General features: G+C 44.7%; 2 protein-coding genes and 1 pseudogene across 3 annotated transcripts in view; all 3 read right to left on the bottom strand.

Moving 5' to 3' along the window:
* The window catches only part of OSTC (oligosaccharyltransferase complex non-catalytic subunit), a 9,170-nt gene extending 2,047 nt beyond the window's left edge, over positions 1-7,123 (bottom strand). The window contains exons 1-4 of one of the 2 annotated variants that reach the window (XM_077476699.1): positions 6,968-7,123; positions 6,725-6,873; positions 3,323-3,416; positions 9-206 (exon numbers count right to left, since the gene is read on the bottom strand). In XM_077476699.1, coding sequence (XP_077332825.1) covers positions 9-206; positions 3,323-3,416; positions 6,725-6,863 — 431 coding nt within the window. In that variant the 5' untranslated portion in view covers positions 6,864-6,873; positions 6,968-7,123. Of the gene's footprint in view, positions 1-8; positions 207-3,322; positions 3,417-6,724; positions 6,874-6,960 lie in introns of both variants that reach the window. The other variant, XM_077476700.1, reaches the window with a different exon arrangement.
* Positions 7,124-22,459: 15,336 nt separating this feature from the next.
* Positions 22,460-22,762, bottom strand: LOC143976102 (small ribosomal subunit protein eS26 pseudogene; annotated as a pseudogene).
* Positions 22,763-32,868: 10,106 nt separating this feature from the next.
* Positions 32,869-51,324, bottom strand: RPL34 (ribosomal protein L34). Its single transcript, XM_077476698.1, has 5 exons — positions 51,237-51,324; positions 46,738-46,811; positions 46,554-46,653; positions 41,166-41,269; positions 32,869-32,998 (listed from the first exon to the last, which is right to left on the bottom strand). The coding sequence occupies exons 2-5, from the start codon at positions 46,800-46,802 to the stop codon at positions 32,914-32,916; spliced, it is 354 nt and encodes a 117-aa protein (XP_077332824.1). The 5' UTR covers positions 46,803-46,811; positions 51,237-51,324; the 3' UTR covers positions 32,869-32,913.
* Positions 51,325-72,089: the final 20,765 nt, after the last annotated feature.

Genomic DNA, 72,089 nt, shown 5'->3' with positions numbered 1-72,089 from the left:
AAACTTACGGCAACTTCATCCTCATGAAGACTCTCGCCATGAAAAAGCTGAGCAGAACACAAACAAATCCAATAAAAAGCAGCAAAAATCTGTTCAGCTTTGGAATATTTGGTGCATTGGATCGATCCAAGATAATGAATCCTAAACCTCCCATGGTAAAAAGGAAGCTTGATGCCAGTCCTTCCATGATATACTGACCGTTCACTCTGTGGAGACATTACAACTATAAAATGTATACACAATTTTCCTAAAGCAATAAAGTGCAATATATTCTACCACTTATACCCAAACATACATTACAGGAATTACTTGAAAAACCTCTACATTAAATGATTGTGATGAAAAATTATAAAAACATGAGGCATCTCAACAAGCGATAACACTTTTAATCTTATAAAGTACAAAAAAAGCTAGAGGCTGGCAAGCAATCGGGGGGCCAGTACATTTGTAACACGTTACACCCTAAATATGGGTGTAACATGTTACAAAAGATGAACTTATCCTTAAAAACAAAGAAAAAAATAAATACACAGTGGGGGGGTGGAGTGAACCTGTCACATTGGCCATGTACTAAGAACAGGTTAATTTAAGGTGTTGCAGTAGTTAGGCAGAGTATGTCATTTTTGATCAATGTGCCAAGCATCTGGATTCTGTGATGGACAGTAAAATGTGTTGCAATTGGCATCATACCTTTATATTTAGACCTCTGTAAACTATCCCTGATGTTCAAAATTAAAATATAAAATATTGGTCGCTGAGGTAATTCAGACAAATTAGAATTGGCCACTGTGGCAGATGGTCAGATTGTAATATCTACACCAAATTTAGGTTGGGGACCCATATTAGCACAGCAAGCACCTACCATGAGTGGATGGAGACAATATTTACTTAGTGTTGACAGGATTGTCTATGAAAGTTACCAGTGGAAATTTCATGAATGATGGCTACGATATTCCTTCCACTCTGTGTAGATGGAAGTACAAAGACATCCTGGAAACTACCATCTTGTATAGTTTGCATTATTCTCCATATTTTATAATAAAGCACACAATAATTTGTTTCATTATACATAGTACAACATGTGCAGTAATAACTGCACATTATGTAGGTGGCCTTGCTTGGGAAGCCTTGGAGGAAAAAAATAAATAAAAGATTGGCAATAGAAGCTGTAGCATCTCAGACATGATTTTCCCCTGTAATGCGAAGGATTCACTTTTAGCCTCTCAGAAGTCAGCTGCTCATTTATTCCAGTCCCTATACCATCTTCAAATGTGCCTTCTAGTGGAGGCCAGTAAGAGTTTCCTCTGAAGTAAAGAAGGCTGCAGGCCACAGGGTGTCTAATGTTCTATACATTTTTTTATCCCCCAGCTGCAGTGACACGGCCACTTAGGATGTGTACTGTAAATGAAATAAATTTGGCCTTGCTTTACGTTTGTTTTCAGAATATCAATTTACTAAATAAATCTAAAATTTTATTGAGAAACTAACAAGCATGGTTTCCTGGAACAGAGTTTGGAAAGTATAGATTAAAAATGTTTTTTAACTCTATGTAGACTGACTCCAAGACAAATCTTGTGATACTCATCGGCTTTATCCACTGCGGGACAGAAAAACCAACGTCAATAAAGACTTAGGGGGCAGGAAAAAAACTTGAGATTGGGGGGCATGAAGAGTAATGCAGTGGTAACAATAACTGAGCGCAAGGTACAGTGTAATATATAACAGAATGGTAATAATAAAAAAAAAAAAATCACTATTATTGAGTCTATTAAAAAGGAGGTCATTAGTCCATAAGCACAACAATAGTAGTCCAAGAATATAGATAATGATGGGATAAGGGCGGCTGCTGTCCTCAGAGAGCTGGCTCTGTACACAGAAATAGAAGGAAATACTGGCAATCTCTTTTCCTTTCCTGTGACAAGCTCCTCCGCATGTGATCCTGTGACCCGTGATGTGCTTTCCACGCTGGTTCTGGCTCCTCTCCTGTGGCCACAAGGACATGCCGTGGACCTGCCATTGACACACCAGGAACCCTTTCCGGACTCGAGGAGCCTGTATCTTCCTTACTTCTTGTGAGTGTTTATGTATACCTTGCCATTAAAAATCAGCTTCTAATATTGCACTGAGGTGGCGCTTCCTTTGTTCTCCCCTACTATATAAGAGTAATGCAGTACCCACTCTCCTCTTATTCCACGCATTCCCAACTGCTGACATAGGGCCAGTTCACGCCACATGCAGTCCACTGCATTTTTTTTCTGCATCAAAAATGCATAGAATGTAGATTATATGGTTTTCAATGTCATAGTTTACACCAGTGCTTGCAGTTCCAGAAAAAATATATATATATTTATTAGAACAAGCTGCATTTTTCCTGCACTGGAACACTGTAAAAAGAATCAAAAAAACTCACGGGACTACACCTGAATGCACTGGAACACCCATGTTCTTATTTAAGGTTAAGGGGGGAAAAAAAATAAAAATAAAAAAGGGGGGTTGCACTGGACTGCATCAAAAACGTGCATGCAAAAAAGCATCTGGAGCGCATCCAGACTGCGTTTCTATGGTGTGAACCAGCCCTTAAAGGTTCACCTTTTAAAAAGAATTATAAATGCACAGCTGCTTGTGGGGGGCTGGTGGATTGGTAACGTGTTACACCCATATTCAGGGTGTAATATTTTACAAAAGGTGAACTTATCCTTTAACCAGTTGCTTACTGGATACTTTCACCCCCTTCCTGTCCAGGCCAATTTTTTGTGCCGTCACATTCTGAATGACAATTGCGCAGACATGCAACACTGTATCCATCTGAAATCTTTATCTTTTTTTAAGACAGAGATTATATATATATATATATATATATATATATATTATATTATATTATATATATATATATATATATATATATATATATATATATATATATATATATATATATCTCTATCTATCTATCTATCTATATCTATATATCTATCTATCTTTTGGTGGTATTTAATTAAAATAAAAAAACAACTTTCTTGGTTTCAGTTATAAAATTTTGCAAATAAGTAATTTTTCTTCTTCATTGATGTGTGCTGATGAGGCTGCGCTGATCAGACAGCACAGATGGGCACTGTTGATCAGGGCACTGTAAATTTCCCCTGTCACAGGATCACTGGTCATAGGCTTTTCTTAGACAGTGACAGTGCTGAGGAAAGGAAATGCCGATAACCGGCAAACTCGGCCATCGCGCTGTAGCTGTCATTCAGCTATAGCGCAGGTGGCAAGTGGTTAAAAAGATAACCATAAGCAAAGGTAAAACAGTTTACACATCTTGTGCTCTCACCTGTAGGCCAGGAAAGCTACCGGTCTTTGGTGTCCATGTTCATCTGTCATGGATCCGACACTAGGTGGCTCCACAATGACATCATAAATGATCCCTATAGGTGCACAGACACATAGGCAAGGAAGAAAAACAATGTAAAAAAACAAACAAAAAAAACACAAAATGTTCCTAACTGAATAGAGAGAACAACAACTTACACAATCAAAATGAAAGAAAAATAAATAAAAACCACCATAAATAAATAAAAACAATCTTGAATCCTCTGAACCTTTAACCTGTAGTTGATCCAAGCAAAAAAGCCTTATAAAGTTTGGTCCCATCTGCTCTTGTAATGAAGAAAGCTCCTGACCTCAAAGACAATGGGATAAACTCCCTGGATCAACATCCCTCAATGTTTTTTTTTTTTTTTATATTAAAATTAAAAGTTTATAGTTTTTACTTTTACATATGTAGTTGTATACTTTTTCAAACTACCGGTTATTTTAATACCAATTTATTTGAAAAAACTCCACGTTTTTACAACTCTTACTATAAAAAACACTTCACGTATCCAAACGTTAAAGCTGAACTCTAGTCACACAAACACTGACAGCGCTGCGTGCTATCAGTACAGTGAAGACTAAACAGTAAACACTTTAAACTTACTCTAAGGTATAACTAAAGGCAAAACTTTGGGGTTTTGGATAGAGCAGAGAAGAATTAGAACACCAGTCAGGTTTTTATTTCTGTCTGTGTCCCCTCTTTATTAATGTGAAAGAAATCCCAAATTTAGGGTTGTTACCAGAACACGAACCTTCTAATGGGGATGCCGATTTTGGTGACAACCAGGCAGTCTCTCACACGTTGGGGGGGGGGGGGGGGGGGGGGTTGCTCTCACTTCCTGTTTTTACTAGGGAACAGAAGGTGAAGGGAAATCTCCACAATGAGACAGATGGCAAAAAACTGAGTGGGGGGGTTATAACCCTCTTTTACTCTATCCATAATGAAAAAGTTTTGACTTTAGTTCTATTTTAAACACTTTACTGTCTGCTTCAAAATAGAAGTCAAGTGATCTGATCAGACTGCTTTTCTTGTACTCCACTTCAGGGCTGCATTCCATTTAAGCAACTCATTCACTCCTTGATTATTTCCTGCCTTGAATAGTGGAACTCTCTCCTAATGGCCTACCCTTCAGTCTATCATGAATTCTGCTGCTAGACTAATAAACCTCACTAATCAATCTGTGACTGTTGCTCCTCTCTGTCAATCCCTTCACTGGCTTCCAAAATGCTAACCCTAACATACAACAGGGCTCGACAAACCCCGGGCGCCAGGTCGCATTTGCGACAAGAATTTGCGTCCTGGCGCAACACAGCTGGGGTATCCTGTCTCCGTGTGGACCCAGAACTCCGCCGTGCGATTGCTTTGGGCCACGCCGGCCAGTAATTGAGGCCGCGGCCTTCTAAAGTCTTTCCGTAGTCTGGCGCCATCTTGTGGTGGATGTTGAAATTACAACCCATCCAATAATGCTAATCCTAATGGAGCTTCAAAGCCCTGCCTGTTTTTCACTGCCTGCCCATTTCCTTCCCAACGTGAAGAGAAGGAAGTGATTGCGGGCGTCATCTGGCGCCTTTTGCCCAACGATGAGTGTGGTGGCTGGTAAATAGCTTCATACATACACACACACACACTTTTTTTTTCATAATAGCTTTTATTTATTTTTTAAAAGTAAAACAAATTAAATTTTAAGGAAACAAAATTATTATTTGTAATCCTACCTGCTTGGCCCCTTTCACAAGGGCTGTCTGATCAGGTTCACCTGTCAGTTTTTCAGGCGGACCTGATCGAACCCTTAGCGGGGATATGGCAGAAATAAAATAAGTCATTCTTTTGTTAACCACTTCGTGCCCGCGCTATAGATGAAAGATGTCTACAGCGCGGACACCAATTGCCGGGAGGGCGTCCCTAGACATCCTCCTGTTTACTTCCCCTCTGCACGCCACCATGGGTGCACATCAGGGAAGTTCTGTGTTGGCCGTGTCCCTTGGATACAGCCAATCACAGATCATGCTAAATGGCCAATCACAGCAGCCATTTAGCACTCGAGCGGAGTGTCCAATGAGAGGTGATCTCATATGTGGGGGGCTGGGGGCTATCTTCCCCTCACTCGTCTCCATGTCAGGCCAGGGACAGGTCCAGATCACCGCCACGACCTGGCTCCTAACTTTTTTACCCTGTCCACCTTTAGGAGATCCCTTAAAACTCATTTATTAAGGGAAGCCTATCCCACACCCACCCCCATCAAATCATTCTCTGCAGCCATTACCTTTTGTATCACCACCCCCTCCCTTTAGAATGTAAGCTCTACGAGCAGGGCCCCCCTGTACCTTTTGTATTGTACTGTAATTGTGTTGTCCCCCCCCCATACATTGTAAAGTGCTGTGTAAACTGTTGACGCTATATAAATTGCGAATAATAATAATAATAATAATAATAATAATAATAATAATAATAATTTACCACCACAAATACATGTCTCTGCGTCCCACCCCATCCATCAATAGGGAAAGAAGTGGCAAGCTAAGGTCAATGTCATTCACAACTTTACACAGACATATTAAGCTTGTAATGACATCATCATGGTCCCAGAGTCATCACCAGCTGCATTTTGTAAATGTGTAAGCATACATTAAGCTTGAAACATTGGTATTAGCAAGGACTGCAAGTAACGCTGCAAAAAAACACCTAACTGCTCTGAATGAAAGGCTCTCATTTTGGATTTTCCTAAGTCCCCTTTCACACTAATATGCTTTTCCTTGCAAGAAGAACGTTTCCCTTTAAATCCTATGGTACTTAAAACACCACTGCGCTGTGGGTGCGGTGCGTTTTCAAAAGCCCTGCATGTTGCATCTTTGGTGCCAGTTTTAAAACCGCACCAAAAATGCAGCCTCCCCCCCAAAATGAATAGAAAAAGTAGCATGCACACAGGAGGTGACTCATGCTGGCACCCAACAGATGCTGCAGCTGTCCGCTGAGCTGTGCGTCCGCAGCTCAGTGTATAAATCGCCAAAAGAGATTGCAAACAGAATGGGAAGAATACTAAAATAAAAAGCCTACAACATTGCACATTCTACATTTATAGGCAACGTTCCAGCTTATAGAAAGAGCTGCGATCAGAGTACATATTACTGTGGTTATGGAATCTGTCATTGTCACCTCCTATCAGTGCTTTGCAGCATCCGAAGAGCAGGAGATATATGATATATGCAGTATTTTATATAAGTGCCTGTAATAAATACAATATATATCAATCAATCAGGGCTTGTCAGTGGCAGCATGTGTTGTACTGAGCCCTGTAGAATGCCCAGGTACATGGTATGATGACTGGTACCAGATATGAGTGTGGCAGTGAATGACACTCACCTCCAGTGATGAGGAAGTAGGAGACCACCACCGCGGCGTACACCGTCATAGCGGAGGGCATATGGAGCCAGGACGGCTTCTTCAGCTTCAGGTTTGGACATTCCAGCACTGTGTACGGGATTCGGAAGAGAGTCTCCATCCTTCAGCCCCTGCACACAACACAGACACGTCATTCACTGAGCGCACACACAGCGACCACCCCCCACCATTCCCCGCACCGCTCACACACCACTCACCACCTACCTCTGTGTACCGGGAAGGGGAGGACAGCGCTGGACTGACGTGGCGAAGAAGTCAGAGAAGGGCGGAACACACACCGGAAACGGTCAGAGGAGGTAGAGAGGGCGGAAGTCGTCATAGAAGACGGTGTAGTGTCACAGTTTGCTGCCTATCACAGGATGGTGCGGAAGTGACGTTGTTGCGTACTGCGCATGCGCGATGCGTTCCAAACGCTCGCGCCGTGCGTTCCAACATAGTTTCGGCAATACAGTTCAGCGAAACCATCACATAATGTTACGGAAGTGATGTTACACACAACACAAACACGGGCCACGTTGTTGCGTACTGCGCATGCGCGATGCGTTCCAAACACTTGCGCCGTGCGTTCCAACATAGTTTCGGCAATACAGTTCAGCGAAACCATCACATAATGTTACGGAAGTGAAGTTACACACAACACAAACACTGGGCCGTTCGTTACAACACTAATACTTCCCTTGTTACCTAGTAGGTTTTGCATTGCTGGGACTTGTAGTGCCTATCCTGAGCTACATGCTTCAATGTTCAGTGTCCTCATCCCTATCCCCATGCTTCAATGTTCAGTGTCCTCATCCCTATCCCCGAGCTTCAATGTTCAGTGTCCTCATCCCTATCCCCGAGCTTCAATGTTCAGTGTCCTCATCCTTATCCCCGAGCTTCAATGTTCAGTGTCCTCATCCCTATCCCCCTGCTTCAATGTTCAGTGTCCTCATCCTTATCCCCGAGCTTCAATGTTCAGTGTCCTCATCCCTATCCCCCTGCTTCAATGTTCAGTGTCCTCATCCCTATCCCCGAGCTTCAATGTTCAGTGTCCATCCTTATCCCTGTGCTTCAATGTTCAGTGTCCTCATCCCTATCCCCATGCTTCAATGTTCAGTGTCCTCATCCCTATCCGCAAGCTTCAATGTTCAGTGTCCTCATCCTTATCCCTGTGCTTCAATGTTCAGTGTCCTCATCCCTATCCGCAAGCTTTAAATGTTCAGTGTCCTCATCCTTATCCCTGTGCTTCAATGTTCAGTGTCCTCATCCTTATCCCTGAGCTTCAATGTTCAGTGTCCTCATCCCTATCCCCCTGCTTCAATGTTCAGTGTCCTCATCCCTATCCGCGAGCTTCAATGTTCAGTGTCCTCATCCTTATCCCCCTGCTTCAATGTTCAGGGTCCTCATCCTTATCCCCGAGCTTCAATGTTCAGTGTCCTCATCCCTATCCCCCTGCTTCAATGTTCAGTGTCCTCATCCCTATCCGCGAGCTTCAATGTTCAGTGTCCTCATCCTTATCCCCCTGCTTCGATGAGGACACTGAACATCGAAGCATGGGGATAAGGATGAGGACACTGAACATTGAAGCTTGCGGATAGGGATGAGGACACTGAACATTGAAGCACAGGGATAAGGATGGACACTGAACATTGAAGCTCGGGGATAGGGATGAGGACACTGAACATTGAAGCAGGGGGATAGGGATGAGGACACTGAACATTGAAGCTCGGGGATAAGGATGAGGACACTGAACATTGAAGCAGGGGGATAGGGATGAGGACACTGAACATTGAAGCTCGGGGATAAGGATGAGGACACTGAACATTGAAGCTCGGGGATAGGGATGAGGACACTGAACATTGAAGCTCGGGGATAGGGATGAGGACACTGAACATTGAAGCATGGGGATAGGGATGAGGACACTGAACATTGAAGCATGTAGCTCAGGATAGGCACTACAAGTCCCAGCAATGCAAAACCTACTAGGTAACAAGGGAAGTATTAGTGTTGTAACGAACGGCTCAGTGTTTGTGTTGTGTGTAACTTCACTTCCGTAACATTATGTGATGGTTTCGCTGAACTGTATTGCCGAAACTATGTTGGAACGCACGGCGCAAGTGTTTGGAACGCATCGCGCATGCGCAGTACGCAACAACGTGGCCCGTGTTTGTGTTGTGTGTAACATCACTTCCGTAACATTATGTGATGGTTTCGCTGAACTGTATTGCCGAAACTATGTTGGAACGCACGGCGCAAGTGTTTGGAACGCATCGCGCATGCGCAGTACGCAACAACGTGGCCCGTGTTTGTGTTGTGTGTAACATCACTTCCGTAACATTATGTGATGGTTTCGCTGAACTGTATTGCCGAAACTATGTTGGAACGCACGGCGCGAGCGTTTGGAACGCATCGCGCATGCGCAGTACGCAACAACGTCACTTCCGCACCATCCTGTGATAGGCAGCAAACTGTGACACTACAACGGACAAGACAGAGCTGAGTGTAAATAAATGACGAGAATGGTGTCTCTAAATTCAGATGTCCTGTCAGAATACCGCTGTTCCGTTGTTTCATCAGTTTTGGCGACCCGTCAGAATATCTAACGGAAGTGACGTCCCATCGCCGCTATATTGCTACACCCCGCACTCTTCCACAGTAAGGATATACTGAGAAGGGAAAAGCGGACATCTTGTTACACCCAACGATGTTTTGCACGTTACACTTATTTTAACAGTAAAGTGAGTTTAACCCTTTCATGACTAAGCCCATTTCTGAAATTTGGTGTTTACAAGTTAAAATCCGTATTTTTTTTTGCTAGGAAATTACTTAGAACCCCCAAACATTTTATATATATATATATATATATATATATATATATATATATATATATATATTTCTTTTTATCATAGACTCTAGAAAATAAAATGGCGATTGTTGCAATATTTTATGTCACACAATATTTGTGCAGCGGTGTTTTAAACGCAACTTTTTTTGAGAAAAGGGACACTTTCATGAATTAAAAAAAAAACAGTAAAGTTAGCCCAATTTTTTGTATAATGTGAAAGATGATGTTACGCTGAGTAAATAGATAATTAACATGTCACACTTTATAATTGCACACACTCGCAGAATGGTGACAAATTACGGTACCTAAAAAATCTCTATAGGCGGCACCTTAAAAATTTTTTTTACGGTTATCAGGTTAGAGATACAGAGGAGATCTAGTGCTAGAATTATTTCTCTCGCTCTGATGATCGCAGCGATACCTCACGTGTGATTTGAACACCGTTTACATATGCAGGCGCGATTTCCATATGCGTTTCTTTGCTGCGCGAGCTTGCGGGGACGGGGGGGCGCTTTAAAAAAAAAATTCTTATTTATTTTAATATTAATAAATTGTGTTTAAAAAATAAAATAAAAATTATCACTTTTATTGCTGTCACAAGGAATGTAAACATCTCTTGTGACAGTAATAGGTGATGACAGGTACTCTTGCGTATGGTCTAAAAGACCCCAAATCCCTCCTTTGCACTCCAAAGTATTCAGATCGCCGTTTTCAGCGATTCTGAATACATAGTTGCCAACATTGTAAAAAAAAAAATTCGGGACACTTTTTTGGCAGTAGGCGGAGTTGTTATAATTAGGGGACGGGCATCCGGTTATAGGTGTGGCATAGGAAAAGGCGAAAATGCGGCACGCGCAGCAAAATATGGGCGGGGTTTACATAAAATAGTGGGCGTGGCTTACATGGGGCATGGCTCAAAGGGGTGTGGTTAGTGTCTGAGATGAATGCGGGACGGAGAGGGAGAGAGAAAGGGAAAGGGGGGGGGGTTGGATGGATGGTGTCCCCATCAGTCCTCCTAACATCTGGTGCCCCTCTGACATCCAGACTCTGACTGCGCCCTCTGACATCCAGACTCTGACTGCGCTCTCTGACATCCAGACTCTCTGGCGCCCCCAACATCCCATCGTTGCCGCGTGGTGACTTTATACTGCTGCGCCGCCCACTACACTTCACACACACACACACTCACACACACACACACACACACACACACACACACACACACACACACACACACACTGGCAGCGGGGGTGGGCGGCGCCACAGCATCTCTATTGAAGACCAGCTTCTGGTCTTCTTTAAAATGGCGGCCGGCGGAGACATTGTCTCCGCCGGCCGCGGACCTCTAGCGGCCGGTGGCGAAAAATGGGAAATTTGAATTTCCCCGGGACAAACCAAATTTCCCGGGACAAAATTAATTCGGGACAAATGTCCTAATCCCGGGAATGTCCCAGGAAATTCGGGACCATTGGCAACTATGTGAATACTGTATATATTTTTTTAAACCGGCGCCATTGGCAGCTGAGTAAACAGGAAGTGACGCCGTGTTTACAATCAGGAGACTGGAACAAAGCTGTTTCCGGCTACATTCCAGTCTGTGGCTAGCCTCTGGAAGTGGCAGTTCGTGAATTGGGTCTCCCGGTGGGACGGGAGGCCCATTCAGAGTGGTGGTGGTGGGGGGGTGTCCCCTCCTGCTCCCCCAGGATAACAGATGAGCGGCTTTTAGCCTCATCGGTTTTTATCCCTGGAAAGCCGATCGGCGGCTCTAAAAAAACAGTACCGGTATAACCCCCGAAAGCCAAGTACGCACATCTGCATACGCTCAGCAGGAAGGGGTTATATAGCATACCTCCCAACCTTTTGAGATGGGAATGAGGGACACCTATCAGCAAAAGTTTGCAGGCATAGGACACACCCCTTGCCACGCCCCTGGAGAATTGTACAAAAAAAAACAAGATTAAACCCACAAGTGCTTTTTTTTACCACGACTATTTCTTTATATTGGCTTTTGAAATTTACAAATGCAGCAATTAAGAAATCTGATGAAAGGTTTAGCACTGGGAAACACTTTTTGATAGATAAAAAGTACATTTTATATACATCTATATCATAGTTGCCAACATTGTAAAAAAAAGATCTAGGGATACTTTTTTGGCTCTAGGCGGAGTTTTATTATAATTCGAGGGCGGGGCATGCATTTGTGACATAGCAAAATTAAAATGCGGCGCGTGCAGCGCGTCGTGCTGAAACATGGGCGTGGCTTACTTGAAACAGTGGGCACGGCTTATATGGGCGTGGTTCGAGTCTGAGATGAATGAGAGATGGAGAAAGAAAGGGGAAAAGAGGGAGGGAGAGAGAAAGGAGGAGGGGAGGAGAGAGAAGGAAGGAAAGAGGGATGGAGGGACAGCAGGCCCAGATCCTACACCACAATAGAAATGTGTATTTCAGAGTTTAACAAATCAGCAGATAAAGATACCCCAGACACCTGATGTTAGTGCTTCAATCATCCCAGCACCATGGTTGTTGTGTCAGGATGATTGAAGCGCATTATTGCTATTATTACATTGTAATATAGAATGAAATCATTCAACTAACCATAATCCAGAATCAGTGGGACCCCTGAGCGTGTCACCTGCCACTAGATGCCCCCGGAAGAGTCTGTCCTTCCATCAGGTGTCCCCAGCAGAGTGCCTCCTTCCATCAGGCATTCCCAGCAGGAGTGCCTCCTTACATCAGGTGTCCCCAGTACAGTACCTCTTACATCAGTGTGTCCCCAGCAGAGTGCCTCTTACATCAGGTGTCCCTAGTACAGTGCCCCTTACATCAGGTGTCCCCTGCAGAGTGCCTCTTACATCAGGTGTCCCTAGCAGAGTGCTTCTTAAATCAATGCCCCCAGCGGAGCGTTGGCTGCAGTCTAGCTACATCCCTAGAATGGTCACAAGGGGGGAGAGGTGTGTGGGTGGAGGCATGGGGACCTGGGGTGTTACAGGCTGACTTGGGGAAGGGTGGAGGCATGGTGGTGATTAGGCAGGAGGGGGTGCAGGCATGGTGGTGACTTGGGGGAGGTGGTGCAGGCATGGTGGTGACTTGGGGGAGGGGGTGCAGGCATGGTGTTGACATGGGGTGAGGCGTGTGCAGGCATGGTGTTGACATGGGAGGAGACGGGTGCAGGCATGGTGTTGACATGGGAGGAGACGGGTGCAGGCATGGTGTTGACATGGGAGGAGACGGGTGCAGGCATGGTGTTGACATGGGAGGAGACGGGTGCAGGCATGGTGTTGACATGGGAGGAGATGGGTGCAGGCATGGTGTTGACATGGGGGGAGGCGGGTGCAGGCATGGTGTTGACATGGGGGGAGGCGGGTGCAGGCATGGTGTTGACATAGGGGGAGGGGATGCGGGCATTGTGGTGACATGGGGGAGGTGGGTGCAGATATAGTGGTGATGTGGGGGGGGGGGACAGGTATGATGGTGACATGGGGGGAGGGGGGAACAGGTATGGTGGTGACACGGGGGGAGGTGGGGGGAACAGGTATAGTGGTGACATGAGGGGAGGAGGTTGCAGGTATAGTGGTGACATCCCTAGAATGGTCACAAGGGGGGAGAGGTGTGTGGGTGGAGGCATGGGGACCTGGGGTGTTACAGGCTGACTTGGGGAAGGGTGGAGGCATGGTGGTGATTTGGGGGGTGCAGGCATGGTGGTGATTAGGCAGGAGGGGGTGCAGGCATGGTGGTGACTTGGGGGAGGGGGTGCAGGCATGGTGTTGACATGGGGTGAGGCGGTGCAGGCATGGTGTTGACATGGGGTGAGGCGTGTGCAGGCATGGTGTTGACATGGGAGGAGACGGGTGCAGGCATGGTGTTGACATGGGAGGAGACGGGTGCAGGCATGGTGTTGACATGGGAGGAGACGGGTGCAGGCATGGTGTTGACATGGGAGGAGACGGGTGCAGGCATGGTGTTGACATGGGAGGAGACGGGTGCAGGCATGGGAGGAGATGGGTGCAGGCATGGTGTTGACATGGGGGGAGGCGGGTGCAGGCATGGTGTTGACATGGGGGGAGGCGGGTGCAGGCATGGTGTTGACATAGGGGGAGGGGATGCGGGCATTGTGGTGACATGGGGGAGGTGGGTGCAGATATAGTGGTGATGTGGGGGGGGGGGGACAGGTATGATGGTGACATGGGGGGAGGGGGGAACAGGTATGGTGGTGACACGGGGGGAGGTGGGGGGAACAGGTATAGTGGTGACATGAGGGGAGGAGGTTGCAGGTATAGTGGTGACATGGGGGAAGGGGGGTTGCAGGTATGGTGGTGACATGGGGTGCCAGGACTATCAGTGTCCCCAGCCAGCGGAGCAAGAGTATTGCAGGGATAGCTCCAAGCTTCCCATGTAAGGAGAACAATATCAGTGCCCCCGCCCATACACTGTGTACACCCCCTCCCCCTATTACTCCTCTCCCCATTACACTGACAGGCCACAACTATGTCACGTGTCAGTCAGAGAACTCCTGAACAGCCAGGTGAAGCCTCCCTTCTTCCCTCCCATCACTCCCACCATTCCCCAAGCCCCGCCGCTCTCAGTGTCCCTTGGTCGGACACACGGGGTGGATTGGATTGGCGGCGGCTGATCACTTTTTCCTTGTGTTCAGTGGAGAGCAGGGAGGGGTCGCCAATCCCTGCATCCAATAGGCTTCAGTGTACAATATAATTTTCTATTTGTACACTGAAGAGAGAAGCCGATTGGCTGCCCATCTCCTCTGCACTGAGCACAAGGGGAAACAACACTGGTGGCGGCGGCCATTTTTGTGTAGCCGTTGCTGTTTTTAGCCAAAAACATTCCCAATTATCCTGGGACAAAAGCAAAATCCCGGGAAAACAATCGGGGCGAGCTTAAATAGAGATGAGGGTCCCAAAATTGGGATTGTTCCCTGGGAAAATCGGGACTGTTGGCAACTATGCCATATAGATCAGACCAAAATGAGGGACAAATGAGTAGGAAAGAGGGACAGAGGGTCATTGCTGCAAATCAGGAACAGTCCCTCAAAATCAGGGATAGCTGGGAGGTATGATATAGTGAAATACAGTACTTAGAACTCAGTATGACTGGTTAGATGTTGAATTTTAAAAGCACAAAATTCTGTCAGATTAGCAAACCTATGAGATCAGCAGGCTTGCCGCTGCTTTTAAAATTCAACATCTAACCAGTCATACTGAGTTCTAAGGACTGTATTTCACAAAATAAACTCACTTTAAGTGTAAAATGCAAAACTCCGGTTGGTGTAACAAGATGTCCACTTGTCCCCTTCCCCATGTATCGTTACTGTGGAGGAGTGCGGGGTATAGCAATATGGCGCCGATTAATCATCACAAATTCTGAAGGGTCACCTAATCTGACGGAACACCGCTACCAATCAGAAAATGTAATGGAAGTGTCGTTCTGAGCAAAAAATGCTTACTGCGCATGCACCATGAGTTCCAACAAGGCCACTTAACCACTTAAGGACCGCCGCAAGGCAATGTACGTTGGTGCAATGACACCGACAGGCACAAGCACGTACATGTACGTGCTCGCCTTCCAGCGAATGGGCTTAACATGCCCCTCAGCAATTTCCTTGGGGTGTCTACTTTCCAAAATGGGGTCATTTGGGGGGGGGGTTTGTACTGCCCTGCCATTTTAGCACCTCAAGAAATGAGATAGGCAGTCATAAATTAAAAGCTATGTAAATTCCAGAAAATTTACTTTAGTTTGTAGATGCTATAACTTTTGCGCAAACCAATAAATATACGCTTGACATTTTTTTTTACTAAAGACATGTGGCTGAATAAATTTTGCCCTAAATGTATGACTAAAATTGAGTTTATTCGATTTTTCGGTCTTTTTCCATTTATATCGCAAAAAATAAAAATCGCAGAGGCAATCAAATACCATCAAAAGAAAGCTCTATTTGTGGGAAGAAAAGGACACAAATTTTGTTTGGGTACAACATTGCATGACCGCGCAAATACCAGTTAAAGCAGTGCAGTGCGAAATTGTAAAAAGACCTCTGGTCCTTAGGCTGACAACCCTGTCACAACCCTGTTTTGATGTTGCATTTGAAAATCAGCGACAAAAGCCTGCAGTCAGAAGGTGGCAACGGCCATCTTGGTACACCCCACACTGCTCAGTGCCAAACTGATAGTCATTTGGCGCAGAGGGATATTTTTCGACAGTCACTCGGTCGGGGTGAAATAGTTCAATATTTCAGTATATAAGATGAGTTAAAGGGATTGTAAAGTGAATAATAAAAAAAAATAACAAACATGTTATACTTACCTCCACTGTGCAGCTCGTTTTGCAGTGGCCCCGAACCTGCTCTTCTGGGGCCCCTCGGCGGCTGTCTCTGCTTCTTCCTGCAGGTGCTTCTCACGTTCATGCAAGCTCCCTCAGATGGTGAGAAGCATCTGCGGGCATGCTCCAGTGATACAGCCGCTCTCTGTATCACACGGCCCTGCCCCCCGCCGCTCCGCATCAGTGGATGTGATTGACAGCAGCGCGAGCCAATGGCTGCGCTGCTTTCCATCCAGCCAATCAGCGGCCAGGCTGAACGATGGAAAGGACATCGGGGGACGAGCGCGGGACTTTCGAGGGGTGAGGTAAGTAAAACGGGGGGGCTAGGGGTGCAGGCACTGTCAGATGTTTTTTCACCTTAATGCATAGAATGCACTAAGGTGAAAAAACATTTACCTTTACTTCTTTTTTTTTTTTTTGCCATACGTTCGACTCGAACATCGGCTGTTCGCCCATTCGGCGAATTCCGAACGTTATGGGCCGTTCGCGCCAAATTCGTGTGGCGCTCATGGCGTGTGGCGCGATGGCGCAGTGCATTGCTGGCTCATGATTGGCTGTGATTGGCCAAGCATGCGGGGTCACAGTGCATGCTTGGCCAATCACAGCGCCGGCAGCGAGGAGAGCCATGATTGGCCACAGGCAGGATGCCTGTGGCCAATCATAGCTCAGGCTGTGTAGTACACGCCCCACACTATATAAGGCCGCCAGCGCGGCGGCCTTGTGTAGTGTGTTGGCATCTGTAGCAGTTAGTGGGTGTTCTGTGTACCTTCAACACAGTATACACCGATCGTTATCTGACGATTTTTCGTTCTTGCTCTTCTGTAGTGGTTGTTGTCTGCGTGCCCTGACCGCAGTATACACCGCTATATTCACCTATATAGCTAGCGATATATCTATTTTTTATAATAGAGCTTGCAGTCAGTGTTAGGAGATTGTGCGTGCTGTCTGCGTGCTCTGAACGCAGTATACACCGCTATATCCACCTATATAGCTAACTATCTTGCTCGTTTTATAAATAGAGCTTGCAGTCAGTTGTAGGAGATTGAGCTACACTTTAAAAATGTACCAGTTGAAAATTACAAACAGATTCAACTTAACACAACAAATCTACACAGTCCCTGTCTTGTTTGCACCGCCTGTATACTGCTGTTCTGAGTATATAGGGCCTGGGGGCCACGCGTATTTCCTTTTTTTAATATGGGTACGGGGTTCCCCTTAATATGCGTACAAGACCCAAAGGGGCTGGTAATGGGCAGGGAGGGCTACCCATGCCATTTTTCTCAATGATTTTCAACCATATTGCAGGAACCAGATATAACATTAAAACCGCAAGCAGTTTTAAATGACGTTATTTCCATTAAATGTCATTTTGTGCAGGGACTGTTCTAAACACGGGAAACACGTGGCACTTCACAGGCATACTACAGACACCCCCCAGGCAGGATATTTAAAGGAATATTTCACTTTTTTTTTCACTTTAATCGTCATTAAAATCAGTGCTCCCGCCAAAACGGCCGTTTTTAAAACTTTTTTTTGCATTGACCCATGTCCCCTGGGGCAGGAGCCAGGTCCCCAAACCCTTTTTAGGACAGTATCTTGCATATTAGCCGTTCAAATTAGCACTTTTAATTTAATTAATAGACTTCAATGGGGTTCTAACGTTCGTACGAATTTGGGGTCCGTTTCGAAAGTTCTGGTGCGAACCGAACCGGGGGGTGTTCGGCTCATCCCTAGTCAGCAGATTGCCTTCTACAAATTCGGCAGTGGCTAAAAATAGAGAGCAACTGAGCATTTGCAGAGCAGGGTGAGACAGGGTATTACTGGATTTTAAACAGTATAGGCCAGTGATGGCGAACCTTGGCACCCCAGATGTTTTGGAACTACATTTCCCATGATGCTCCACTACACTGCAGAGTGCATGAGTATCATGGGAAATGTAGTTCCAAAACATCTGGGGTGCCAAGGTTCGCCATCACTGGTATAGGCAATTATTTTCTTTTCCCCTAACCAAGATGGCGGACATGTGACACAGCTGCGCACTCCATTATAGGTGTGTCTTACGCTCGTATTGGATGGTTTCTAGTTGTTTTTGTCCCATATAAGTCAGGTAGTTACGTCAATTCCGGATCCGCTGATGAAGTCCCGCCTACAGGGATGTAATGTATATGGAGGTGACGTTACCCGCAGCCATCGCTGTCTCGTTTAAATGCTGACATACTGGGCACTCGGTTATTAGTGCCACACTTGTGAGTTTTTAACTTTATATTATTTTAATAAATGTTATGTACATACAGGGAGCACTATGTGTTGCTTTTTAATTTCATGACACGTGTGACATTGGAGTGGAGCTCGCAGGCTTATTCTACCCACTTATAAGGAGGCCCCTAGGATATCATTGTGGAAGACTTTCTGATATACATAAAAAGGGGGGAAGGTGTTTTAGACCCTCTGTAAGTAAAGGGTTTATTCAGCGAGGTGAGCAGCCATCTATACCAGTGGTGGAGGTGCGATTATCCCACTAAGTCCCCTGCATGCAATTATTTTGCCCAACACTGCAGACACTTTGGATTGTTTCTTTGGATTTTATTTATGGACTATTTATGTTTTACGTTATTTTATTAGTGTCATTTTAGCTCTGCATCTTCTTTTTATATGTTTTCTGCTCAGGGATTTGAATTTTGACCCTTGGTGTTCAGCTGCTATATCTTTCGTTAGAGGTTTATAGTATTGCGCTGATTTGTTTTCTATATATTATAAAGATGGCAGACAGGCCTTCCACTGGCCATCGGGCATGTGTGGGCTGGCGTGGCTGCATCCATCAGTAATAAAAATAAAAAATAAAAAAAAGGATGGGGCAACCGTGTTCACCCTATAGGGCAGCCAGGGCCACCCCAATTAGCACAACCTGCAATGGCACAGGCTAGAGAGGAAAAGGAGAGAATAAAAAAAAAAGAAAAAAAAAAAGAGCTGCAGCAAGAGAGAAAGCAGGAAAAAAACACAAGGTAAAGACAGCAGCTTAAAGGGACAGCATACTCTAAATGGCCCAAGTAGCCAAACAAGGAGAAGGTTAGAGTGATAGCTGGACGCCCCCACACCTCTGCCCTGAAGTCACTATAAATCATGGCAGATCTCATTCATAGTGAGGAAACACTGCAGGGCCCCATCAAGACCCACAGAAGGGGCTCCCAGGCTATTGGGCACATTTAGAGGCCCAAGCCTGGAACTGCGTACTGGGAGAGGCTGAACCTAGCCAAATGCTGCACTGAGGCAGAGGTGGGGACATAATACTGCTTACTTCATCACTGGTGCATTGAGGTATGAGGGGGCTTTATTTATGCTATTCACTGGTCCTGAGGGAGTGAAGAAGAGGTGGAGCTCTATCACTAGTATGCTGCCATGTTGGCATCAGAAAACATTAGTTCTTGCCAGTAGCAGAGGTGGAGTCCTGGCAGAGGGCCGTTACTTCCCTGGGACAATTAACCACTTCAATACAGGGCACTTTCGCCCCCTTCCTTCCCAGCCCAATTTTCAGCTTTCATCGCTCTAGCGCTTTCAGTGACAATTGCGCGGTCATGCTACACTGTACCCAAATGAAATTTTTATCATTTTGTTCGCACAAATAGAGCTTTATTTTGGTGGTATTTATTCACGACTCCATTTTTTATTTTTTGCGATATAAGCGCAAAAAAAGCGGAAATTTGGAAAAAAAAACAATATTTTCTTTTTTCTATTTTAAAAGAAATCCAATAAAATCAAATTTTGTCATAAATTTAAGCCAAAATGTATTCTGCTACATGTTTTTGGTAAAAAAAATTCCATTAAGTGTATAATAATTGGTTTGTGTGATCACGGACATATGTACGCAAATGATCATGTACATATGTGTGCAGGTGATCACGTACATATGTGTGCAGATAATCATTGGGACATGTGATTTTAGTGGGACATATGTGGGGGACATGTTTTTTATTATTAGGGACATGTGTATTTATTATTTGGGGACATGTATGTTTTGGGGACATGTGTGGGGACATTGTGTTTATACTGTGTGGTGATTTGTGTTTACACTAGACTGATGATCAGTGAGTAAAAAGCTGTAAAAAAACAGTTCATACTCACTGATCATCAGCCGGCTGCAGCGATCTGCTCTCCTCTCCTCAGCGATGACTTCTGTGTGAGTTGAGGAGGAGCCGATTGCCTAGCAACCGGCTGTTTGTTTACATCACATGACGGCCATGATTGGACACGGCCGTCATGTGATCAGGAGGGCCAATCACAGAGCCCTCCTGCCGATCTGAGATGCGCAGTGTCTGGGTGACACGGGCACATCGGGATCGCGCCGCTGCACGCGCGATCCCGCTCCTTCTGATGGACGTTCCTGAACGTCCTATCAGAAGTAGACGGCTCCCACCCGGCCGTATATGTGCATTGGCCAGGTGGGAAGTGGTTAAGAAAGCTCATCCTGTGGGGAAGGCCTGGGAAAGACAAAGCCTCCTGGTTATATGGTGGAGCCGTCTCCCCTGCGATCATCTCTACAGGTAGACTACACTTGAGCAGCCCCCTGCTGCTTTCTACAGGTACTACAAAAAAAAAAAAAAGGGAATTTTTCTTTTACATACTTTTCTTCCCCTTCTCAAATACAGTGCCTTGAAAAAGTATTCATATCCCTTAAAATTTTCCACATTTTGTCATGTCACAACAAAAAACATAAATGTGTTTCATTGGGATTTTATGCGATAGACCAACACAAAGTGACACATAATTGTGAAGTGGAAGGAAAATGATAAACAGTTTTCAACATTTTTTTTTTTAATAAATCGGTGAAAAGTGTGGTGTGCATTTGTATTCAGCCCCCCTTTACTCTGATACCCCTAACTAAAATATAGTGGAACCAATTGCCTTCAGAAGTCACCAAATTAGTAAATAAGTGTGTAATGTAATCCCGGTATAAATACAGCTGTTCTGTGAAGCCCTCAGAGGTTTGTTAGAGAACCTTGAACAAACAACATCATGAAGGCCAAAGGAACACACCAGACAGGTCAGGGATAAAGTTGTGGAGAGGTTTAAAGCAGGGTTAGGTTATAGAAAAACTATCCCAAGCGTTGAACATCTCAGAGCACTGTTCAAGCCATCATCCGAAAATGGAAAGAGTATGGCACAACTGTAAACCTACCAAGACATGGCCATCCACCTAAACTAACCAGGCAAGGAGAGCATTAATCAGAGAAGCAGCCAAGAGGCCCATGGTAACTCTGGAGGAGCTGCAGAGAACACAGGTGGGGAGAATCTGTCCACAGGACAACTATTAGTCATGCACTCCATAAATCTGGCCTTTATGGAAGAGTGGCAAGAAGCCATAAGAAATCCCATTTACAGTTTGCAAGCCACCATGTGGGGGGGACACAGCAAACCTGTGGAAGAATGTGCCCTGGTTCGATGAGACCAAAATTTAACTTTTTATCCTAAAGGCAAAACGCTATGTGTGGCAGAAAACCAACACTGCACATCACCCTGAACACACCATCCCCACTGTGAAACATGGTGGTGGTAGCATCATGTCATGGGGATGTTTTTCTTCAGCAGGGACAGGGAAGCGGTTCACAGTTGATGAGAAGATAGATGGAGCCAAATACAGGGCAATCTAAGAAGAAAACCTGTTATAGTCTGCAAAAGACTTGAGACTAGGACAGAGATTCACCTTCCAGCAGGACAACAACCCTAAACACAGCCAGAGCTACAATGGAATGGTTTAGATCAGGGATATGCAATTAGCGGACCTCCAGCTGTTGCAGAACTACAAATCCCATGAGGCATAGCAAGACTGACAGCCACAAGCATGACACCCAAAGGCAGAGGCATGATGGGACTTGTAGTTTTGCAACAGCTGGAGGTCCGCTAATTGCATATCCCTGGTTTAGATTAAAGCATATTCATGGGTTAGAATTGTCCAGACCTAAAGCCAATCGAGAATTTAAGACTTGAAAATTGCTGTTCACAAACACCCTCCATCTAATCTGACAGAGCTTGAGCTATTTTGCAAAGAATGTCGCTCTCTAGATGTGAAAAGCTTGTAGAGACATCCCCAAAAAGACTTGCAGCTGTAATTGTAGCGAAAGGTGGTTCTACAAAGAACTCAGGGGGGTTGAATAAACATGCACGCCACACTTTTCAAATATTTGTAAAAAATTTTGAACAACATTTATCATTTTCCTTCCACTTCACAATTATGTGCCAATCTGTCTATCGCATAAAATCCCAATAAAATATATTTACGTTTTTGGTTGTAACATGACAAAATGTGGAAAATTTCAAGGGGTATGAATACTTTTTCAAGGCACTGTATATAGGTTGGTTGCCCCATCACAGTACCTCCATAGATTAGTTGCTCCATCAAAGTGCAAAAGCCTTGTCTCTAGACAGGCCAATTCACATATCCTGGCTTGTGGTAAAAGCTGTGTCAGCACTTTTTTGGCTAAGGGTTTTTTTTTTTTTGTTTTTTTTTTTTTAACTGTTTATCGGAGAAGACATGTAAGCAGATTTACTTACAATGGTTTGGGAGGTGCACCAACAGGCCGGAAGCTTGGTGGTGGTACACCATCCTTATGTGTATTACGAGAGCGGTTTCTGACCACCTTGCTGTGAATGGCGGGGGTGACAGTACTGTCGTGTCACAAAGCTTAGGCAGTGCATATGAAGACAATCAGAGATAACCTGGACTCAGCCAATGTTTATGTTCACAAACTTCTTGCTAGCTTTGTCCTTAGGTGCATTGTGCACTGGATAGGCTGGACATGCCCACGGACCTTCTTGCCACTATCTCAATTGCTCCTTCTTTACTTTGTCATCTTGTACTCAAAGGCTGCAAAGGAAATTGCCATGCTCTACTAAAGTGTACCAGTTTGGCTTAAAGAAAAGACAACTCTACCCAAGATGACAGGAAGGAAGCCCACTGCAGATCATTTGAAAAGGTGAATATAATAAAATGGCCCTGGGCTCAGAGGGGGGGCCCTTCAAGGTTTCTTGCAACGGGGCCCTGAAGATTCTAGCTATGCTGCTGATAGAAACATTTATCTCCACTAGCTACTGGTGTTATGATGCAGATGTTTTTTTTTTTTTGTCATGGGACACAGGCTTAAAATTCATGTCTACCTGGGTCATGTGCCACCTATAGGTGAATGGACACTGGCAACAAAGTAAAGAAATCCTCACCACCCCAGGAAGATACGTTTTTTCACCAGTGTCAAGGTGATGGTCACTGATGTGCAGCTCTCTCCACCAGATTCTCAAAAGGTTCCCTATTGGGATTAGGAGATGGGTACCCGAGCCCCGCTTAAGATATACAACTTATGGGGATTGGCTTGTGATGCGACCTTTTGGCGATGGGCCCTGTGTATTCGGAAGCTTGCACAGTATTGCCCAACCATGGCATTTTCCAGCAGGGTGCTGTACAGGTCCAGGGTAGTGGACCACTGGTATAAGGGGGATCGTGTCACTGAAGGTCAGTTAAGCGCTTGCTGACCAGCCACCAGTTATACTGCAGCAACATGGCTCAGCTGTGCGAATCTCCATCATGTTACGATGGCACATGCGCCCCCTGCTCGCCCACGGAGCGGATGTGAGTGCCTGGCAGTTGCAATCCCCGCCAGGCTCCTATGATCACTCAGGGCACACAGAGAACTGGGATCTGTGTGTGTAAACACAGTTTCCGGTTTTCTGAGGGGAGAGCAGACAGATAGTCTGATCATAGAGTATGAACAGTGATCTGTCATCTCCCCTACACAGTCCTCCCCCCTTCAGTTACAACACAAACTAGGGAACATATTATCCCCTTCACCGTCCCCTAGTGTAAACCACTTCACTGCCAGTGACATTTTTACAGTAATCAATGCATTTTATATAGCACTGATCGCTGTAAAAATGCCAATGGTCCCAAAAATGTGTCAATATTGTCCGAGGTGTCTGCCAATAATGTCGCAGTCCTGATTAAAAAAAAATCAGATCGCTGCCATTACTAGTAAAAAAAAAAAAAAAAGCCATAAAACTATCCCCCATTTTGTAGATGCTAACTTTTGTGCAAACCAATCAATATACCATTATTGTGATTTTTTTTTTTACCAAAAATATTTAAAACACATATCGGCCTAAACTGAGGGAAAAAAAATTTTTTTAATTTTTTGGGGGATTTCAAAGTAAAAAATATTGTTTTCCAAAATATCACTTTGTTTATAGCGCAAAAATAGGATTTTTAAAACAGCTTACCTGTAAAAATCCTTTTCTTGGAGTACATCATAGGACACAGTCTCAAGTAATTACTTGGTGGGTTATAGGCCTACCTTCAGGTGTTGACACTGGTATAACCAATACAGGAAGTTGACTCCTCTTATATAACCCCTCCTCCTTCCTGGAGCACTCAGTTTTTGTAGCCAAGCAATATAATATACTCTCACCCCATAAAACAGAGGGGCGGGGGCTCTGTGTCCTATGATGTACTCCAAGAAAAGGATTTTACAGGTAAGCTGTTTTAAAAATCCTATTTTCTTTATCGTACATCATAGGACACAGTCTCAAGTAATTACTTGGTGGGATGTCCCATAGCAATGCTACTTGAGGGGAGGGAGACACAACCTGTAGGGAAACCCCCAGACCTGAGGACTTATACCGCTGCCTGCAGCACACTACGCCCGAAGGCGATATCCTCATTCCATCTTACATCTACTTGATAAAATTTTGCAAATGTATGTACTGAAGGCCAAGTCGCGGCCTTGCAGATTTGAGACCTGGAGGCCTGGTGACACACTGCCCAAGAAGCACCAACCGCTCTGGTAGAGTGCGCCTTAACTTGAAAAGCGGAATCTTTCCCTTTAAATCATAAGTTTGAATTATAACTTGCCAAATGCACTTAGTGACTGTGTATTTTGACACTGCCTGTCCCTTCTTAGGACCCTCTGGCAGAAGAAATAAGACATCAGTCTTACGAATCGGAGCAGTTTTCTTAAATACACTTTCACTGCGCTCACTACATCAAGACAATGTAGTGACCTTTCTTCCCTGGAACAAGGTCTTGGGGAAAAAAAACCCTTGCAGGACAATATCTTCAGATGAAAGCCTGAAACCACTTTTGGCAAAAAACCTGGACGAGGGCGTAACACCACTCTGTCCTCATGAATAATCAAATATGACTCCTTACAAGAAAGAGCAGCCAATTCTGAAATCCTCCTTGCTGAGGATATAGCAAACGAAAATATCAGCTTCCTAGTCAGGACTAAGGGAACATGCTGCAACGCTTCGAATGGCTGTTTTTTTAACACTGACAAAACTAAATTTAAGTCCCCAGGGCTTAAGAGTGATTTAACTGGCGGATTAATCTGCAGCACTCCTTGCATGAAACCCTGGACTAAAGAATGCATAGCAAGCAGTCTTTGAAATAAAAATTGATAAGGCTGAGACTTGGCCCTTAATAGTACTCAGGGCCAACTTCATCTCTACGCTTAATTGTAGAAAGGTAAGAATTCTGCCTATGATATATCTCCGAGGGTACCAACCCTTGGACTCACACCGGGAAACATAAGCTTTCCAGGCTCTATAATATATAGCTCTAGAAGCTGGCTTCCTAGCATTAATCAAAGTAGAGATAACTGACCTGGAAAGCCCACGTTTATTCAGAATGTGGGTCTCAATAGCCAAGCCGTTAAATTTAGCGTTCGGAAAGTAGGATGGAATATCGGCCCCTGAGATAGCAGGTCTGGCCTTAGTGGGAAGAGCCCTGGACCCTCCACTGCCATCCTTACGATCTCGATCTCTGCGTACCATGACCTTCTGGGCCATGCTGGTGCTACCAGTATTACCAATTTTCTTTCCAGCTTGATCCTGCAAAGAACTTGAGGTAGCAACTGAATCGGGGAAAAGTGCATATCAGTAAAAACTGATCCCACGGGGTCGCCCATGCATCTGTTCCGTATGCAAGTGGGTCCCGTCCTGGATGCAAAGTTGACTAGCTTAGTGTTGAATCTGGACGCTAGAAGGTCTACGTCCGGAGACCCCCATCTTTGGCAAACAACCTGAAACACCTTGAGGTGAAGAGACCGTTCTCCTGGGAATAACTCCCGGTGACTTAGATAGTCCACCTGCCAATTCTCTACTCCTGGAATGAAAACTGCCGATAGGCATGGGACATTCTCTGCTGTCCAAGTTAGAATCTGGTTCACCTCTCTGAGCTGAGAGACTCTTGGTGACCCCTTGTGATTGATATATGCCACAGCCGTGGCATTGTCAGACTGGACCCTGGTAGGACAATTCTTTAACCTGGAGGTCCAGGTTTCTAGAGCCAGATACTGCTGGAATATCTAGGATGTCGATGGGCAAGGCTCCTACTCCCCAGCCTGAAAGGCTGGCATCTGTCGTTACTACCTTCCAGATAATTGATCTGAAGGACTTTCCCTTCAGCAGGTTCCCAGATAGTAACCACCAACTGAGGCTTTGGGACACTCATGGGGACAGCCACTTTGGCAAGTCCAAAGCTTGAATCGTTTTGTTCCAAGCAGACAAAATACTGCTTTCAGTTTCGAATTGAATTGAGCATAGGGAACTGCTTTGAATGAAGCTACCATCTTCCCTAACAACCTCATGCAAAGGCGAATTGAAGGATTTCTCTTCGATCTGATCATCCTCACCAGCTCCTGTATGGAGCTGATCCTTGCGGGAGGCAAGAGCACCCCTTTTCTGGGCTGTCTATGATCAGGCCCAGATACTTCAGCCTTCTTAGTGGCTTTAAGGAGGATTTCTTTAGGTTGAGAATCAAACCCAAACCCTCCAGGTAACTGCTCGTGATGGCTACATCTTGCTTCAAGCAAGCCACTGACTGGTCTATTAAAAATAGATCGTCTAAGTAAACCAAGACAGTTATGCCCTGTGCCCTTAACCTGACTAGAGGTGGGGCTAAAACCTTAGTGAATACCCGAGGTGCTGTAGCAAGTCCGAAGGGCAAGGCTATTAACTGAAAATGCTTCTGTTCTACTTTGAACCCGCAGAAACCTCTGGTGAGGAGGAAATATATGGACAAGCAGCTATGCATCTCTGATGTCGATGGACGCCAGAAGTTTTTCTCCTTGCAGGATGGAAACGACTGACTTGATTGACTCCATGCAAATGGAGCGGATTTTCAGGAACAGATTTAGATTACGTAGATCTAGACTTGGTCTGATATCCCCATTTGGCTTTGGCACTGTAATTAGGTTTGAGTAAAACCTCAAACCTTGCTCTTTTTTGGGAATCTGTCTGATCACCCCCTGAGCCAATAATCGGTCTAATGCTTGCAACAGGGATTGCCTTTTCCCTGGATCCTTGGGAACGTTTGCTCTCAGAAAAACGAGATGGTAGAAACTCTCAAAGCTCTAGCTTGTATCCTAGAGACACTGCGGAGAGTCCATTTGTCCTGAATCTCCCTTTGCCAGACTTCTGAGTACATCAGAAGTCTCCCCCCCCCCCCCCCCCCACCTTGGTGAGGGGAGATGCCTCTTCATAAGGAGGTCTTGTATTCTGCTTTGCAGACTTGTAGCCCCAGGTCTTCCTTTATGCCTGGTCTGATGGGAGAGGCCGAACAGTTTAAATGAAAGACGCTTTTCTTTTGACTGGAAAAAGAGTACCATTTCCACTGGAAATTGTTTGAATGTATTTATCCAAACTATCGTCAAATAATCATTATCCCTTAAAGGGGAAACTAGTTAGAAGGTTCTTACAAGGCATCTCAGCTGATCAACCCTTTAACCAAAGGGTCCTTCGCATATGTACAAGTACAAACACAAGGCATGATGCCTGGTGAATAGAATCCTTCATAGTCTACAGCAAAGCATAATGCTTTAGGTAGCTCGGCCAGTTCCTGTGCTTGTGCAGGGAGCTCATCTTGAGAGCATCTGTGAACTGGTCCATCAAGGACTGACAGATGCATATAGCTGCAATTGCAGGCTGAGCAACAGTACCTGCTAAGAAAAAAAAAAGGATTTTAACAGACCTTCCAACTTATCTGTTGGATCTTTCAGCATAAGCGCATTGTCCACTGGGTAAAAAAAAAAAAAAAAAAAAACAGCGTCAACTGCTGGAACTTTCCATCTTTTAGTGAATCTTTCCTTCCGTAGGATAGAGCTTTGCGAGTCTCTTTGGAAGGGGAAAAATGCTTATCCAGATGATCCCATTCGGTATTTTTAGTAATGTGTGGACGGGAAACGCATGCAAAGGCTGTAAAGGCTTCATAGAACCCAAGGAAGAGACCGGCCCTTCAGATAACTCTGTTAGGAGTAGCATGCAAGTAAAGCGAACCATCTTTGCAAGCCTCTGTACTTCAGATTGTGAAGTAGGGATCCTTGGGAACTTCAAGTATTGTTTCCTCCGCAGAGAAATAGTCGCATGTCTTTCCTCCCAATCATCTGAGGGCAATACCCGTTCCTGTCCCCATAATTCTCTTGGACCCTCCACTGACTGTAAAGAGTCTAAGGTGGAGGGGGGGATCTAGGACACTTCCTATACACTGGATGGAGGATGCGATTAAAGCTGCTAATCTTCCTTCTAAGCCTTGCAAGGCAGAGGAAAATGCATGTTCAGTCACCTCTACAGGGGCTGAAGTGTGTGAAGCAGTTGCACCACCGCTATCTTCCAATGACTCACCCTGGCTTGCCATGTCTGATCTCTCCGAAGAGGAAGACAGTATGGATGTGTAACTGGGACTCCCAGCCCCGGCGGGGGGGAGGGGGTGAAACCTAGGGTACCTTTACGGTAGGTCTGGAAGACATAGTGCAAAGCACAAGCAGAGGTACACACAAAATAACAGTTCTTTTGCTACCAACAATAGCTTTTCCTGTCTTGAAATACCTGTTTACACCCTTACGTGCCCAGCGCTCTGGTGTCAGTGTGACAGACTGCCTCTTCAGTTAGAAGTCTTTCTGAAATGAGAGAGTGTCTGATAAAGCCTCAGGTGGAACCTGATTGGCATCCTCAGCGCTTCCCCTCAGCTATGCGGCGAGCGCTGTGTGTGGACGTTACATCCATACACAGCGCCACGTGACCTTGTGGACATGCCCCTCTGCGTTCAGGCTCTGCTAGGGACCCGAATAGCCAACACAAAGGTGAACGTACTATACACCTCTACAAGGGGGGAAGGGGGGGTTCTGTCAGCAGATTTATAGTTTTTTTTTAAACCACAGAAGCATAGGGCGTTTCCTAATGTTACTAGGTGGAAGTGCTGGGTTGTAATTAAACCATGCAGCTAAAGCAGCTGCGTCAACCAATCAGCCACCGCCCATATAGAAGTTCACACACATCTCTATTAGCAACTGCTGTATTTACCAAATGCCACAAGATCTATTTAAGTAAGAACCCCCTCTGCCGCTGGGACCACACATGTTCTGAGACAGAGCTGCACTAAGACACATCATAGGTAGTGTAAGTTACTCCTTATAGAGGAGACAATTAGAAGGCATATAAGGTATATTGAAGGAAAAAGCAAAGCTTCTTCCCTTGTCCTCGCTGCAGGATACTGCTGATTTAACAGACAGATCCAACTTTCACCCATCACGGCGGGCTGCGTTTAAGCACGCTCAAAGACTGGGACCCTTTTAAAAGGGGTTCCGCTTCTTTGGGCCTTGTATAGCACCCCTCAGGACAACTTTAGGAAATGTAGCAAGACCAAAAAGAGTCCTGGTTCCTAGGGTCCAGCTCTCAAAGAGAAGCATTACAGGCAAAACTTCGTTCTTGCATCGAGGTCCAGGTACCATCCTATGGCCTCAGTGGTGAGGATGGATCTGATTGTGGAGGTTGCTTTAAATCCAGCATGGATCCCTCCTGGGAGCTCCGCAGATCACATCTTCACTCGTGACCAACACCTTAGACACTGGCGAAAAAACTGAGTGCTCCTGGAAGGAGGGGTTATATAGGGGAGTCAACTTCCTGTATTGGTTTATTGGTTATACCAGTGTCAATACCTGAAGGTAGGTAAGGTTGAGACTCTGTCCTATGATGTACGATAAAGAAAAATAAAAACCCCAGAAGCGATCAAATACCACCAAAAGAAAGCTCTATTTGTGGGGGGGGGGGGGAGAAGGACGTCAATATTGTTTGGGTGTAGAGTCGCAAGGCCGCGCAATTGTCAGAAGCGACGCAGTGCTGAATCGCAAAAAGTGCTTTAGTCAGGGAGGGGTAGAAAAAAATCTTCTGGGGCTGAAGTGGTTAGACACTGCCTGTCGTGATAGACAAAAAAAAATTTTATTCAATTTTTTTTTTAGACACTACTACTCTGGGGATGATCAGGGATTAATTTACACTGATTGCTTGTTAGTGATAATCACTTGTCCGGTGAACACCGTGGGTCACAGATCAAGCATTTCCACTGATGTAAGGGACCATCACAGCACATAGTAAATGTACAGCTGGCAGTCGGCTAGTGGTTAACTAGAATACCTTGTTTTCCTACCTAAAATACACTGACCCCAGCACTACTACTAAATGACACCAACACTTAATCTAAATCTAGTCTTGATCTAGTTCATCTTTAAAAAAAACAAAAACAAAAAAAAAAAAAAAAAACATTTATAGGACTTTTCAGGCATCTCTCTTCAGTCGAGAAACGCAGGGGCAAGCTATAGAGCAAATGATCCCTGTGATATCCAATCATGGGCTATTACAGCGATCAAGAGCAGGTTATCCTGCTGTCTCATTAGAACGTGACCCAGAAAGCACTTCCAGCACAAACTCAGGAGCTCATATGTGGCACCCAAGAATAAAGCCCACTTCCTGGATGCCACATGTTACACAATTGTGTAGGGGTTAAGATAAGGTTATACCATATTTAAGTGATTGAACACTGACCAAATAAAAAAAACAGGGAAGGAAAGGAAATCCTACTAGGCATAACCCCTCCCTGTTGGGCAACAATAAACCAGAAAGGCAGACGGATGGGGATCCCTGTGGGATCTTGGGATGCACTCAAAGAAAAAAGCAAATGATGCAATGCTGTATGATTGAATCGGTTTGGATATCACTGTTTTACTAACCAGCTTATTCTAAATAGGAAACCTTCATTTTGTTTGAATATATTAACCACTTGCCACCCGCCATATAGCAGAATGACAGCAGGCAAAGTGGTTTCAATATCCTGACTGGGCATCATATGACCTGGGGGCGTACATCGCAGTGATAGTTGTTGCAGTGTGTCAGTCTGACACCCCTCAATACCAATGACAGAGACTTTACCACGTGATCAGCCGTGTCCAATCACGGCTGATCACAATGTAAATAGGAAGAGTCGGTGATCGGCCTTTCCTCACTCGCGTCTGTCAGACACGAGAAAATCGTCGGCTCTGACAGGGCGGGGTCTGTGCTGTTTATCAGAGCAGCCCCCCCTCGGACCATCAGGATGGTCATCCGCACTGGACCACCAGGTATGCCCCCCCTAGACCCCCAGGGAACTGTACATCTGTGCCCAGGCAGCTGCCAATCAGTGCCAACAATGCCTGCCAGTGACACCAGGGATGCCCATCAGTGCCCAGTGCCGTTTATCAGTTCGACCCATAAGTATCCATCTTTTCAGCCCTTCAGTGCCCAGTGTCACCTATCAGTGCCCACCCATGAGTGTCCACCAGTGTCGCCTATCAATGCCCACCAGTGCTACATATTGGTGCCCATCGTCTGTATCCGTCAGTACCCACTTATCAGTGCCACCTTATTAGTACAAGAGAAAACTTACTTCTTTACAAAATTTTATAACAAAGAAAGCAAAATTCTCAAAATTGTTTAGCAAAAAATAAAAACCGCAGAGGTGATCAAATACCACCAAAATAAAGCTCCATTTGTGGGAACAAAAGGAGAAAAATTTTGTTTGGGTACAGTGTAGCATGACCGCGCAATTGTCAAAGTGCGACAGCACTGAAAGCGCAAAATTGTCCTCGGCAGGAAGGTGTACAAGTGCCCTGTATTTAAGTGGTTAAAGATTCTAACTACCAATAAGAATTCCTTACATTTAGGCCCCTTTCACACATGTGGAACATGTAGGAACTCCCCATAGGAGGAGAACGGCAATCTCACAGGTTTATCTCTGCACAGTGAACAGAGACAGATCGGTCATCCACCTGCTCAGTGGGGATCAACGGATCAATTTTCTGCTGAGCAAGCGGAATCCGCATGTGTGAAATGGGCCTTAAAGAGCACCTGTCATTTCAGATCCATCATTGCAGTGCCTGTTATCGAGCATCCACTCACCTGCTGCCGCCACATCCCTCACCTTGTTGTGCCACATCACCAGCCGGATAGAGACAGTTGATCTTTAAAAATTATGATTTAAATCCTTAACTAGCGATTTAAATCAAATCACCCTGCCGGTAATCACAAAGTTCCAAGTGGAGTTCAATATCTCTTTAAATGGCTTGAATCAAAAACTAAAATTTTTATGTCCTCCTTAGGCCTCATGCACACTGGATGTTTGCTACACTCTCCTAAAAGCCTTCCTCCTGTCAGCAGAGATTAAGCTAAAAACAAAAAAAACAGATGCTTGTAAAAGGGCGCAACTCCTTTAGCAGCGTCAAGCATTTGGGCTCAACGGTAATTTATTCTATCCAATGAAATCAGTTAAGAGTCAAGCATTTTTTTGTCCAAACCCTGCTGCTCCTGTACACCCCGACATTGCTTTTCCTGCCTCTAAACACTGCTATGCAGTAAGGAAAGTTTAGAGGCAGGGGGAGAAAAAAACAAACCCACAAACACCAGATGCCCTTAGAAGCAGCTGTAAAAACGTCCAGACAAAAAGTTATACATCAGTTCACCCCATAAACTATTACTGATTCTGGTCCACTACATTTGATGTGGTGTAATCTGGTATCCATTTCACTACTGTTATGCTACAGTTCCTCCCAGTAAGGTATGCCACCAGTAAAACTGATACATTTAAAAACAAACAAACAAAAACACCAAGTACACAATAGAAGTATTTATTCTGAAGTGAACAATACAGGTCATGTTACTTTGCCTTCTGGCTCTGTGCTTGTGCCTTCAATACTTTCACCACAATCTTCTGTTCTTCAATGAGGAATGCCCGCTTGATTCTGTAAAATAAAAATATAACTAAGCCAAATGCTAGAATCTAAACATTAACCACCTGCATACCGGGCCAATTCTGGCACTCCACTCCTACATGTAACTTTTTTTGCTAGAAAATGAATTGCCCCCAAAACGTTTTTTTTTTTTTAAGCAGAGACCCCGAGGAATAAAATGGTGGTCGTTGCAATGTCATGAAAAAACCCCCAAAAAACAAACTATTTATCCAATTTTTTTGGTATAATGTAAAAGATAATGTTACACAGTAGATATCCAACATGTCATGCTTTAAAACAGCACACATTCATGGAATGGTGCCAAATTTTGGTACGTGATCTCCATGGGTTTTTTTTTTTTTTTTTTTTAACAGGTTACCAGTTTTAAGTTACAGGGGAGGTCTAGTGCTGAAATTCTTGCTCTTATGTTCATGTATGGTTTGAACGCTGTTTACATATGTGGACGGACCTATGTATATGTTCGGTTCTGGACATTACATTTTTTGAACACTTTTATTCCTATTACAAGAATGTAAACATCCCTTTTAACAGGAATAGGGCACGACAGGTACTTTTTACAGATATCTGGTGTCTACAAGTCCTCAAATCTCTCTAGGATGGAAAACCTGGAACAAAAAAAAAAATAAAAAAATAAAATAAAAAAAAGGTGTTTACATCTGCCGGCGCTGGAAGTGACATGTCCATCTGGTCCATGGTCAGCTCTACGGTAAACTGCTGCCGGATTCATTATCCAAGCCCCCCGTAAAGTCCTCACCTGCCACCTGTAAAAGCAATCATGCGGCTACATAGCCGATATAATGGATTTGGGAATTTGTGTGCTGTTATTTCCCTTTCCTACATTCCATTGGCAGAGCGGCGATTGACGCTTGCCAAAGCCGGTGTGTGTGTGTGAAACTGACACATGTAACAATGCAGAGAGACCAGCTGTCAGAATACAGCGTTGGTAATGACTAAGTACCAACATTTGCGTGAAGCGCGTCTACCTTTGTCCTCTGCTTAATCTGTTAACCACTTGTCATATGAAGCTTCACTAAAAAAGGATTTTTGGAAGTGCAGCCGTCCGGAATTATTTCCTTATAATACAGCAGTGATGTGACACAGCAGCTATCAAACAAGCCAATGGGATGGTATCTGGGTGGGCCGTTACGTGTATGTTGCCCTGCCCCCTTAAGCAGCCAAATTATTGGCTGGTGTTTGATAGCTGCTGGGTTCCGCCCACCGCCATCACCTCTGAATTTTGACAGCTGGTCTCTGCATTCAGTTACGTCAGTTTCACTATATAAACAAGGGGGTAGCAACATTTGGTTATTTTGAACAAGGGAGTGATGTACATCGACTTACTTTGTATTATGGCAATGCTGCAGCGGGGAAATTGCAGGCAACAAAACTGCTAGTGAGGCAATGCAAACACGAAGGACCCATTAATAGCAACTGCAGTAGGATGCATTTGCACTTAGTGATTGTAAAGCTTTTTCTTTTTTTTGTTTTGTTTTTAAAAACATGTCATACATCCCTCCACTGTGCAGTTCGTTTTGGCCCAGATCCTCAACTTCTGGGGTCCCCCGGTGCCTCCTGTCTGCATCGTATACACCCCTAGGAGAAGCGCTCTCCTAGGGGGTTACCTTGCGGCGCACTCCCGAGTCCAGCATTTGCGTTCATAGATGCAGAATGGCGGACTCAGCCGACGTTATTGGATTTGATTGACAGCAGCGGGAGTCAATGGCTGCACTATCAATCTATCCAATCAAGAGCCGAGGCAGAGGGGAAGAGCACGTCTCGAGTGGGAATTTATGGGGTTCACGCGAGTAAAAACAGGGGGCTCTGGTCAGTGCGAAGTTTTTTCACCTTGATGCATTAAGGTGAAAAAACCAAACACCTTTAGGCTTCATGCACACGAGACGCCGGTGCAAACTCTGCTGGGACACGTTTTTAAAAGATGAAACTGGCGTTCAGAAACGCCCGTTTTGCCGCGATTTAGCAGCATTTTACCGCGTTTGCGTCTAGAAGCGTTTAGTTAACCTATCATAGACCCTCCCCAAGCTCAAAAAAACAGTATTAACTATTTCAGCCATTTTGTGAGACCAGAGAGAGTAGCAGCAGCTGTGAGAGCAGCAGTGTGCTTTTATTTAGCGTGCCACCTGCCACAACTTGTGGCTTGGCCACTTCCCACGTCACTTGCCACAAGTTGTGGATTGTCCACTTGCCACATCACCTGACACAAGTTGTGGATTGTCCACTTGCCACATCACCTGACACAAGTTGTGGATTGTCCACGTGCCACGTCACCAGGGTCCAAGGGGTTAAAGCAGGTGGTGAGCAAGCAACAAAACCCTGCCGGCTTTAACTCCTTGTTGCATGTGATTGGCACAGGGCCAAGTAGCACTGTCCAGACAGAGGGACATGTCATGCAGCCTCATGGGACAATCGGAGAATGAAAGCTCCTTCTACGAGCTTTAACCAGTGCTCAGCCGAACACTGTTAGAAGTCACAAGACTGCTCTAACTGCTGAGAAGATATTTAGCAGTTTATATTTACTAAAATAATTGTATTTCTGTGTAATGTGGGAGACCAGACGTGATTGCAGGGTCTTGGGTTTAATAACACTTAAAGTGGAAGTAAACCCTTCTATAATTTTCAGTCAAGGAAGCTGCATTCTTGGCCTCTAATGATTCTTCAACTGCCATAATGTTGCACATGTGATCAGTTATGAAACCAGCCATTGGATTGTTTGAAAGTTTGGTTGAGAGCACAACCAATGTGAAAGTTAGCATTTCTGGCTTTCATGTACTTTTTTTGAAACTGGGTTTACTCCCGCTTTAAGTAGATTTGTTTGGGCCAAACTAGCCCAAACACACTATGTAGCATTAGCTACATACAGTATGCAGCACTAGAGATCGACCGATATTTGGCGGTTTTAAATTAATCGGCCGATTGTGCTGTTAAAAAAGGCCGATATATCTTCTGTGTGACTTGAAAATGACTTCTGTATAATATATAGTTTTTTTTTATTTAATCTAAATTAAACATACAAGTGAACTGATTGAAGGTTTGTTTTGTTTAATAAATGTTTAAATGTAAGACAATTTCTGTATCGCTTATTACTTAAGGCTGCTTTCACACTGAAGCGGGTAGGCGTTGACGGTAAAATGCTGCCAGTTTTAGCGGCGCTTTAACATAATTTTAGCAGGGCACTTATAATCCAGCTAGCGGCCAAGGAAGGAGTTAAATGTGTCCGTGAAGCACTACTGCCAAATCGCATTGCAGGCGCTTCTGCAGTGGTGCCCATTCATTTCAATGGGCAGGAGTGGTGGAGGAGCGGTATACATCACTCCAAAGATGCTGCTTGCAGGACTTTTTTATGGTGCAGTTCAGTGCACCCCCCCCCTTTCTTAACTTTAAATAAGGACATGTGTGTTCCAGTGCATTTTACCATGTTCCAGGTCCAGTGCAGGAAAAATGCAGCATGCTCTACTTTTCTCTGGAGCTAGAATGCAGTGCTGCAAGCACTGGTGTGAACTATGCCATTGAAAACCATATAACCTATTTTCCATGCAGAAAAAATAAAAGCATTGGACTGCATGTGGTGTGAACTGGTCCTTAAAGTATTTGGGAAAACACTTTATTAAAAAGGTATTGTAATACAGCAAATGGCATTACATTGGTCAAAAAAAAAAAAAAAAAGGGAAAATTTTGATAACAGTCACAACCATACAGCCTTATCACTTCCCTCACCATACCAGAGTATGGGGGTTAATTTACTAAAAGGAAATCCACTTTGCACTGCAAGTGCACTTGAAAGTGCAGTCGCTTTAGATCTGAGGGGGAAGATCTGCCGATTTTATCCAATAACGTACAAGCAGAAATGCCAAGTGCACGTGCCTTTAGTAAATAATCCCCCCATGTCTGTTTAGCCATACACAACGGCACATATTTCCCCTCTGTGGCTTACATCACACACAGCAGGGAAGTAACTTCCAAGTCTGTTTCATGTTCCAGAACCAGCAGCCGTTTTGACAGCGAGACTCCAGTTGGGAGCTGCTGTAAATCAACAGCTGGATTGGGCATGGGCAAAAGACCATGGGAGATGCAAGCACTTCACACTTTGGCACAGAGTCCAGAAACTCCCAGTGAACCCATTAGGATCACCAGGTAAAATGTTAAAGGAATAGAATAAAAATTTACAATTAGCTTTAAAAAGATCTAAAAAAATAAAAATAAATAAAGACATTCGGAAAACTCACATCCCTCTAGCACAGTCGCCTTGGATACTGACTACTCACACCCCTAACATATACAAAACATCCCTTGATCCACCCTACACTTTCTACATTTCAAAAGGCCTGCTCCAAACATAAGCTCTCGTCCGTCCCGGGCCCGATTACTCCCATCACGCTAATCCGGTCTTTGTACAGGGAATGCACGCCCCCTCAAAGATTCAGTGGCCACACAAACACGTCCGGGCCCGTCATTTCTTTAAAGATGGCAACCTAATCTTCCATTCCAATCTTTCGAATCACCTTCGACCACACATACTTCCACACTGGACCTACATCCAAATCAAACACTTCCTCAATACGCATGATCAACAATCTAATTGGTCCAGAGCTCTCACCCCGTTCAAGGACATATGCCAAAACTCTGAACCCCAGAGACACCTCATTTCCTTCAATTATGCATTATTGTTCCCAACTTCAATGCACTGGAATGATTGGACCACGAAGAAATGGTCTAATGATTTATCCATTAACCTTACGAACAAGGAATGGGAGTCAATATATACAATCGCCCACAAAGGGTCCCTGAATGTTTACGCATAGGAAAATGCTTACAAGCCCATATCCAGATGGTATAGAACACCCCTTAAACTTCACCATATCTATCAATCTCCTCATTATGCTGGCGATGTGGATCTGAACAAGGCTCTTTGCTCCACATATGGTGGTCATGCCATAAGATCCAACCATTCTGGAGGAAAGTCCACGATTTGATTCAACGCATTACCACATACCACCTTGAATATACGCCAGCTCAATTCCTTCTACACTACCCCGCAAAACCAAAAACGAACATACCTTCATTCACCAACTATGCACATGATCATGGCAGCAAACATGTGCATCCCCAGCAGATGGCGCTTATCTACCCAACAATACAAGATTGGTTTGAACGCATTCACAAAACAGCGGATACGGAAGAATTAATCCATCAGGCAAGAGACACACCTTCCAAATTTCTACACACGTGGTCCTGCTGGCAACACTTCACCACCACACAAGAATATCGAGATTTGCTTAATTGATGCAAGCTATTCACCACCTACCCACAATAAATTTCTTAAATAACTATCGGGACAAACCCATGTCCCTATCCCTTCTTCCTCACTTGGTCCCCTTCTCTCATTCTCCCTACCTTCGACATTCGAATACATTGAGTCGCAGATCCCCTCTTTAATATAGGTATTTTTGTACAACGAACTCTGACGGGCGATGTTTCTCCACTCCTCACATATTGGAACATACCTGTGTACAGCACTCCTGATTCATACATTTCTTCCACACTACTCACTCTCCAATTTCCCTCTCCTCCCCTATCATAAGACAGCCACACAGGCCCCACTACAAGTATTTAACCTTCATTAGAATGGTAGATCCAGCCACATATCGACCCGTTGGGCTATTTATCTCCGGTTTATTTCAATCATAATCTTGCAGTTGTAGCAAGTTATCTACAATTTAAACATGAGATTAAACTCTCCTGCAGTTTAAACCTATACGTATATATCTTATCCAGTCACAGCATGATCCCAATAGGGGTGACTGGATGTTGTATTCTTTAGACTGCTTTGCTTATCTGTGTCACAACTTCAGAAATATTTAATGTAACACCCGCATCCTCTCAAGGGGTCTCATAACTGATCCTGACATCTCTTAGTTCAAGCTCAGTAGCTCAAGCCACTTGACATTGCTGTTAGACAAGGCCCGAGAATCAAGGCTAAAATCAGAAGCTACATGTTCTACGAAAATGTTATTTGTTACCTGTAACAGCATGTATTTTACTAGTTGCCTTCGTTATAGAAATGTTGTTAATACAATGTTATTGCTATTGTATACCTGAATAATATCAATAAAAACTTCTAAAAAAATAAATAAAAAAAAGACATTCAACCACCTTAATATCTGGGGTAGCTTACAAAAAGTCAACTGTGCATGCTGAAAAACAAAAGATCTTTATATTATGCCCTGTACACACGGCCGGACTTTCCGATGGAAAATATGCGATCAGACTGTTGTGGGAAATGCCGATCATGTGTGGGCGCCAGACTTTTTCCGTCGGAATTTCCGACATAATTTGAGATCTGGATCTAAAATTTTCCAACAAAATCCAATTGTTTAAATTCAGATCGTGTGGAGACAATTCAGACTCTGGTGCCACGCATGCTCAGAATAAATTGCGAGACAAAAGCGATTGGCCACTTTATTGTCCCGTTGTACGTCACCTCGTTTTGAACAATCGGATTTCCTGACAACTTTGTGCCAAAATCTATCTGGAAAAAAAAAAAATCAGGTGGATTTTGTCGTCAGAATGTCCGACCGTGTGTACAGGGCAAGGGCTCCACATACTGAATCTGTTAATGCCGGTATAAAAATAAAAATAAAAAAATATTGCCAACTCTAACAGCGCTACCAAAACATTTAATTTACAAGTCTCATTTAAACCTACATAGCCCAAACTGAGCTGATCATCTACTCTGCAAGCAACAATTTAAATTTTACCCATTTTAGCTACAGTGATACTATGAGAAAAGGCACCACATGAACAGCAGTTTGTACAGCATTTCAGTCAACATGTTCCCATTGCTCTAACAACTGCCAGCAGGTTGACAGATCACCAAGGACAATACAAGTTGTCAGCACAAATAACACAATCAATAGATCAAACATTTCTTGAAGCAATTGACCTCTTCGTCCGAAAAGTGATGACTTGACATCACAAGTCTGCTGAGGTCCCTTCATGGCCATGATGCATTGCACTGACAGTCTGATGTAACTGCTTCAATAAAAGTTTGGACAATTATGGCTCCATGGTGTGCTTGCAAAAACACAGTACCATTCATAAATTGTATAAAAAGATCTACCAGGATGTGTATATTTATGTGGAACTTGCACACTACTGTACTAAGTACTTGCAGGGCAACATGGGGGGAAAAAAAATAAAAAATAAAAAATAAAAAAAACACTTTCCAACCAGCACACATAGTGCTAACAGTAGTGTACAGAAATTCACTATAAACCAACTTAAAATGTTTGTAAATTCGCTCATACTTTTTAAAATTATTCTGGGATATTTTGGTTAAGGTTTTACAATTTTAACCATGTCACCTGGGTGGACATCAAATTATGTCCTGAGTGTAAGTGGTTATACTGGCATGATGCCTGCAGGCAAAATCCTGGTATCAAATTAACTGATGCCCTGTAAAGCAGAACTGTTCAGCCACTCAATCACTTCTGTGGGCAAGAAAAGGGGTCACCCCCCCCCCCAAATTTACACATAGTAGCCGATATTGTTCCTCTCTGTGACCCCATAAACCAGAGGTTTCTAATAGACCCCCAGATCTCTTCATAAAGAGGATCAGTCACAGCCGATGCCATCATTAGGGATGTCGTTCACCCCTTGCAATAGTAATAAAGTTGACCAGTCATCTCCATGAGCAAACGTGTACACATTTGTCCAAGTCCTGCATGCTTATGCAAATGGTCACCGTACCACGCGTGAGGTATATGGTCATACACAAGGGACAATAATTTTAGCTCCAGACCTCTCGTAAAACTCTAAACTAGTAACCTGTAAAGATGTTTAAAGAGTCACCTATGAAGATTTTTAGGTACCACAGTTTGACATGTTAGATATTTACTTGGCATATCATTCGTGTTTTATATAGTTTGTGTGCAATACAATTCACAAAAGTATTTTTTTCCACCAATAAGCTGCATATGAAAAACACTGCGCAAATACCGTACGATTTTAAAAAAATGCAACACCCACCATTTTATTCTCTAGGGCCTATGCGCGTGCAAAAAAAAAAATAATAAAAAAAAGGAAGAAGGTGGTTTGTTGGTTCCAAGTATAGCATCAAATATATACTGCAATCCAAGCTTACCTGTCACGAACACATTTAGCACACATGGATCCACCATAAGCTCTGCTGACATGCTTTTTTGTTTTTGAAAGCCTCATAAGCACCTTAGGTCTGACTGCTCGGATCTGTAAAAACATTAGAAAAGTTAAATTTTTTTTTTTGGAAAACACCCCAAAACAAAACAAACTTTACTACTGAAACATCACATTTTCCAAGAAAACTGGATTTCTCTATACAGTAGATTAAAGGATAGAGAAAGCCAAATCTCTTTCACTTCAAATAAAGCAGGGGAAGTTTAAAACGGCTGTCAGTTATTTTGCAATCTGTGTCTCTATAGGGAGATTTCCCTTTACTTCTTGTCTTGTTGACTCAAGAGAAAGTATTTTATTTGAATGTTAGGGAAATTATTTAAGCTGGCCATACATGAATCTAAATTTGGTTCAGCAGAGAACAGCCAAATTTTGATCCATCTATGGCAGTTTCCATTTGAAAGGAGTTAACCTAGCTATCGACTCCTTTCAAAGAGGACTGTTGGAAGATTTCAGTCAATTGGCTGCAACACTGATCAGTTATTGTGACAGCAGAGTCACCCCACTCTCAGAAAACACAGTAGGGAGGTATCCTTTTTCCACCTCCAATGTGTGCATGGGGGAATCACTTTCAGCAGGTAACAGAGGAAACAAAAAAAGTCACAGAATAAGTGTACACATTGGAAGAAGATTTCCCCTATCAGTTTTGGGGGCAATCCAAATCTCCTTAAGGCTCTGTTCACATGGTATGGCATGCACTCAGACTGAGCACAAGTCTCCATTAAGTGCAATGGAACCGTTCTAATAGGAGCACTACTTTTTGTCTGACTTCGGCACGACCTGCATTAAGTTCTGTTAAAGTCATGCCGAAATCGCACTGGGATAGAGACACAGAATACATTCCAGACAGTGAGTACTCCTCAACACTATCCAAATCTTAAAATAAATCCTTAAATAAGCTTTACCCAAACTGTGCAAACATTTTGTATTGCCATTAAATGCTAATGCATTTTCCACAACAAGCAAAGGATATAAACACGAGAAATTCAACAGATTTAAAAAGGCTGTGCTGGTAGAAAAATTACATTCAGTTGAAAAATGCATATAAACTCAAGTAGTCAATGAAATATGCAACCACCTTTTCTACAAAACTGTTATTTATCAGACTAAAGCAGCTACATCAACTAAGCTTATAGCACCAGCAGTCTTGCTGGAAACGGCAGGGGGAGGCCCCGGCCTGCTCTTTCTTCAAGAGACGCATCTAACCCCTAGCACAGCCCTACTGTTAAGCAACCGGAAGTTTTCGGCATACTACCACTCCTTTCATACATCATACTCTAGAGGGGTGAGTGTTCTCGTTAAGAGGGGCACGCATTTCCTGTGTAAGGAGTCCTCTATTGACAAAGAGGGGAGATTTGTTTTTTTATACGGCCTGCTGAGCGGACGACAATGTATTTTAGCCAACATTTATATACCCCCTCCCTTCAAACTGGAGGTAATGGTTAAATTGATGGCGTTTTGCTTAGATAAGCCAGGTGTCCCATGGATAGTAGCAGGCGATTTTAATGAAACGCTGGACTCGCATATGGACAGATTTCCTGTTCCAGTGGTGACCAGAATAGGGCGCTTGCAGGGCTTTGTCTCTGAAATAGGGTTAAATGATCTATGGCGAACACGTCACCCTCAAGCAAGACAGTACTCTTGCTTTTCCAGCACCTATTGCACACTATCAAGAATCGATATGGTGTTGGGCAATAAAGAAGCTGCGGAGGTGGTTCAGGAGAGAGAATACGGAGCAAGGGGGGTCTCAGACCACTCCCCGTTGTCCATGATACTGTCTTTGGGCACTAGATCAGGCCCAAGGGAGTGGAGGATAAATCCTGGTTGGCTGGTACTAATGGGTGGCCCAAGCCCCCCCCAGGATAAGATAGGGGAATTTCGTCAAATAAATAGGGGCTCTGCCCCTCCTGGTATAGTCTGGGACTCCCTAAAAGCCTACATCAGGGGCACATTAATACAACAAGTTGCAATTATTAAGAGGAAAGCTCGAGAACAGGACCTAGTAATAAGAAACAAGGTTGCCCAGGCAGAGCAAGCATATATAGAAGCTCCATCGACTGCAAGCCAGCAGGAATGGCTGGCTAGTCAACAAGTCTATAAAATGGCTCTTCTAAAAAAAGTAGAGAATAGGCGGATATTTCAGCGTCAGCATTACTTTGGCGAAGGAGAAAGGGTAGGCAGAGCCCTCTCCCTCCTGGTCCAAACTAATGGTGCGCCAACAGTAGCCCAGGTAATTAAGTCCAACAGGCGATCTTGTCTCCAGCCCCCCCGCAATCATGAGGATACTCCATGACTACTATAAAAACTTATATAAATCTGCCATCCAGGGACAAGGTAATTTAGCCACTGACTTTTTACTTCAGACAGCAATCCCAACATTATCAATGGAAGACAAACTATCTCGAGTCACCACTTACGCTGGAAGAATTAAAAAACGCAGTAGCCGCAATGCCCAACGATAAATCTCCAGGGCCTGATGGCCTACCAGTAGAAATCTACAAACGCTATGGGGATGCGTTACTACCGGAACTCTTGGCGACATTGAATTACGCACTGGAGATGGGGGAACTTCCCGCCTCGATGCTGGAGGCCAATATTATCCTAATTCTTAAGGAGGGGAAGGACTGCCAGGAAGTTCCATCATACCGGCCGATATCCCTGCTATGTTCGGATATTAAAATACTAGCCAAGGCACTAGCAATTCGGTTAAATACATATATCCATAAACTCATACATCCAGACCAGTCGGGCTTTATCCCGGGTAGGGCAACCAGTACCAACATCAGAAGAGTTTTCCTTAACGTTCAAATACCCAGGGATAACGAGGGGGTGGGTGCTATTTTAGCACTAGATGCCATTAAGGCCTTTGACAGTTTGGAATGGGGCTATCTGTGGAGGGTCCTAGAGAGGTTCAGATTTGGCCCCTTATTTATCCAGTGGATAAAACTCATGTACAATAAACCTAGGGCCAAAATCAAGATGGGTACTGAAGTCTCTGAAATATTCCAGCTGGAGAGAGGTACAAGGCAGGGGTGCCCGTTGTCCCCCCTCCTATTTGTATTGGCCATGGAGCCCCTGGCGGTTCTGGTAAGATCTTGCCCGGACATACAGGGATTTCGGCGGGGTAGAGATGAGGAAAAAATTGCTCTATTCGCGGACGATGTCCTATTTTTTATCGGAGATGTGGACTCCACCCTGAATAGAGTGGTTCAACTGATGGGCGAGTTTGGTCAACAATCGGGCTTAGAGATCAACTGGGGCAAATCAGCCCTTCTACCACTGTCCAGGCCTGGGGAACAGGGGGTGCCCCCAATGATAGTAGGCTTGGAGACGGTGACTAAGCTGAAGTATCTGGGTATCTGGATATCTGAGGATGTAAGCCAATACGCTAACGAGAATTTAGCACCATTACTGCTGAAAATGAAGACGAAACTTAACAGATGGTGCGGCCTCCCTCTCTCGGTGGCGGGACGCTGCAGCCTAGTAAAAATGCTCTGGCAACCCCAAATACTTTACATTTTACATAATTCCCCAATCTGGATTAACCAGAAATGGTTCTAAACTATGGATTCGCTTATCCGGGAATTAATCTGGAAAAAGGGGCATGCCCGGATAGGGTTGCATACGCTGCAGCTCCCCGTCACGGAGGGAGGGTTGGCCATACCCCATCTGGGTGCATATTTCCTGGCTGCCCAACTTCAGCATTTAGCAGGGGCGGGGCTCCAAGAGGGGGGGCCTATAAACCATAAGTTGATGATGCTAGGAGCACCCCATAAATTGGTACCCGAAGCCCTGGAGGCTAATTCATTTCTTCATAGATGCCCTACTAATATCCTAATGAGGAAGGTATGGCAGCAAGCAAAGCAAAAGTTGGGATACGTGGGAGTAACTACTTATACCCCTCTATGGCGCAATCGCCATCTGTCCGAATTAAACAAGGTAGATAGATCTCCGGAATGGGATAGCCAGGGGATTAATAGAATGGTGCATCTTTATGAGGGGAACGTAATGAAGCCCTTTGAAACTATTAGACAGGAATTTAATGTCCCTAATAGGACTTTCTATAAATATTTACAGCTGAGACACGGTATTCATGCCCAATACGGGACACTCGCTATCGAGCGAACCGAAATCCCCCAGCTCCAGGGCCTTATGGACCGTAGGCATGTAAAAGGCCAGATTTTGCGGTTATATACAAAGCTTAGAGGAAGATTCTTGAAAGGCGAAGGCCCAGCCAAGAGTAGGCAGGGTTGGATAGGGGACGTTGGCCCGATATCCCAGGAACAATGGGTTAAAACGCTCGAACAGGGGCACCTGGCCTCTATATCTCCATCTCAGCGAGTGTCCCATTTGTTCCTTATATACCGGGCATACTATACCCCCCAGAAGCTATGGAAAATGGGTAGGAAACCTAGTGACGAATGCCCCAGATGTGGGGCACCGGGAGACCTCTTCCATATGGTATGGAAATGCCCAAAACTGTATAGCTATTGGTTAGAAATAGTCCTTAAAATAAACAGGGCTTTTAAGACCACCCTGAAACCCGAGGCCAGGGCCTGTTTGCTGGGGATATTTGAAGAGACAAAGATTCCTTTGCTAATTAAGCCATCCGTCCTGAAGTGCTTGTATCAAGCTAGGCGACTGATAGCAATCAATTGGCAAGCTAAAAATCCCCCGGAAACTGGACAATGGGTCAACGCAATCAACTCTATAATATGGTGTGAGAGAGCAATGCTTATAAAGCTAAATAATTTAAGAAAATTCGAGATATTATGGAATCCTTGGTTGAGTGACATGGGGTTCCCTTTGGAGTGAGGTCAACATAAGAATGGACCAGCACCTGCTGGGTGGGCGGTAGGGAGGAGATTTTTCCCTCCCCCCCCAGCCGGAATCCCTTAGGGGTGGATTGTGGGGAGGATTCTCTTCTTCTCTCTTTCCTTTTTCCCATTTTTTTTTCTTTTTTTTTCTCCTTTTTACACGGATATAGCTATCTGGCTACGACCGGGACGGTTGATGCCGGCGCCGCGTGCTTGAGGTGGGGTGGGTGGATGGGAGGGAGGTCTGGGGGGGATGGGGTGGGGGGAAAGCACAGTGAGGGCAGGTACCAACGAGCAGGCGGGGTATAGCAGCTTTAGCGTATTAGCTTGCTCGATATGTAATCTGCTTTTTTTTTTTCTACAATGTATAATATTGTTACCTATTCCTGAAAAACTTTCAATAAAAAATATATTAAGTTGAAAAGCTTATAGCACCCCCATGACTATAGAATAAGCCAGGTTATTAAATAGTGACTCAATGTGAAAGCAGAGAGCACACTTACACCACGGAGTCTTCCTGGGCAGATACCGCATGCCGATTTAGGGGCTTTGCCAACCTTCTTGGTGTACAAATAAACAATTCTGTTTCCTGGTGTTCGGGACCTATAAAATAAAGAGCCATTTAATTAAAGCCCCACATCAGACATGAAAAAAAATCCATTGACAACATTTTACTGTTCTACTTACAGCCGGGTCTTGTTTGAGGCTGTATTGTAGGACAGCCTACGACGGTAGGTCAGGCGTTGAACCATTTCTGATATCTAAACCGTAAAAAAAAAGGAAAACACCTCAGTCTTAGAAACACAGCCCTTCTGATACAATAACTTCACATCAATTTTAAATATGAAAGGGATGCCAGCTCCCCATTTGCCCCTAAGAAGCAACTGAATAAAAAAATAAATAAAAAAGGGTTGATAACATAGAATTCAAGACATCCAGCACAAACTATGCCGACACTATGTTCCCATTGGCTGGGTTTACTAGACAGCACCACACTAGGGTTTTTAAAAGTAGTATACCATTGTAGAGAGCAGTAACCCTCAAACCTTATACCAAGACCTCAACAACTGAGGGGTTGATTTACAAAACCTGGTGCAGCTCTGCATATAAACAAATCAGCTTCCAGGTTTTATTGTCAAAGCTTAAAGTGGTTGCAAACCCTTTACTACTACTTTTACTTACAGGTAAGAAATAATAAGGCTTACCGATAAGCACCGTGAATATCTCAAACTTGCACCATTTAGCAGCTATTCTCTGCCATCTCATGCAGTTTCTTTAGTAGCTGTGCTGTATTGCGTGAGAGACGCATCACAGGAGCCCGCAAACCCAGAAATAATTCTGAGAGACATGCCGCCAGTCACATCGGTGTACAGGGACGGCTGAAACAGCTTCCATCTAAGGTACGCATTTCATGAGCTAGCATGCGATGCACACTAGCTCATTATGTCTTGCAGGTTGTTTTTTTCCCTGGGTGTTTAGAACCACTTTAACTGAACAAGCTGAATGGCCATCATGCACAGCTCCACCAGTTTTAATAAATCTCCCCCACCACGTGATCAACTGGCAATCCTATGTAAAGATTTACATCTTTATTACCAACAGCTACATAGTACAAATTGTCTGGGGTGCTATTAAAGTGGAACATTCAGTAAAAAATAAAGATGAAAAAGTAGGCTTTTCATTGCAGAAGAATCTACAATGGGGATGGTTCAGAGTATTTACATCTTTCTGGTGATGTGAATGTAGTTGGAAGCCATGCTCCAAATTCACCACAACCTTTCAGCATTTTCCTTGTTGATACAAACTCATGTAACAGATTTAAGTCGTTATTTTTTGTGACTTTCACTGTACAAAGCTATTGTTGCATCAAATTAATAAGAAATGCTGCCATATTGGTGATGAGAAGTGGAAAAAAACAGACATCTTTTGTGTTGGATTGCATTGCTGACTGTCGCATGGGAATAAAGGATGTCTGAGAAAGTTTGTCTCAACTGGAGCACAGTCAATCAACTCTTATGGTTATGGCTTGGAAAAAAAAAAAAAAAAAAAAAAAACACATCTGTGTGACATGTCTTACATTGGCTCCAAGAACTGAGCGACTGCCGAGTTCTCGGTATGCTTGGAGCAGTGACTGCCAGTCACTGCTCTCTGCTCCTGCAGTGCTCACTGGATTTTGCTTCAGCTCTCAGCTGCATGCTGGAGTCAGCCGTCATTTAGGCAGCAGGGTGACAATATTGTTGGGATCCTTCCTGAGCCCAGTACAACTCTGCTATCTGATAGCGAGCAACAGCATGCCATGAGCTAATTCTGGGACCCTCAAAAGTTTCGGCCATACGTTTTTTTACATGTTCATTTTCTGAGCTCTGTGAAAAATAAAAAGGGAGCAGTTTGGTGGCGTTGCCCATGGCAGCCAATAGAACTTGGCTCAGACATTTACTCTCCCTCCACCATTGTGTCAAATCATTGAGCAAATCCTGCGACAAAGTTCGTCCTCTGGGACGGATGTGATACCTTTCCATTAGGGTATAGCTTTTCTGACAGCTGCTTCTCTCCCTCGGCTATCAGGTGCTTTATTGAAAGTTATACAGGGAGATTGGTGCTTTTAACTGCCCCCCACCTGTCCCGTGTCCTCCTCTCCTCTCCTCCCCCCCGGATCTGTCAGGATGAATAGCGGAGGAAGGAGCCAGTAAACCTGTCATTTACCAGCTCCTTCCTTTTCTGAATGTACAGAATCAGTGCTCACTGCCTCTGTCCATTCATAACAAAATAGTAACCAGGGTTTACGATGCTTCCGTTTATGAACGAGAGGAGCCTCGGACCCCTCTCCATTCATTTTCAGCACAGCTGAGGCCCAAAGAGAAAGGGACTGGGGAATCTGTGCTTAGTCCCTGTCTCAAAGGGGAGAGGTCAGGGGTCTATTTAGGGGTGCAGAGGACTATATATCACCTGTGTGTTGGTCTTCACCAGCCTAGGATGACCTCAATTCTGTGCACATGCAGGAGCAGGTAATCCCAGTAGACAGGGATTGGGCAAAGACTGTTAGCTGGGCTGCGAGCAGGTAGGTGGATCTTATTGGAGAAGAGATTTTGCATAAACACGGCCCTCTGATTCCTACTGCATTTGTAACTTTACTGTCTGCCCTTATGTTGTAAAGCGCTAAACTGTTGGCATTATATAAATCCCATATAATAAAAATAATGCCTGTTCTGCGACAATAGCCTGCTTGTGATCAGTTCGCAATCAGACTTCAAGTGGTTCCAAAGCCTAAACATCTTTTACCTTAAAGGAGAAGGCCAAAGCCTGTTTGGTTGTACTTCTGCACTCCTGTGACCTGTTTTCAGCAGACAGCAGGCTGAAATCCGCTGTCTGCTGATGTCACAGAGCTGGACCAGGCTTGGACAAAAATCGTGACATGGTCGTCAGGAACTGTCCACATGCCTGGACTGGCTCAGCCTCTCAAACCAGCTGTTCCCTCCATAGACCAGCGCTCCAGTGAGCGAGGAATGGGCAGAGCAGAGAGCTGTGAGAACCAAGCTGTCTGTGGTGTTAAGAGTCAGTGGGTGCAAGATTCATTATCAGACCGACTGCATCCACCCAAGTTTAAATCTGCAAAAACCCCATACTGTCTAAGACCCCTTTCACACTGGGGCGCTTTGCAAGTGATACAAATAGCGCCTGCAAATCACCCTGAAAGCCGCTGCTGTGTCTCCAATGTGAAAGCCCCGAGGGCTTTCACACTGGGGCGGTGCACTGGCAGGACGCAAAAAAAAAAAAAAAAGTCCTGCTAGCAGCATCTTTGGAGCACTGAAAGAGCAGTGCGAAATTAATGGGGCAGCTTGGCTATACCACCAGCCTAGTGATGCTGCAGCAGCGCTTTGCAGTGGTTTTAACCCTCTCTCGGCCACTAGAGAGGGTAAAAGCACCTCGCTAGCAGCTTAAAACAGCAGCGCTTTACCACCGACACACCCACCGTCCCCGTGTAAAATATGTGTGGTCTTAATGCATAACCCCGGATTAGCCCTTATTCACAACTAAGGCTGAGCTCAGGTGTGTTCACAAACAGCACGTGCGGAGCCCACCAGGAAGTCAGCACTGCACAGAGCTAATCACAGGCAACAAAACATTTCCTGTCTCTGCAGCCGCACATCAGGACAATGTCTCACTGCCTGCAATTAGCGCTGTTCCGACTTCCTGGCAGGCTATACAAGTGCAGTTTGCGAACACACCTGAACTCATTCTTATTCACAATGGATGTGGCTTTGAAACTGTGCGACTTCATGTGAAATTGCACAATTTCAAAGAAAGCCACGTGTTAGTGCAACTTTGAAGACATCGGTGCGGCTTCATGCACAGATGTCTATGCAAGTCGCACCTGAAATCACCAAAAGTAATGCAGGCACTAAAGATAAGCTCCGGTGTGCCCGCACAGCCAGCCAGAAAGTTTGCACTGCGCTAATCACAGGCAGTGAGACACTTCCTGATCTCTGCAGCCGCGCATCGGGGACAATGTCTCACTGTGATTAGCGCAGTGTCGACTTCCTGGCAGGCTCTGCACGTGTGGTTTGCAAATACACTTGAGCTCATCCTTAGCAGGAACTTTTTTTTAAATCGATGCGGCACTGCACCGATTTGAACAGCGCTAGTGCCAACGATAAGGTGCGACTTATCATGCAACTAGACCTGTGATATCCTATGACAAAGTTGGTTTACAGTGAATGAGGGCTTAAAAGAGTGTGTGAATATATATGCATTAGCATCACACACATTTTACATACACACATATATACGTCAATGCCTTTCCGTCCCACTTTAAGAAGAGGCAGCACAGCTATGCACATGAATGTGAATGCAGTGTAAGTGATGCCTTCAGTGGGGTGTACACATCACATCTCCCTGCGCTCTGGGTAGATTTCCTGCCTGCCCCAGTACACAGCACGGACCGTACACACACTACACTACTCCCAGCACAACGCTGAGAAAAGCCGGCCGAGCCCAGGCCAAGCTGCCTTTCCCGGCACCGCCGTCTCCCTCCCGCCTCGACTGATAATACAAGCACCAGAAAAACAAGGGGTGTCCTCCTCACTACCACACCGGCTGCTCGGAGCGCCGCCGTCAGCAGACAACAAGGATTAACACGGATTGATCTAGCAAAGCCCCGCTTGCGTACTGTAAAGAAGCGGCCATACCTGGTACCGCCGTCACCGGAAGAGGAAAGAGAGAGGGCGGGGCTGAGCCAACATGAAGAATTTACTGTGAGCCCGCCCACTTAGTCCGGGGCTGCTTCCGGTATTGTATGTTTATTTCTCCACCGAGGATATACAGACCGCATACTCAACTTTAGCGACAAGTCATGGCATATCTTATATTGTTTCTCCTCCCGAAATACCTTCCGCTTTATCCCCGCAAAGCTTATACAATCTCTGTGACAGCAAAGTGAATAAGTGGGCACGTTTCCCTTAACAAACATGGCGGCGCTGTGTTCTCAGGCGTCCTCTGGTAATCAATCACGTTTTCTTTGCTCTTGGGGGATATCACCATATTATTATTATTCAGGTTTTATATAGCGCCAACAGTTTGTGCAGCGCTTTACAACATGAGGGCAGACATTAAAGCTAAAGTAATAGACAAAAGTATCCCTGCGCTATCAAAAATCTATTAAACCTCAATTAGGGTTGCAGCCAAACACCAACACCAAACACCAACCCACTGAAACATATAGCAACAAATCAAATAAATGGTGTTGCGCTCCCTTAAACTAAATAATATTAATCCATGAAATGCTAACCAATAAAAACATAAATTATCTGTGCATAAATTCTGATTCCCGTGATAAATCGAAATAGAAACCACATATATAAAATCGCATAGACCAAAGTAAAAATCGCATAAAATCACCCAGTGATAGTGATGAATACCAATAAATAGATTTTCTTACTCGGTGTAAATAGAAACACATAAAATCGCAAAAATAGAAAAGAAATCGCATATACCCATAAAGTGATAAATGCAAATAAATAAAGTATGAAATCACACAGTGATAGTGATGAATACCAATAAATAGATTTTCTTACTCTGTGTAAATAGAAACACATAAAATCGCATAAATAGAAAAGAAATCGCATATACCCATAAAGTGATAAATGCAAATAAATAAAGTATCACACAAAGTGTGTATAAAGCAAAATTAAATAGTGAAACATTCAGTGCAAACAAATGTAGAAGTCTGCAGGATCTCACAGAGAAGGAAACAGGAGGGCTCCAAATGGTGAAGTATGTATACACTTTTATTACAAAACTCAAACAAATGGAAAGGTACTCACAAACAAATCAGTTTAAAAACGCCAGATAGTTTAAAATGTTCCTTTTCATCTCTCAGACGTGGCTTCCTGTATCCACAAGCACTTCCTTCCCACGTGTATCGTCATGTGACTTCATCAGGGATCAGACATTAAAGCTACATTAAAATTTGGTACAAGAGGAATCAGAGGGACCTGCTCGTTAGAGCTTAAAATCTAAAATAGCTTCCAACTGTCCCTGATTTCGAGGGACTGTTTCCGATTTAGAACAAAGTTCCTCTTTCCTCCTCACTTGTCCCTCATTTTGGTTTGATCTATATAGCTGTATATAAAATGCACTGTATCTTTTAAAAAGTGTTTCTCAGTGCTAAGAATGAGCTTGGCATGTTCTCAACTGCACGTGTTCGCGCCCGCGCCCGCCAGGAAGCTGACACTCTGCAGCGCTAATCCCAGGGAGTGAGACATTTCCTGATCTGTGCAGCCGAGGATCAGGAAATGTCTCGCTGCCTCTGATTAGCGCAGCGGAGTGTCAGCTTTCTGGCAGGCACGGGCATGTGAACTTTCTCATCCTTAGTGCTAAAACTTTCATCCGATTTCAAAATTGCTGCATTTGTAAATTCCAAAATCCAGTATGAAGAAATAGTAGTGGTAAAAAAAAAAAAGAAAAAAACACTTGTCGGTTTAACTAGTAGCTTTTTCTTGTATTTCTCTTTTAACCGGTTCCCGACCGGCTCACGCAGATATACTGTGGCAGAATGGCTCCCCCGGGGCGAAATCCCGTATGGTTACGTCCTCTTTTTCGACTACCTTTACCCCATGAAATGCCAAGTACCATTGCGTCAATATTTATATGTGGTTTTTAGCATGCCCTGCGTATATGTGATTATGTGTATGCCTTTTTATTTTTTTTGGTGTCATTCAGTATGCTGTACATGATTTCACAAGGTATAATAAAATGTTTTTTGCTCTTTGATATACATCTCTCATTCAAATTCCCCAAAAACTCCCCCCTTTTTGTTGGAACCCATAAAAGCAATACTGTGTTTTATATCCCACATGCTTACTCTATATAGTGATTGGCCTCATTCAAAGTCCTGCTGACCAAACGTTCTCTCTTTTTGTTCCCTTTTTCAGCCACCCGAGGGCGCACGCACGCTCCCACTGCACGGCAGGGGACCCGATGCGTACAGCCGGCGGGCACGATCACTACCGGCCACACACAATCGCATGCATGAGCGCCAGCACAGGGATTTGTCAGGGAGGAGGAAACATATAATTTGTTCCTACTAAGTAGGAGAAACAATCTCTCCTCTCCTAGTCACTCCCATCCCCACACAGTTAGAACACACTGAGGAAACACACATTTAACCCCTTGATCACCCCCTAGTGTTAAGCCCTTCCAGTGACATTTACACAGTAATCAGTGGATTTCTATAGCACTGATCGCTGTATAATTGTCCATTGTCCCAAAAAAGTGTCCGATTTGCCCTTCGCAATGTCGCAGTATCACTAAAAATCGCAGATCACCACCATTACTAGTAAAAAAAATAATAATAATAAAAATGCCATAAATATTTCCCATAGTTGGTAGGTGCTATGATTTTTCGCGCAAACCAAACAATATACATTTATTCTGATTTTTTTATTTATCTGTAAATATGTAGAAGAATATATATTGACTTAAACTGATGAAGAACATTTTATTTTTTAATTTGGGGATATCTATTATAAAAAAGTAAAATATATTGTTTTTTCTTTTCTTTAACGGAAACCTGCGTTACATCAGAGGGGGGCGGGGTCACCCATACCTCATTGGGGAACCCCTGGCTTCCCTCACTAGCGTCAGAGGGGGTGGGGTCAGGTGATGGGTGGCCCCACCCTCCTAATATAAGAAACGTCAGGCGTGGGCTCCCCGCAGTGTCTCCTCAGTGGAGACAGGAGATGGATGCATGGATGGACTGCGCTGGACTGAAAATCACCCGTCACTGGATCAGATCAGCCATCGCTGGACCCCGGAGAGATGTTCATCCGTCGCTGGATAGCAAGAGTGGATTACCACTGCTGGAATCTTTTTATTTTTATTTTTTTATTTTTAATAAAGGAATTTTTCAAAAGTGTGTTTGTCTTATTTAACCATTTTTTACACTTTCTTTGTGAAATGGTAGGGGTAATTTTGTACCCCCTTACTATTTCAAACGGGGGGCTGGGATCTGGGGGTCCCCTTGTTAAAGGGGGCTTCCAGATTCTGATAAGCCCCCCGCCCGCAGACCCCCACAACCACCGGCCAGGGTTGTGGGGATGAGGCCCTTGTCCCCATCACAGACCCCCAAAGCATCCTCCCAATGTTGAGGGCATGTGGCCTGGTACGGTTCAGGAGGGGGGTGCTCTCTCGTCCCCCCTCTTTCCCTGCTGCCTGCCAGGTTGCGTGCTCGGATAAAGGGTCTGGTATGGATTTTTAGGGGGACCCCCACATCAATTTTTTTTTTAAATTTGACGCGGGGTTCCCCTTAATATCCATACCAGACCTGAAGGGCCTGGTAATTGAATTTAGGGTAACCCCACGCTTTTTTTTTTTTTTTTATCAATGAATGAATTGTCGGCTCCCGTAATACAGAGAACACTCATTGAGTGTTCTCTGTATTACGCCGCAAGTGATTTTAAAAGACTTTTTTTCCTGCAGAAATGACACTTTGTGCAGGGACAGTTCTAAGCATGGGAAACATGCGCCCCTTCACAGGCATACTATAGACACCCCCCAGGTACGAAATTTAAAGGACTGCTCCTGAAAAAATGTCAGTTTTTAAAACTTTTTTTTGCATTGATCCATGTCCCCTGGGGCAAGACCCAGGTCACCAAACACTTTTTAGGACAGTAACTTGGATATTAGCCTTTAAAATTAGCACTTTCGATTTCTCCCATAGACTCGTACAGGGTGTTCCGGCTTTTCGAATTTGCCACAAACAGCCCAAATTGTTCACTGTTCGCTGAACAGGCGAACAGGCAATGTTCAAGTCGAACATGAGTTCAACTCGAACTCAAAGCTCATCCCTACCTGTCAGGTTTTTATTGCTCTGTGTCCCTGTTAGGAAGATTCACTTTGTATTTGTTCTGCTTACTGTTATTACCGAGTGAAAGTAAAAGAAAATACTACATTTTGAGTTTTCACGAGAACAGGGATAGAGGAGAACCAGGCTTCCTTTCACTTTGGAGAGATTTTCACTCACTTCCTGTTTTGTCTATGGGACAGGAGGTTAAGGGAAATCTCCCTAATAGGACACAGATGGCAAAAAATGAAAGTGATGAGGGTTGTAACCCTCCCTTACTCTATCCAAAATGAAAAAAAAAAAGATTTGTCTTTCGGCAGAGGCGTAACTAGAACCTTCAGGGTCCTGGTGCAAGAAACCATGAAGGGTCCCGCTGAAGTCCCCCTTCCATCTGAGCCTCTGGCTTCCAGTTCTGGGAGAGCATCTATGGACATCCCCCCAGAACGCTGCCTCCCACATTCCTCCTGGGACACGTAACCAGCACACTCTGTGACTGATCACAGTAAAGGGCCAATCACAGCGGCCCTTTACCATGTGATCAGCCGATCACATGTGAACTTGCCAGTTATCGATAGTCCTTTCCTCCTACACTGTGTCTGTGTGAGGAAAGGAGATCCGTTAACTGGCAAGACTCTCCGTACATTGTTTACACCAGGGCTCAACAAACCCCAGGTCACCATGGTGACCAGAAACCATGTCCTTGCGCCTGGGCTTCCGCCAGCCCACTCACTGCAAATCCCATTGCCTGACACAACGGACAGACAGCTTTGGGTGCTGGGCAGCCTATCCTTCTCTCTCCCCTCAGATGGTCTCTGTGGTTTCCCCGAAAACAGGCAGCAGGCTGGGAGGGATTCTGGCCCCATGTGAGTGACATAGTTGGGGCACTGGGCCAGGGTCCTCTTCTCAGGTGGCTGTTGTCTCCTCCTCCTCCCCAATGCCCAAGCAGGGAGCTGTGCTTCGTCTTCTGCTGCATGCCGTGCCCAAGCTGCATAACCGCTAAACTGGTCTTCCTCCCCTTGGAGCCCACCTACACGGTGCGAGGTCAGGTGGTGGTCAGTTCTCAGCAGAGGGTGAGGGGGTGAGGGACACATCAGCCTGTATGAAAAAAGTCCTGCAAGCAGCATCTTTGAGGCATGTTTGGAGAAATTAAAAAAGCACCTCAAAACGCCCCGTCCATTGAAATGAATGGGAAGTGCTTGAAAAGTGCCGCAAAATGGTTCTTTTTTTTTTTTTTTTAAGATCACGTCACGTATTTTACCCGCTGTGTATATATATATATATATACACATATATATATATGTAGCGCTGATATATTTCCCTACTAATATAACTATAATTTGGTGTATAGGACCATCTAGTGGTTTATAAGGGAAATGGACTTCAGTTTTTTTCTATTACAAGGACATTGAAGATGTTACAGGAAGTGACTGTTTACATTCAAAAGTGACCTACTTACCCACAATGCCAAGTGACCTACCCATGGACACTGGGTGGAGTGGAACTGCATGCTGGGTAGGTATAAAAGGACACACGTGGCCATTTTCGTTCTCTTCGGGTCATCTTGTGGAAGAGAAGCAGCGTGACGACGCTGACTTTAAGCAGGATCCATACACCCGGAGTGAAGGGTTCCTATTCTTCCAGGCCTGGAGCTGGTGAAGGGGCTGCCGCCCACAATCTAAAACGCACTTTACACATTTAGACTTATTTCATGGTGTTGCTGGGACTGGTAGTGGCGGTTGCACACTATCAGATGGAGTTTAGCAGGTCTCAAGCCTATACTGAGAACTGACGCTGGTGGATCAGAGACCACCACACCGGAGGTAGTTACAAGTGTGCCCTATCACCATAACAATTTCAATGCTCATTATGCACTGTTCTTGTTTTCTAAACCCTTTTTGGATTACAATCATCTCAACACAATAGCTGGCAGAAAATAGAAGAATAAAGACTACATCTTAATTGCAAGGCCTTGCATTCATTTCAAATAGAGAGAACTGTCTCACAAAGTAAGGGGGAGATCCCTACATAGCTAGTGTGTTGTACAGTATTGCTGGTTTTGCAATTTTGTGTTTATTACGGTGTGCTGGAAGTGGAAAAGGTGTCCAGAGTAAGACATTGTTCCTCTGGGCATTGGTCGCTGTTGGAGACGCCTGTGTATCCAAGAATTATTTATATGTAAGAAAACTGTTGTGAATATATACTCTACTGTGGCACCACATTTGTGTGACAGTGCAGTTAATGTAATTATTGTTTTTCTACCAGTTCCATTAAAAATACGTTCTGGTTAATTACAAATGGTGTGAGGTGTTGTTCCTTCTCTCACAGGTGAAGCAGTGAAGACCCAGGTACAGGTAAAAGTACACTATTGTTATATTGTACATGTGGGGTCATTCTCTGTAATTACCATCACAACATATTGTATCACAGCTGTGTCAAGGGGATTGAGCCAAATTACTAGGGGTGTGGAATCAGAGTGCAGACCCAACAAAAACCAGGAGCTCCTTCAGGGGTAAGTGCTATATCCATGTGCCAATCCATGTGCACTGCGGCTCACTGCTTCTCCTCTCTGCCAGTCCCCATGTCCCCAGGCACTGGAGACAAGCAGAGTGGTGAGCAGAGTACAGTCAAAATGGCATGTCGCACACCATAACACATACGCACATCAAGAACTTCAGCCCCAGCCTATACAAGGCTTTCTCTGGATGACCGAGATGGAGAGGCAGGGGGTCATGTCACAATTTAAATTCTGTAAATATGAGATAATTCAGGGTTAAAAAAACATCCAAGGACAATTTTAATGTATGGAGAGTTACGTGCAAACTTTATGATACAACAAACATCTTTGTTATCTCAGTTATTTGGAGTAACAAGCTGGAATGCTATGATTACTAATCTTGAAAGCTATTGTTGTCACATTATCCTTCACCAATGGTACAATTAAAATGACAATCTTTCATGATTTTGGGCTGTACAAATGGATAATCTGCATCCCATTGAGAATATTTTCCTTCGCTTCTTGTCCCATAGCCAAAAGGCAAGGATAGAATCTCTGCAAATCAAGGGAATTCCTTGGGGACCACCAGGTCATCAGAACTAGTGCCCCATTGGAGAATTTGCCCTCTATTATTTTTATAGGGACAACCCAAAATTAGGGGATTCTTTTACTTTCACTTTCAATGATAATGGTAAACAGGACAAATAGGGTGAATCTCCCTAACGGGAGCACATACTGCTATAAAGTCCGAACAGGTGTTATAACTCCTCTCCACTCTATCCAAACCTAAAAAAAGTTTTGCCCTCAGTCATACTTTAACCACTTCAGCCCCGGAAGGATTTGTCCCCTTAATGACCAGGCCATTTTTTTCGATAAGGCACTGCGTCAATTTAACTGACAATTGCACGTCATTCCCAAACAAAATTGACGTCCTTTTTTCCTCACACATAGAGCTTTCTTTTGGTGCTATTTGCTCACCTCTGCATTTTTTATTTTTTGCCCTATAGACAAAAAAAGACTGACAATTTTGAAAACAAAACAATATTTTTTACTTTTTTGCTATAATAAATATCCCCCCCAAAAAATCAGTTTAGGCCAATATGTATTTTTCTACTTTTTTTTTTTAAAATCATAATACGTGTATATTGATTGGTTTGCGCAAAAAATGTATAGCGTCTACAAAATAGGGAATGGATTTGTGGCATTTGTAGTATTATTTTTTTTTTACCAGTAATGGCGGCGATCTGCAATTTTTAGCAGGACTGTGACATTGCGGCAGACAGTTCGGACACTTTTGACACTTTTTTGGGACCCCTAACATTTATACAGCGATCAGTGCTATAAAAATGCACCGATTACTGTCTATACAGTATGTCACTGGCAGGGAAGGGGTTAACACTAGGGGGCGATCAAGGGGTTATATGTGTTCCCTGTGTTTCTAACTGTGAGGGGATGGGACTGACTAGAGGAAGAGCCAGATCACTGTTCCTACTTAGTAGGAACACATGATCTGTCCCTCCTCTCCTGTCAGAACAGGGATTTGTGTGCTTACACACACAAATCTACGTTCTGGCTCTCGTGCCTGCGATTGCAGGTGGCCGACGGTGATTGTGCCTGCCGGCCACGTGCAGCGGGCACGCGCCTGCTATGGCTCTTAAAGGAGCCGCCGTACGGGGGGATGCCCCCCCACCAAAACACTTTGGTCAGCACTCTCATTGGCTGAAAGCGCTGATTGATAGCTGGTTGGCTGCTGGTTTTCCAGCATGTTCATCCGACAGCTGGCTTCTGTTGGACCATCTGCCCTACACACAGGCCGAAAGTTGGGCGTTTTTTTTTTAAACCAGCCGATGTTGCCCAGAAATTCAGGCCGTGTGTACAGGGCTTAAGGATCATGATAAATGTAAATCTTTTTACTGCATTTGCAACTAGCTTGCACAACTACTGTAGAAGATTTCCGCATGCCCCTCATGTATTTTCCCCTGAGCACTGTTTTTTTGAAAGAATGCAGATACATTGATGATGTTTTCAGCATTTTGTATTGTTTAGTGTTAGGTTTATTAATGTTCTTTTCCCAGGTGTTCACCTAAATGTTGAGTATTCCTAAAGCCATGGTGAATTTCTTAATGTTGATGTACTGCACCCCGTTGGGAAATGGGTCACGTTAATATTAAAAAGCGCATGGATTGTAGCACTTTTTGCATTATGATGCCTAATTGAGGGTCTACAAATCTCACAACTCCTATGGGTATTCTGTATATGTGAGATTTAAGACAGAGATGACTATCAAAATGCTTGATAAATTCCACCAAAGGGAATACCCTGAAAAGGTACTTATGCAGGCCCTTTCTAGGGCACAAAAGATCTATAAAGGTGGCCCCAGACATAAACAGACAATTTAGGCTATTCTTTTTGTACTTGCATCTTGCACTTGCATGCAATTTGAGTATATTATAAGCAGATATCTCTCTGCACCTACAAGTGAAGCAGACCTCACTTCAGGCCTACACAACTAATAGGACTATCAGGACACATTTGGTACAGGCTGATCACATACATAAAAAAGGCCCTGGAATCTTATGTTTACCAATAAATTTGGGAACTTTATATGCTAAAATTGAAATATCTGCAATTCCATCATCCCTGGTGAGAACCTTTCCCATTGTCATAGTGGGAAACCCTATAAAATAGTGGGATTGTTCACATATGACACAGATTTATGTATATATTTACTGCATTGTCTGTGCTTTATGGTCTATATAGGAAAGATTATTGGACCATTCAAAAATGTTTCTAGAAACATTGTTCTGATATACAGCTTGCTCTTGAAGTGAATCAGAAAAACAAAGAATTGGTTGTCAATAAGCCTGTAGTCATAAATTTTGCTAAAAGTGGGCACCAAATTCATGAATTGAGGGATTAGATTATTGACCCCACGGTGGGATAGAATTGTATATCCTTATACTGTGAAACATCGTGGATACATACATTTAAGGTATGTGGGTACCTTAAACACTGTAGGATCTGTGGTTTGAGCCCTTGTTAATCCCTCAGGATGATTAGATACCCCTTTAATTATGGCATTTGTAATGTGTGGATATTGAATGTTTTGCCTACAGTTATTTCTTATTTATTCAATCAAACCAATAAGTAGTTCATTGATGTATATTAAAATGTTAATACTGTGTTTATCTTTATATAAAAATAATTCATAGATTAGGGCATATTGTATAACTTCATGTTATAGCTATACATTTTCTATTCAATGCCTTTCATTTTAAATTAACTATTGGCTTTTATATTCACTGCATTTGGAGTACCTTTTTTAGCAAAAACATCTTTGCAAATGCTTACTGTGTCTTATTCCTTATTCCTGTAGGCTTCCTAATTTTTTTGCTGATCGATCGCCCAAAGTCACTTTACTTAGCTGTCGTAGATCTCTGATGTCATATCATGCAATACAGGACCAGCAGTCCTACATGATATGGTGAGAAGGCACACATTCCAGATCCTCAGACAGCAGAAAAGAGTGTCAGCAGCCAGGACAGTGAGGGACAAGGTAAGTGTTTGTATTTACCGCCCCCCCCCCAATAAAAGCAGTTAACCCACGCAGTGCAGGGGAAGCCCAATACATGAGTAAATACAATATATTGACACCCGCAGTTGAGCTTTAAGGCGGTATTAAAGCCATATTGCAGCTTACCAGTCGTTAGATGTGATGGCTGCATCCGATTTCTTTTCTTTGGCTTTTTTCTTCTGTTTTCACCTGGTGATCTGACGTATATGTTTAGGAGATATTTACAAAAAGACAGCAGACAGCGGCACGCAATCGCACTGGGCAGGCCGCAGATCGTGGCAATATGCCACAAGTGTCGGCTCCCGTGTGCATGCACGGAAGTGACGTCATCGCTGCTCCGTGTGAATCACAGCGCCGGAGCAGCGAGACCCGGAAGTCACTCCGGGATCCATGGCAGCGGCAGACATGAAGACGGAGGACCTCTTCGGGGGCTTCGTTCTCAGGTAAGTTATTCATAATGAGCTAGTATGCTATGCATACTAGCTCATTATGCCTTTGCCTTGCAGGTTGCTCCCCCCCCCCCCCCCCCCATGGGTTTACAACCACTTTAAATGTAAGCAATGTAAGTAGGAAGTGGGTTGAATGATGCTAGTCATCATTCAACCTGGAAGGCTTGATGGAAAATAAGTACTGTAGAGATGGCTCTGGACTAAAGCTGAATATCGACACAAAAGCTGGATTTTTATTTTATCTTTCCAGAAGCCATTTGCTTATTAATTTTTAGTTTTGCTTTACAGGAGTTCTGCTTTTAGTTGCCATTATAAAAACACAGGGTTTGTCATTAGCTAACCTATTGAAATTGCTAGTTGCCTGGCTGTTACAATGAAACAATGGCTTCAATACTTTTTAAGTCACCATCCTATTTTGTAATGGCAGGTTTACTTTAACCACTTCCCACCCGGCCAATGCATATATACGGCCGGGTGGGAGCCGTCTACTCCTGATAGGCCGTTCAGGAACGTCCTTCAGGAGTAGCGGGATCGCGCGCGCGCAGCGACGCGATCCCGATGTGCTCGTGTCACCCGGACACGGCACATCTCAGATCGGCAGGAGGCCACATGACGGCCGTGTCCAATCACGGCCGTCATGTGATGTAAACAAACAGCCGGTTGCTAGGCAATCGGCTCTCCTCTCCTCACACGGAAGTCACCGCTGAGGAGAGGAGAGCAGAACGCTGCAGCCGGCTGATGATCAGTGAGTAGGGATGAGCTTCGTGTTCGAGTCGAACGCATGTTCGACTCGAACATCGGTCGTTCGTGCGTTCGCCGAATTCCGAACGTTTGGGCCGTTCGCGGCAAAATTCGTGTGGCCCACAATGCACTGCGATGGCGCAATGCATTGCTGTCTCACGATTGGCCAAGCATGCACTGTGACCCCGCATGCTTGGCCAATTGCAGCGCCAGTAGCGAGGAGAGCAATGGTTGGCCACAGGCATCCTGCCTGTGGCCAATCATAGCTCAGACTGTGTAGTGCACGCCCCACACTATATAAAGCTGCCTTTCAGGCGGCCTCGTATAGTGTTTGTTAGCATCTGAAGCAGTGGGTGTTCTGTGTACCTTCAACACAGTTACACACCAATCGTTTTTGGCTGATTTACTATTTTGCTCTTGTGTAGTGGTTACTGTCTGTGCCCTGACCGCAGTATACACCACTATATTCACCTCACCTATATAGCTAGTGATCTAGCTTTAATAATAGAGCTTGCAGTCAGTAGTGTTAGTGCGTGCTGTGTGCCTGCTCTGTACCCAGTACATACCACTATTATCCACCTACATAGCTGTTCTCTATTTGGGCCCGATTGACATCTGCTGGAGTTATTGGAAGTTGTGTGTGCTTCCAGCACAGCACAGTATACATCTGTATATACCCCTTTAACTCTGCTGTTTTCTTGTTATTGTCTGCGTGCCCTGACCGCAGTATACACCGTGATATTCACCTCACCTATATAGCTAGTGGTCCATCTTTAACAATAGAGCTTGCAGTCAGTAGTGTCACTCAGGAGATAGTGCGTGCTGTGTGCCTGCTCTGTACCCAGTACATACCGCTATTATCCACCTACATAGCTGTTCTCTATTTGGGCCCGATTGGCATCTGCTGGAGTTATTGGAAGTTGTGTGTGCTTCCAGCACAGCACAGTATACATCTGTATATACCCCTTTAACTCTGCTGTTCTATAAAAAAGGCATCTGCAGGAGTTAGTGGGTGTTGTGTGCCTCCAGCACAATATAAACTACCCAACTACTGTTTTACCCAACTCCCTTCAGGCCATTACCATGTCTGGAAGGCCAGCAAGGAGAGGCAGACAGGCGCGAGCCGATAAAAGAGGGCAAGCAGGCTCTGTGTCTAGAGACAACAGTGCTGGTCGTGGACGCGGTGCATTGTCATCAGCACGTGGCCATGGGACATGCTTGTCCTTCTTTTCTGCAGCTGGACATGTTGAACCGCAACATGCCAACGACTTGGTAGAGTGGATGACCAAGCCCTCTTCATCCTCCTCATCCTCTCTCACCCAGTCTCAGGGTAGTAGAAAAGCAGCTGCCAACACATCGTCGTCCCTCCTCTCAATGTCATCATCAGTGACTCCTTCCCTAGACCCACCACGTCCTCCTGAGGAGTCTCCTGAACTCTTTGAGCACAGTGTTGGGTACATGCTCCAGGAGGATGCCCAGTGTTTGGTGGGCTCTGATGATGACACTCAGCTAGAGGAAGGCAGTAGCGTGAGCACAGAGAGAGGGGATGCTCAAGAAGGACAGCAATCTGGCAGTCATGTTCCACAAGCTGCAGCATACTGCCAGGTTTGCTACAGCGATGAAGAGGGAGGGGATGATGAGGGCACTGACTCCACGTGGGTGCCTGGAAGGAGGGAGGAGGAGGAGGAGGAGGAGGAGGAGGCACATGTCCAACGAGGCAGGATGCCCTCCGGGGGCCAGCTTAGGGGCAGCACACCGACTGAATCACACCGCAGAGCTCCGCCTGCGCAGAGCGCTTCCTCTGCGCAGAGCGCTTCCTCTGCGCGTTATTCTAAAAGTTCTTTGGTGTGGGCCTTTTTTGAGACGAGTGCATCAGATCGCACCGCTGCTATTTGCAACATATGTCTCAAGCGTATCTCACGTGGCCAAAACATCAGCCGCTTGGGCACCACATGCTTGACCAGACATATGTTGACCTGCCATGCAGCTCGTTGGCAAGCATACCTCAAAGACCCACACCAAAGAACAAAGCGGACCTCTCCTTGCTCCTCATCAGCTGGCATCTCCAACCCCACTAGACCTTCAGTCCTCTCTGAAACCTGCTCTGAGAGGAATGAAGGTGTAGAATTAGGTGTGTCACAGCCAAGTGCTTCCGGGAACTCTGCTAGTGGTACATCCACGTCCGATTATAGCAGACAAATGTCCCTGCCCCAGCTGCTGGACCGGCGGAAGAAATTTACTCCCAGCCATCCACATGCCCAGCGGTTGAATGCTAGCTTGGCTAAATTGCTAGCACTTCAACTGCTGCCTTTTCAGTTGGTAGACTCGGCCCCCTTCCGTGAGTTTGTACAATGTGCGGTTCCTCAGTGGCAGGTCCCCAAACGCCACTTTTTCTCACGGAAGGCAATTCCGGCTCTCTACCGGCATGTGGAAGGCAATGTCCTTGCCTCGCTGGACAGGGCGGTCAGCGGTAAGGTGCATATTACCGCTGACTCATGGTCCAGCAGGCATGGACAGGGACGTTACCTGTCTTTCACGGCCCATTGGGTCACTCTTCTGGCTGCTGGGAAGGATGCAGGACAAGGTGCAGTAGTATTGGAGGTTGTTCCGCCACCACGCCTCCAAAATGCTACTATTGGTTGTGACACACCTCTCTCCTCCACCCCCTCCTCTTCTTCTTCCTCCATGGCCTCTTCCAGTGCTCTGTCCTCAGAACCAGCGGTGCTCCGTAGGCGTTGCAGGGGCTACGCAAGTACGCAGGCAAAACGATGCCATGCCGTGCTTGCGCTGGTTTGTTTGGGGGACAGGAGCCACACTGGGGCGGATGTTTTGTCAGCTCTGCAGGGGCAGGCCGAGAGGTGGTTGACGCCACGCCAGCTTAAGCCAGGAATGGTGGTTTGCGACAATGGCACCAACCTCCTCTCCGCCCTCCGACAGGGACAACTGACCCATGTGCCCTGTGTAGCTCACGTCCTTAACCTGGTGGTGCAGCGGTTCTTGGGCAGGTACCCCGGCTTACAGGATGTCCTGAAACAGGCCAGGAGAGTCTGTGTGCATTTCCGCCGATCATTTAATGCCTGTGCTCGGCTGGCTGAGCTCCAAAAGGAGTTGAACCTGCCCAAGAACCGCCTTATATGTGACATGCCCACCAGATGGAACTCAACATTGGCCATGCTGCAGCGGCTGCACACGCAGCAGAGGGCCATCAATGAGTACCTGTGCGACTACGGCACCAGGACAGGGTCAGGAGAGCTTGGTTTTTTCTCACCACGCCAGTGGGGCATGATCAGGGATGCATGCACTGTCCTGTCACCGTTTGAGGAGGCCACAAGGATGGTGAGCAGTGACAGTGCATGCATCAGTGACACTATACCTCTTGTCCACCTCTTGGAGCATACGCTGCGTGGAATAATGGACAGGGCACTTGAGGCAGAACAGAGGCAGGAAGAGGAGGACTTCCTTGCCTCTCAAGGCCCCCTTTATCCAGACAGTGTTCCTGCTGTGCCACCCATCACACAGGAAGAGGGTGAGGAGGAGGAAGAGGAGGAGGAGGATGATTGTGTCAGCATGGAGGTGGAGGCTGGCACTCAGCATCAGCAGCAGCAGTCTTATAGGGATGATTTACAGTCCCAAGAAACACGTGGACTTGTACGTGGCTGGGAGGAGGTAGCTGCGGATCATGTTGTCCTTAGTGACCCAGAGGACTCCGGACCGAATGCCTCAGCTAACCTACGCTGCATGGCCTCCCTGATCCTGCAAAGCCTGCGGAAGGATCCTCGTATTCTTCGGATCAAGGAGAGGGACCATTACTGGCTGGCCACTCTCCTTGATCCACGGTACAAGGGTAAGGTTGCCGACCTTATCTTGCCATCGCAGAGGGAGCAGAGGATGAGACATCTCCGGGAGGCCTTGCAGAAAGCTCTGTGCAACGCGTTCCCAGAGACTGGGAGGTCACAAACTCCTGGTCCTGGACAACGTGTTGCTGAGGCATCAGTCAGAAGGAGCGGTGGAGAAGGTGGCCGTCTGACTGATGCTTTCAGACAATTTTTTAGTCCGCAGCCCCAAGGTATGATTGGTTCCAGCACCCATCGCCAGCGTCTAATTTACATGGTGCAGGAATACCTAGGGGCAAGGTCAGACTTGGACACCTTTCCCACTGAAAATCCTCTGGCTTACTGGGTCTTGAGGATGGATCACTGGCCAGAGCTTGCACAGTATGCAATTGAGCTACTGGCCTGTCCTGCATCCAGCGTTCTTTCGGAACGCACCTTCAGTGCTGCTGGTGGCTTTGTTACCGATCACAGGGTGCGCCTGTCCACCGAATCAGTTGATCGACTGACCTTCATCAAGATGAATCAGTCTTGGATCACCCACAGCTACCAAGCACCTGAAGCTGATGTAACCGAATAATTTTTTTTGAAATACCACATCCCTTCAAGACTGCCTATGCTGATGCTGAGTGACTGTCCTGTTATGTTGATTGTCTATCCTCTTCCTCCTCCGCTGATATGTTGGAAGAACATTTTTGGTTCTGGGTGATGCCAGCAGCCCAATTTTTCTGCCCCTGTTTAACAGGGGCGTTTAAGTACAATTTTTGATGCAATGCTTTGCAGCAGGGCTAATTCCTGCAAAAAAACTAGAGTGTATGGCAGAGGTTGCAGTGTGATGGCACCAGTGCCTAAGGCCCAATTTTTCTGCCCCTGTTTAACAGGGGCGTTTAAGTACAATTTTTGATGCAATGCTTTGCAGCAGGGCTAATTCCTGCAAAAAAACTAGAGTGTATGGCAGAGGTTGCAGTGTGATGGCACCAGTGCCTAAGGCCCAATTTTTCTGCCCCTGTTTAACAGGGGCGTTTAAGTACAATTTTTGATGCAATGCTTTGCAGCAGGGCTAATTCCTGCAAAAAAACTAGAGTGTATGGCAGAGGTTGCAGTGTGATGGCACCAGTGCCTAAGGCCCAATTTTTCTGCCCCTGTTTAACAGGGGCGTTTAAGTACAATTTTTGATGCAATGCTTTGCAGCAGGGCTAATTCCTGCAAAAAAACTAGAGTGTATGGCAGAGGTTGCAGTGTGATGGCACCAGTGCCTAAGGCCCAATTTTTCTGCCCCTGTTTAACAGGGGCGTTTAAGTACAATTTTTGATGCAATGCTTTGCAGCAGGGCTAATTCCTGCAATAAAACTATAGTGTATGGCAGAGGTTGCAGTGTGATGGCACCAGTGCCTAAGGCCCAATTTTTCTGCCCCTGTTTAACAGGGACATGTAATTACAATTCTTGATATAATATTTCACAGGAGGGCCCCTTCCTGTGCCCACCCAGAGTAACTGTGAGGACTTATAGTGTTGTGGCACCAGCACCACAACCACCAAAGGTCAATTTTTCTACCACTGTTCAACAATGGCATGTAATTACAATTCTTGATATAATCGTTCACAGCAGGGCGCTCCAGCGCCCACCAAGAGTCACTTTGAGGGCTTACAATGTTGTTGCAAAACCAACACCTTGTTCCGCCATTTCTGCAGAGCATATAGGGCAGGCCCATACTTTCAAACATCCAACTTACAAACATCTCCTACTTGCAAACGGAAGGAGACAACAGCAAGTGAGATGAAAAAAGATGGACGACAAAACAAATTATACAGGGGTGATAACCCTTCCCTATGTTTTCCAAAAAGCTTAAAAATATTTTTTTTGACTGGAGCTACACTTTAAAAATGTACCAGTTGAAAATTACAAACAGATTCAACTTAACACAACAAACCTACACAGTCCCAGTCTTGTTTGCACCGCCTGTATACTGCTGTTCTGAGTATATAGGGCCTGGGGGCCACACGCATTTCCTTTTTTTAATATGGGTACAGGGTTCCCCTTAATATGCGTACAAGACCCAAATAGGCTGGTAATGGGCAGGGAGGGCTACCCATGCCATTTTTCTGAATGATTTTCAACCATATTGCAGGAACCAGATATAACATTAAAACCGCAAGCAGTTTTAAATGGTGTTATTTCCGCTTAATGTCATTTTGCGCAGGGACTGTTCTAAACACGGGAAACACGTGGCACTTCACAGGCATACTACAGACACCCACCAGGCACCATATTTAAAGGAATATTTCACTTTTTTTTTTTCACTTTAATCGTCATTAAAATCAGTACTCCCACCAAAACGGTAGTTTTTAAAACTTTTTTTTGCAGTGACCCATGTCCCCTGAGGCAGGAGGCAGGTCGCCAAACCCTTTTTAGGACACTATCTTGCATATTAGCCGTTAAAATTAGCACTTTCCAATTCGAACGTTCGAGTCCCATAGACTTCAATGGGGTTCTAACGTTCGTACCGAACGCGGGGGTCGTTCGCAAGTTCTGGTGCGAACCGAACCGGGGGGTGTTCGGCTCATCCCTATCAGTGAGTATGGGCTGCTTTTTACAGCTTTTTACTCACTGATCATCAGTGTAGTGTAAACACACAACACACCACACAGTACAAACACAGTCCCCACATATGTCCCCAAAACACACATGTCCCCAAAACATACATGTCCCCAAATAATAAAAACACATGTCCCTAATAATAAAAACATGTCCCCCACATATGTCCCACTAAAATCACATGTCCCAATGATTATCTGCACACATATGTACGTGATCACCTGCACACATATGTACATGATCATTTGCGTACATATGTCCGTGATCACACAAACCAATTATTATACACTTAACGGAATTTTTTTTACCAAAAACATGTAGCAGAATACATTTTGGCTTAAATTTATGACAAAATTTGATTTTATTGGATTTCTTTTCAAATAGAAAAAAGAAAATATTGTTTTTTTTCCAAATTTCCGCTATTTTTGCGCTTATATCGCAAAAAAAAAAAAAAACGGAGTCGTGAATAAATAACACCAAAATAAAGCTCTATTTGTGCGAACAAAATTATAACAATTTCATTTGGGTACAGTGTAGCATGACCGCGCAATTGTCACTGAAAGCGCTAGAGCGCTGAAAGCTGAAAATTGGGCTGGGAAGGAAGGGGGTGAAAGTGCCCTGTATTGTAGTGGTTAAAGGAAACCTATATTAAGAGAAAAATGGAGGCTGCTGTTGAAGACTTGCTCTGAAACTGCAAGTTGCCTGACTGTCATCCTGTTTCTTTAGATTCAGCAAGTCAGAACTCCTGATCCTTGTAGTAGTTTCAGGCTCAGTAACTCAGAAAGTATTAGGGCCCACTCACACTGCTGGGGTGCAGTAATACATGGGTATTGCAACTGACAACAATGTGGTGCCAATGATTATTAATAAAATCTCAATGCACCTGTGGTGCAGTGCACTTCAATGCACAAAAATTCACAGCTGTGAGTTGTGGTACACTGTGTTGCAATAAATGTGCAACGTGCATGTTCAATTTTTAGTGCGGTCTGGGGTGTGGCCAGCTTATTAAAATTAATAAATAAAATAAATAAATAGGTTGCTATAAGGCAATGCTGCTATAAAAAAGCACAGTATATAGCAACACCATTGGACCAGCCTGACAACAAAGCAACAAGCATTTTCAGAAGACGAGGTTACCACTGACACAACAGGTTCCCTTTAAACCTTGCTTATTAGCTAAATTTGGGAAATGCAGCACTAGACTCGAGTAAAGCCAGGCATAGATGATTTGAACCTCAGCTGGTTCAGCAGGAATCTGCTGAGATTTGAATTATCTACTGGCAGGCTAATTGATTCCAGGTTGATCCATCGGTCAATTTGGGTACAACCAGCATGTAAATTATCTACATGCAATTATGGATAGTAGTGGATACCGCTGCTAGTAATAATCACTGGCAGGGTTGGCCCCCTGTGCCCCTCGGGAGAGCACAATAGCTCCATGGGATTGATTTTCTTTCGTGCAACCCGTGGTCACAGGAAAGAAACTCATATTATGTATGGCATGCCTTACCAATTGAAGAATGATATAACAGAAGGTTTGTACATTCACAAGTTATTTCTGCACTTATAATGAATGGTTTTGCATGTAGTTGTTCTTTCCTGGTAGCAGGGCTGGTGCTACCACTAGGCAAAATAGGCAGCCGCCTAGGGAGCACTGCTGCCTAGGGCGTCCAGCCGCTGGTGTTCCTAATCTCCTACTGTGTCTCTCCCAAATGAATGGAAGCAAGCAAACATCCCCTGCTGCGCCGCTGTGTGCCTCTGATCGATCATCAGTGACCTGTGATTGCTGTCCATGACATGACCACAGCCAGCTCTGCCTCTCTGCCCATACGTGATTCCTAATCCTGTGTCCCCTGGCCCCCCATTGTAGAGGCCGCTCTCCCTCCTGGCCTGAACAAAGCTGGCAGCATCACTCAAGTGCTATAGCGCCTAGCGGCGTCACTCCGGGCTTGGTGACAGGTTGAGCCTGCCTGGAGGAGGCACCAAGGCTGGCAGAGTTTAAAATTGTTCCTCGCACACGCACTGGCAGGGTCACGTCGTCGGATGGATGCAGAGTAGTCTGCTGAGCCCCAGACATGGTGAGTAAAATACTGTCACTGTCGGAGATTGCATTATCGTGGATTCGCATGTGAATGTATTTGATGTATAAAAACTGATCTGTCCATGTACCAAGGGGTCGGGTGTCCCACCCCCCCCCCCCCCCCAGTAGGCTGAATTTGATGGGCGCTGGTGAGGATTCATTTGATGGGCGCTGGTGAGGCTGAATTTGATGGGCACTTCATTAAAAAGGTGGGGTATACATGGGCAGGGCCAAGCTGGTGGAGTCAAGGGGGGGCAAAATTAGGTTTCGCCTAGGGTGTCAAAAATCCTTGCACTAGCTCTGCCTGGTAGGCCATACTAGATCAGCTAGTCTTACTTTATACTAATAATGCATGCAAATGCAGGCATCCAATTTATTCATTGTTCTTAGAAAATGTCTGTGTTATTACCTTTTCTGTTCCTAGCCCAGTTTTCCTTATTCCCTCAATTAATTCTTTTCCAGGAGCAGTGAGATGATTTCACATACTTACCTGTCAAGATCTTTCCTTTCATCTCTTTTAGTAGGTGCACTCACAGCGGGGTCACTAGGCAGACATGTGTGCTAATCAATGACAGCTCTCTCTGTGCTTTAACGCTTTTGCTTCCTGCTGGCTCCTTGTGCTTAATATTTTGTTTGCACCACCATCTTGCTGTTTCATTTTGGATTGAACTCTTGAAAATTGTCATCACTGACTGCTGCAAAAATTAGGTTATATATTTATGATACGAGTAAACAAATAAAAAGATACAGTGACTTTGACCTTGTTTCTACACATTTGAGCAAACAGTATATTATTTATATGTCAAAAAAAGAAATCCAGCTCCAGATCCAATCTTCCATGATCACAGACATAGAAAGTGTGTAACTAAAACATAAAAAAGAGTTACAGTATTTAAAAGTAATTTTATATAAACGTGAATAAGTGCAGCGCAACT

This window comes from Lithobates pipiens, unplaced genomic scaffold (genome assembly GCF_037356315.1).
Source record: "Lithobates pipiens isolate NorthernLeopardFrog02 unplaced genomic scaffold, aLitPip1_a1.2 Scaffold_13, whole genome shotgun sequence".
Taxonomy (NCBI): Eukaryota; Metazoa; Chordata; class Amphibia; order Anura; family Ranidae; genus Lithobates; species Lithobates pipiens.
This window is presented reverse-complemented; position numbering and strand designations above follow the sequence as displayed.

What these genes read in the sequence shown, in the direction of transcription:
- RPL34 (XM_077476698.1), bottom strand. Translation starts at nt 46,802, where the DNA reads ATGGTTCAACGCCTGACCTACCGTCGTAGGCTGTCCTACAATACAGCC. An exon ending in GCCCAGGAAGACTCCGTGGT is followed by an intron (nt 41,270 to 46,553) that starts GTAAGTGTGCTC and finishes ATGTTTTTACAG; the next exon opens with ATCCGAGCAGTCAGACCTAA. An exon ending in GCTAAATGTGTTCGTGACAG is followed by an intron (nt 32,999 to 41,165) that starts GTAAGCTTGGAT and finishes TTTATTTTACAG; the next exon opens with AATCAAGCGGGCATTCCTCA.